At 45.5% G+C, this 65,700-nt stretch overlaps 4 protein-coding genes across 4 annotated transcripts; 1 reads left to right on the top strand and 3 right to left on the bottom strand.

Annotated features, from left to right (window-relative positions):
• Positions 1–1,866: 1,866 nt before the first annotated feature.
• On the bottom strand, positions 1,867–4,606 carry LOC124660737 (protein translation factor SUI1 homolog 2-like). Its single transcript, XM_047198553.1, has 4 exons — positions 3,084–4,606; positions 2,391–2,602; positions 2,252–2,305; positions 1,867–2,165 (listed from the first exon to the last, which is right to left on the bottom strand). Exons 1-4 carry the CDS (start codon positions 3,205–3,207, stop codon positions 2,121–2,123), a joined length of 435 nt encoding a protein of 144 aa, XP_047054509.1. The 5' UTR covers positions 3,208–4,606; the 3' UTR covers positions 1,867–2,120.
• Positions 4,607–22,514: 17,908 nt separating this feature from the next.
• On the bottom strand, positions 22,515–26,465 carry LOC124665448 (subtilisin-like protease SBT3.5). Its single transcript, XM_047202864.1, has 10 exons — positions 26,370–26,465; positions 26,155–26,246; positions 25,917–26,014; positions 25,013–25,195; positions 24,308–24,927; positions 24,125–24,195; positions 23,753–24,007; positions 23,538–23,655; positions 23,156–23,327; positions 22,515–23,064 (listed from the first exon to the last, which is right to left on the bottom strand). Exons 1-10 carry the CDS (start codon positions 26,463–26,465, stop codon positions 22,520–22,522), a joined length of 2,250 nt encoding a protein of 749 aa, XP_047058820.1. The 3' UTR covers positions 22,515–22,519.
• Positions 26,466–37,544: 11,079 nt separating this feature from the next.
• Positions 37,545–40,225, top strand: LOC124662776 (probable nucleoredoxin 2). The gene is made up of 3 exons (XM_047200572.1): positions 37,545–37,646; positions 38,698–39,168; positions 39,306–40,225. Exons 1-3 carry the CDS (start codon positions 37,545–37,547, stop codon positions 39,930–39,932), a joined length of 1,200 nt encoding a protein of 399 aa, XP_047056528.1. The 3' UTR covers positions 39,933–40,225.
• A 1,492-nt stretch (positions 40,226–41,717) lies between these two features.
• LOC124662777 (protein translation factor SUI1 homolog 1) lies at positions 41,718–44,268 on the bottom strand. Its single transcript, XM_047200573.1, has 5 exons — positions 44,139–44,268; positions 43,189–43,293; positions 42,255–42,466; positions 42,116–42,169; positions 41,718–42,029 (listed from the first exon to the last, which is right to left on the bottom strand). Exons 2-5 carry the CDS (start codon positions 43,223–43,225, stop codon positions 41,985–41,987), a joined length of 348 nt encoding a protein of 115 aa, XP_047056529.1. The 5' UTR covers positions 43,226–43,293; positions 44,139–44,268; the 3' UTR covers positions 41,718–41,984.
• Positions 44,269–65,700: the final 21,432 nt, after the last annotated feature.

Genomic DNA, 65,700 nt, shown 5'->3' with positions numbered 1-65,700 from the left:
TCATCAATGAGCAAAATGTTACAGTGGCAACCTGACCTTTAGAAGATGCCTCAATATGGAACTACAAGGGTAGATGAGGGAGCTGCTGAATCTATCAGTGTGGTTCTGTAGTTTGTAGTGGCCAGTTCTTCAGTATTAGTTAGCATTCTTTTGGTTTCATATGACTAGATGTAGAAAATCATCTTGAATTAAGTGCTACATGTGCAGCTTCTCCAATTGGATCAATCAACATGAGCGACATTATGACTGGAAAGTGCATTGCCAAGATTGCAGCTAACGACCCTGCCCTGCGTATTGCTCCTCGCAAGAATGGTAGCCCTTCAATCTGGAGTACTATCCCAGAAGCCCTGGAGGACGTCACAGCACTGTTCTACGACGAGGACAGGAACGAGATCTACACTGGCAACAGTCACGGGCTGGTCACATGGCCACCAAATTTGAATAGGTTTTTGAATATGAAGTTTAGGCCAACATACGCCGCCGAATCGCTGTTTCCGGCTGCAAAACAGGAACTTCGGCTTCCAAGCCAACTGATCAAATGAACGGGGTCAGGGCGGCTCAACCTCGACGACTTCCCCATCTGCAATTGCCTGAATCTCAATCCGTTCCTCAAACAAATCATATACTTTATTGAGATAGGTAACTAACCCAAGTCCCCCTCTAAGAGCCGAGAGCCGTATAGGAAAATTTCATCTCGTACGGCTCAAGCAGAAACACACAAATTTTCAACGAATATTAGAAAAAAGTTTTAAAACTTCATCAGCCAGATTGTGTTTATTTGCCTTTAAGATATGAAATATAACTAGTAAATATGTTCCTCCCCATGTCAACATATTTTATTGTTTAGGGGGAATTACACTTACTTGTTTTCTAGTACAAGTCGCTACTGGTTTTGCTTCATAAGTTCCAGTATGAGTACTGCGCCTAACATAAAGCTTGTGACTGGTAGTAAAAAATCTATTTTTATTTTGAGATAGAGTTTGATCCTCAACTATTTCTCGCGATATCTTCTTACGAAGTTTTGTTAGGGCATCTATAACTGCCTCCGGTTTAGGTGGGCAGCCCGGCAAGTAGACATCCACTTATCAACTCCCCGAACAATACTATAGGAATCCGTACTGAACATTTCCCCTGTAATAGTATAGGCTCCCATAGCAATGACGTATTTTGGTTCAGGCATTTACTCGTATAACCTCACTAAGGAGGGAGGTATGTTAAGCATCTTTGGAAGGCCAGAATTCATCTTAAATCAAAATTTTGGCTTTGGCTGATCTAAAGGTTCAACTATAACAAAAGATAATCCACTATAACAAAAGATAATCTGGCGAATAGAAGATGGACTAGAACCAACAAGCGTTAGTTCCGTAAAAAAGAAGGAACAATTCACAATTCTCAACCTTTAGTTTCTGCTGCAGCAACAAAATGCTCCTGTAAGCAGAATCATGCAGATCAATGGGTTGGCTTTGATTTGTTGGGCGATAAAGAAACTGAAACTCAAGCTTTAATAATCTGTTCCTGTTTTGTTTCCTTGATCCTTAAAATACTAAGCAGGTTAACATAATATTTAGGAGCAGGACAGGGCTGGGGCTGATGCTCTACAGATACTACCATCTTCTACTATGCTGCTGGAAGCAGCACGAGAGGAACCTTGATCAAGATGATGAAATGATGAAGTCTGGACGCTGCACCTACTGTAATCACACAGACCGTCTAGCATCAACATGCATCACATTGCCAAAGCTTAAAAGCAAATGGCCCCAATAAACTCATTTCCATCCATGCATCATATCTAGAATATAGAAAAATTGAACAAGAGAACAAACTAAACGAAAATCACAGAGCACACAGCACACTAGAGACAAATGATTACAGGATGACAAGCCAGAAGTACATTTATTTAGTAGACAATAACCCAGATAAACCATACTTTGATACTGGTAGCACATACAAACCATAGGGTATGCCAACTCGCATCAAACACACCAATACTGATTCAAGTCTTAAATGCACGCATCAACCACAGATGCCTCGCACCACTACTAATTCAAATGTCTTATATGAATACCAGGCATACGATAACTTCCAGCTTCTGTGACAACACACAAGCATTTATGTGTTGCCTAAAATCCGTGGATCTTAATGCTCTCTTTCTTTGCTAGTCCAGCCTGGCGAAAACAGAAATTATCATCAGACTAACATATATACACGACAGTCAATAAGTATGACAAAATGCAATGGTATCATGAATTACCTGAACTAGAAAAGTAGCAACATTCTTCCGCTGATCACCTTGGAGTTGAATGACCTGAAATGTAGAAGATCATTTCATCACCATATACACATTTACGTTAGAGAACTTTGATCCAAAAAGAAAGACAATTTCGTTGTACCTGGCCTAGTTCTGAATCCTGGACTACAGTACCATTACAGCAGAATTCCTTTTTGAGATCCTTGAGAATCTTGTTGTAGCTGTACTCTTTCTTTAATCCCTGAACAGTTGTCAGACTCTTTCTTCCGTTGCGCTGCTGAACACGCACATGCACATAGTTTTTTGATCCGGCACCAGCGCCAGAGTCCTCAGCATTTGCCTCAGCAAACGGATCTACACAGAAGATGCAAAGACATCAATATCTGGGTAGATGCTTATGAAAGGCAACCATAGAAGACTGCAGGCAAACTAAAAGTAACATGTTTATGTAACATACTGATCTGTGAACATACATCTTAAGAGCAGTGCTTCTATTGCTTTCCAGATGAAAAAAATAGCAGGTTTAAAAGCAAGCCAAAGCCCATGATAAGAACTAATCAATTAATATTCATGGACGAAGGTTAGTTCGATTATGTAGCGAACAAATAACTTGCCCCAACGATTCTTTACTTGTTCCAGTTGGAAGGACAAGTAAATGTTGTCAGTTTATGGTTACCATTCTGTGCAAAAAACACAACTCCAAAAGAGCAAATGCTACAAAATCATGTGTTGGCAGCCAATCTCTAGCTCTCTAACAAGACAGTAACTGAACAACAAGCAAAAACAGCTGCAAGTATGCAGTACTAACAGACAAGGAAAGGTTACAGATCACCACCTTTTCTTGTAGAGAACGTAGATGTACTTGTCAAAAAAAAATCTTGTGTGGGTTGGCATTCTCTGTCGCCTGCGAGATTCAGATCAGACGACAATGGTGGAAAATAAGCCCAAGCTATCAGCATCAATGCTGTCTAGAAGGTTAGACAGAAAGTCAGGTTAGTTGTTCACGGCTACAACTCATATATCTTAAGACCCTTAACTAACAACATACAGAAGTAGAAAGGAGGTACGGCTGGAAACTAAATAGCACATTGGGTGGTAGGAAAAAAATGAACAAAAAAAGGTGTAACATATAAGCAACATGTAGTTTAGTGTGAAGCAATTATTGCCAATATCAAGCTATATAGTGTTGTAAATCTTTCAAAGATAACCTTTTAGCATTCCATAAATTAAGCAAAAGGAATAATATGTAAATAGCCCATGAGAGTGCACATTTTAAGTAGAATAAAGATCGCTAGTAAGTGAGTGACAAATATTCATTACAACATTGGTACTTCGACGTAATTCGAACACCCTGCTGGTAGGCCCTATCTTTCACGGTGCGCTGATCAAGAATATAATCATTCACAATAAAAACGTCCAAAACTAGTACTCAAAACACAACACGGTCAGGTAAATAACTAGCAGATGGATTTGTTTCACCTAGTGGAATGCCACTAGCAGATCGGGACAGATCAGTACCTTACTTGCACAACTGAGTACTGGATTCATTCCTCTCTCAATCTCAAATGTAGCAGCAGTAATTCAATTAACAAACAACAGCAGTACAGCACTAGCTCATCAACAGCTTCAATCAATTAAAGTAGTATCAGGCAGAGAAAATCAATAGCTTGGGTTACCAGCGATTGAGGCAAACCAAGCAGAACAACACGTCAACCCTAACAGCAAGGGAAAATGTTGATGATGACTGATGGATAGGCAACAGATTAGAGCCAACTTGCCTTCAATCTTCCGGCTTAGAAACACAAAACCCAGGTCAGTTCTTCAACAGAAATCAACCACACAGATTTCAATGCCGCAAACATGACAACATTCTGTATATTTCTCAACTACAAAATAACTTGTCTCACCCTAATACATGACCGGCGGGCCTATAAATAGTGCACGCACCCAACTAATTGTACTCTGTAACCTGGTTCAACTCCAATCTGACTGAAACCAAGAGACCTAAACAGATCAGCCTTTTTTTACTAAGGCCAAAGCTTGACACTTTAATTAAAGAAAACACTACATGTATAGCTAGCAACAAAAAACAGAACTAGGCAACTGATCAGTGGCAACTGGACTGGAAACAATAAGAGGTTCACGTAGAGCTTGTGCTCTCTTTGTTTGTGCATGTTCTATTTTGTATTTACCAGGAAAACAATGAACTATTGAACTCAATGCCAGTGCACTTCTTTCCTTAGCCATATTCTGCCACATACGTTTAGTTGAGTTGCATATTTTATTTAATTACAAGGTTGATACTAAGTAAACAAAAAGCAGTAACTATTATATTCAAATAGCAGGACGCCTACAAAAGTCAGTAGCTAACTGTTCATTCAAGTTGAGGTTTTGACATGTAAAACAGTGGTACAAGCGAGATAGTGCGTCCATGGATGTTGATGGCCTGGTGGAGGAGGAAAGAGTGAAGAGGCAGAAAGGGATGGAGATAGATGTGGAGAAGGCAATTGAAACCAACTCAGACGCGGGGCTGCGTTTCCAGCCCTGCAGTGATCAATGAAGATAGTGACGATGAACTGTCGGGGGCTCGGTAATGCCCCGGCAGTTCGTGGACTTCTGGAGCTCCAGAGGTCCGAGGATCCAGACGTCTTGTTCGTGTCCGAAACGAAGCTAACAACAAAGCGTATGGAGCGGTTCAAGTGGCTACTCGGGATGACATGTATGGTTGCCCGAGATTGCGAAGGGAAGAGTGGGGGTGTTGCAGTGTTCTGGAAGAAGGAGTTGTGGGTGGAGCTGCGAAATCTCTCACGGTTCCATATTGACCTGGAGATCAAACAAGAGGATGGCTTTCGGTGGCGTTTCACTGGCATCTATGGGGAGCCTCGTGCGGAGAAAAAGTTTCTTACGTGGAAGCTGTTGAGAATTCTGCACAACCAGGCCTCTCTCCCATGGATTGTTGCCGGTGACTTCAATGAGGTGTTGTTCGCGCATGAGAAAGAGGGCGGGAGGCCAAAATCTCAAGCTTGCATGGATAGCTTTAGGGAGGCTCTGGATTTCTGTGGGCTGGAAGACCTGGGCTATGAGGGGGATATTTTCACTTGGCGCAACAATAATCACAGGTGGGAAAATTATATCCAGGAGAGGCTGGATAGGGCGGTGGCAAACGAAGCGTGGAGGACTCATTTCACCTCTCATAGGGTGATGAATGGCGAGCATAGACATTCTGATCATCGGCCGGTGATTATCTCTTTCGACAAGGAGGGAGATGGTGATGGGGGTGAGGGAGATGGGGTGGGAAGGGGAAGGCTAAACTTTAAATTTGAAGCAAAGTGGCTGGAGGAGGAGCACTGTGACCAAGTGGTGAAGGAGGCGTGGAGAGAGGCAATGGGTGGTGCTTTTAACTCAACCGAGGGACTGAAGCAGGTGGCAGGGAAGCTTCAGTTATGGAGCCACAATACCCTTGGCTGCCTGGAGAAGAGACTCAAGAAGGCTAAAAAGGAGGTGGAGAGATGGAGAAGACAACCAGTGAGCAAAGAGAAGGTGGCTGGTGAGGAGGTGGCGAGATATAGGGTGGAGAGATTGGAGGACCAAGTCAATATCTTTTGGAAGCAACGTGCTCATACCCACTGGCTGCAGAAAGGAGATAGGAACACTTCCTTCTTCCACGCTCGCGTCAAGGATAGAAGAAGAGTCAATAAAATTAACAAACTTAAGAAGGAGGATGGAGGTTGGGCGGTGAAGGAGGAGGAGAAGAAGGAGCTTATTACTAATTATTTTCTTGAGCTTTTCAGGTCTGATGGGGTTACAGATCACTCAACTATCCTTCAGTCCGTGGATTGCAAGGTGACAAGGGAGATGAATTCAGGGCGTGGATTGCAAGGTGACAAGGGAGATGAATTCAGGGCTGTTGGGAGAGTTCTCCCCTGCAGAAATTAAGGCTGCCCTTCAAGAAATTGGAGATCTCAAAGCACCTGGAGTGGATGGCATGCCAGCGATTTTTTACAAGCATTACTGGGTAGATGTGGGTGAGCAGATCACTAAAGAAATCATGGATTTCTTGAACGGAGGAGAGATGCCCAAAGACTGGAACAATACGTCGATCACATTGATTCCAAAGGTGAAGAACCCTGATTGTATAAAGAATTTGCGCCCTATTAGTTTGTGCAACGTGGTCTACAAGATCATCTCTAAGGTTTTGGCCAAGAGGCTTAAGTTGATACTGCCTGCTATCATCTCGCCCGCCCAAAGTGCTTTTGTCCCTGGTCGGCTTCTCACGGACAACGTCTTAATCGCATATGAGATGATCCACTATATGCGCAATAAAAGGCAAGGAATGGAGGCTTTTGCGGCAGTGAAGTTGGACATGAGTAAGGCATATGATAGGGTCGAATGGCACTTCCTGGAGGCGATGATGCTGAAGTTGGGATTCCACAGGAGGTTTGTCGCCATCGTTATGCGGTGTGTGACCACGGTCAAGTATAGAATAAAGGTAAATGGCGATCTTACCGATGAAATCATTCCCTCACGGGGCTTGAGACAAGGAGACCCACTGTCCCCGTATCTCTTCCTGTTGTGTGCTGAAGCTTTCTCTAGCTTGCTCAAGAAGGCTGAAGAGGACAACCTGATCCAGGGCGTGAGAATATGCCCAAATGCCCCTAGTGTGTCCCATCTGCTATTTGCAGATGACTCACTGATCTTGTTCAGAGCTAATAAGGATAGTGCAGAGCATCTGAAGCGTATCCTCCAAACGTATGAAGCTTGCTCGGGTCAGACTATCAACAAGGATAAATCTGCTATCTTCTTTAGTAGCAATGTGAAGAATGGGGATAAGGAGGAAGTGATGGAAAGCCTGGGAATCACCAAGGAGGCCCTGAATGAGAGGTACCTGGGAATGCCTATTCATGTTGGCAAGTCGAGAACCAAGACCTTCAGACACATAAAGGACAGAGTGTGGAGTTTGATCCAAGGCTGGATGGAGAAGCTTCTTTCTCGTGCTGGGAAGGAGATCATGATCAAGGCGGTGGCCCAAGCGATCCCTACCTTCACGATGTCCTGCTTTGACCTCACCAAGACCATATGCGATGAGATTAGCACATCGATTTGCAGGTACTGGTGGAGTCAACAAGACAAGACCAATAAGATCCACTGGCTCAGCTGGGAGAAATTAACGAAGCCAAAGGCTGAGGGTGGGTTGGGATTCAGAGAGATATATGCTTTCAACCTGGCCATGCTTGCACGCCAAGGGTGGAGAATCCTTCAAAATCCAGATTCCCTATGCGCACAAGTGCTAGGAGCTAAATATTTCCCTGATGGGAATTGCTTGAACGCGACGGCGTCGGCCGGTATATCTTATACCTGGAGAAGCATCCTTAAGGGTCTAGAAGTCCTCAAAAAGGGGATGATATGGCGGGTCGGAGATGGCTGCTCTATTAAAATCTGGGAGGACCCTTGGATCCCAAGAGGGATATCTAGGCTACCGGCGACTCCAAAGAACAACATGCTGAAAACTGTTAGTGATCTGATTAACCCAATTACTGGTCAATGGGATGAGGGCCTCATTAGGGACAATTTCAATGATGCTGACTCTGCTTGTATCCTTGCTATACCCACGAACAGTGATGTTCATGATCGCCCAGCCTGGCACTTTGACTCTAAAGGGTTGTTCTCAGTAAAATCTGCTTACTGGGTGGAAATTATGCATAGGAACCTGACCGGACCTCGTGGTATTGCTTCTGCCTCTGGTGTTGGCGCAAATGGTTTTCCTTGGATGAAGATCTGGATGCTGCTGGTGCCAAACAAGATTAAACATTTTATCTGGAGGCTGGCCCATAACACAACGCCTTTTTGTGCTAGCCTACGAAGGAAGGGGATGGATATCAGCCCCCTTTGCCCGGTGTGCCGTGCGCACCATGAAGACGGAGGCCACTCTTTGTTCAAGTGCAAGCGGGTCAAGGAAATCTGGAGGCTATGTGGGCTGGAGGAGGAAAGAATTGTGTTAATGGAGAAGACCACTGCCTTGGAGACTGTTGAAGCTTTGCTGAGTTTCAGACCTGAAAAAAGCGCCACCATTGCCACTCTCTTTTGGTGCTGGTGGTGTGAAAGAAACAATATGAGAGAAGGGAAGCGGGGAAAGCCTTGTGAGGATCTTGCCTGGACTATCAAATTTCAAGCGGACGAATTTCTGAAACTGAATGAAGCTGCAGCTAATACTAATACTGAAGCTGTCCCGAAGAGGTGGGTGGCGCCTGAAGATGATTGGATCAAAGTCAACATTGACGGCTCCTTCAAACCAAACGAGCTCTCGGGAGGCTGGGGCGCAGTGCTTCGGGATGCAGACGGAGATGTGATTGCCTGCTCCGCTGGGTTTATTCCCAATCTTCAGAACGCTTTTCAGGCAGAGGCCTTGGCGGCTGAGCATGCTCTCAAAATTGCACAGGCGTTTGGCATGGGAAGAGTGTGCCTGGAGACTGATGCTTTGCTCCTGAAGAATGCGCTGGAAGACAACAGAACTGATCTGTCCTGCGCTGGAATGGTCATCGAGCAAATTAAGGCTTATGCCTGTAGTAATTTTTCTGCTTTTAAGGTCTTGTACTGTCCTAGAACCTGTAACTGTGTTGCTCACGCCCTGGCAGCAAAGGGGGCTGGGATGGCTGGTGAAGCCGAGTTTGTAACTGACGGAGTAGCTCCGTTTGTAACTGAACTAGTGGCAAGCGATCTTGCTTTGCCTACTGTTTAATGCAATGCATTGATTCCAAAAAAAAAAAAACAGTGGTACAGCTATCATTAGTTATGTTCTAAATATGATAGTGAGATACAGAGTGCGATGTCCCAGAACTGGGAGGACAGCTGCGCCTCGATCTCCTTGGCAAAAACTTGAAGCTTGCCTTTCTGCAATATCTGACAGAACATAACAGCAACAGTAACAAGCAATTGAATTGGAATTCAGTACGGAATTTGTAGCATCCATTACAATCCATGGGGCGAGATAGAGAACGCGAGAGGAGCAGGGGGGAAGAAGAGGGGCTGACCTGTCGGTCTTGTTGGCTACGTTCTGAAATGCCTGGAAGTATTACTCGCAGCAGAAGCGCTGCATCTCGCGCACGTCGCTCTGGTGCAGCCTCCCCTTGAGCGTCCTGTCGTACTCCTGCAGCGGTCGGCAAGCCAGTCAAAGAATCCCATCTGTCGAAGATTTTAGACTCCAGGACTGGTAATAATGCGGGGGAAAGTAGAGGAGAAGGAAAGATGGGCGCATGGTGGGGATTACCCTTTCGAGTTTCTGCAGGATCCCGAAGTCAGATGCAGCGACCCTGAGGCGTTGACCAAGAGGCCAGCTTCGGCAACCTTGAGGTCAGATCCGTCGGCCTCGTGGATTGATCCACCCCAGGATCTCATGCGCGCTGACGACGGCGAGGCCGTCCATCCGCAGGTCACGATGTCCACGACGTAGAACTCGGCGGTAGCTCGAAATCATAGTCTATGAAGGCCAACGCCTCCTCACTCTCCGGATCAGACGCAGCGGCGGGCATGGTGGGTCAGGTTTCAAGTGGGGCGGGATATCCCGCCAGGCCGCTGGGCCGCCCCGCAAAAGAAGCCCGCGCGGCGCCGCTAAACAGCCCGCAAAGCTACTCGCGGGACAAAGCGGTCACGCCGCGTGAGCCGCTAACGAAACGCAAAAACGCAAATCGGTGTCCCATCTGGATTTCATATCAGTCGACTTTGACATGGTCTTTGTTCTGTTTTCTCTGTTGCCTTCTTGTTTTAGGTTGTAGGAACGTATGTACAATGTAAATCTACACTCTCACGACATAGAATTATTTCTTGTTGTTACAATATATATACTCCTAGTTTTGAAGCTCATTGATCAAACTACCAGAACAAACAAACCAATATTACTAGAGACCGAGGCTGCACACTCATCACTCATCGTGAGCAGTGCATCCTATGTTGGCTGTTGGGAACACGAAGTGGCCGCTCAGGAATTTGTTTCTTGGTTCCACTCCACGTGCTCTACAGGCGGTAGGCAGTCAATTAAACGCAACTCAATTAAGCTTTATGCCTAGGGTATCCATGTCTGAACATTTTAGTGTCTGTTGTTCTCAGTATAAAAATGTTAATGCTGTTCCGAGAAATGTTTGGTTGTACTACTGTACTTGAACTAGTTGCGTCCTTGTCTAGTATGGTGTCCAGAAATTGCTTCTTCTTTCATTAATTGGAAATGGAGCCAGTTAACTGTTTTTTCAGTCATGTTTCTTATCAAGTTTGATAAGCGTTCTTATCAAGTTTTTCTTACTGGTACCGTTCATGTGATCCGTGATGTACCGGGCGTTTACTGAGATTTTTTTATAAGGCTTGCCCCTAATTTTCTAAAGATGATGTTGCAGTATTCGCGGTCTTACATAGTATACTGTCTTACTAGTGTTTAATCCTGTTGTTTTATGAGGAAAGTTGCATTGGCTTAATATCAAAAGATCGGTGCCATTTATTTCTTCAAAATGGACCTTGTTTTCTCTTTTAACTGAATTTGTCTATGATCAGGATGGTATAAGTGGATGTGACAAGTCAGTTGGAAATCTTCTCTACACAGTGAGTACCTCTATCAATTCAATTTCTCTCTAGTTTATACGTTTGAGTTCTCTGTGACTTACGAGGTGCACTTTCTATTGGATGAAATAGGTTGCCACTAAATACCCAAACAATGCACTTGTCCATCGTCCTGCTCTCATCAACTATATTGTGTCAACAAAGCTATATATGCTTCCTTTTTGGTTCTCCAATGAACTCAGTCTTGATCTCTGTCTTGAGGTATTCCAGGATATTCCTTATCTTGTCTTGTCTTGTCTGAACTGCTACTACTATACTCATCGTTGGCCCCTCAAACGTGGTTTCTGCAATTCAGGTATTCTATTCTACTTATGGAGTGAGGTCTTGTTACAGCTTTTTTGCTCCTCTGCGCTGGTGGCTGGAGCCGGTGGTAGGGAGAACGGCGGCAGGGCAAGAGCCAGCGGCAGGGAGATGGTGGCGCTCGTGTCCGTAGCTGGAAGCAGGATGGTGGTGTGCGCTCGAGGCCGGAAGTAGGTACATGGTCGTGCTCGCGGCCAGGAACTGCCATCGATGGGGACCGGACTGCTGCAATTTTGAGATACCGAGGGAGACGAGGAGAATACACAGCTCCCTGGTCGAGGGAGCTGCGGACGGGGAGGGACGGCGGAGGCATACGCCGGTGGGGGTGGCGGACGGCGGATGGCGAGGGATGGCCAGGAACGGAACGGCTAGGATGGAGACATGCATGTTCTTTGATTTCAGAATTAGGAACCTGATTGGTGAAAAATTGTAATTGTAAGTGTTTTTATAAAATGATATTTGTACAGAGCGTCCGACTTGAGTACTCCCGATCAGCTCATCTAGCTGCTCTAAGCACACGGTCACGCAGTGACTTCGACTTATGATCGATCGCTAGCTAGCTGCTCTAGCCTCTAACCAGCTCTCCGTCTCGCACCTGTGTCATGCGGGATGAGGCGGGATGATGCGGTTTGCCGCTGTATCCCGCCCCAGCTATAGCGGTATGATGCGGCGTTCCGCGAGCCCCCGCAGGGCATGAGCTATGCCGCGTCGCGCTCTGGCGGCTAGCCACATCCCGCCCCGCTTGCAACCTGAATGGTGGGTTGCCCCTACTGCGAGGTTGGAGGAAGACCAATAGGCAAATGACTTGGGGAACCATGTGTAGGGCAGGGGAGAGGCGAGGCGGCGGTATGCTTGACGGTGGGGAGTGGATCAGAAGAGAAGGGTTGGTGGGTGGCGGCGGAGCCGCGGAGAAAGATAGTTAGGGTTACATAGTTTTGGTGGGGTGTGGGGGCGGTACTTACCGAAATGTTCGTTTCGCGGCGAGCGTTTCGCGCGCGTTCAGTTTTCGATCCCGCGGGTGTTTTTCTTTCACCAAATCGACTCCCGCCTTATCCCACGAATGTAACTGATAGTGGGACCCACATTTTGAGATACCATATTAAAAATAAGTTTGTTCCAGCTGGGTGTTTTTATTGTTCGGTATCTTTCCTATCCATGTATATTTAATTAGTCTAAAATCTTAGCAAAGTGGCACAAGTTGAAGTGTACCACCCTAATAAATTTCTAAATTTCCTATCCATGTATATTTAAGCAAACTACATATTATACTGGCAAAGTTTAACACTACATATGAGTGTCACGGCATTTATTTTACATTATCTAGGCATTGAAAATGGATTTGTTTCTGGAGCATGTACCAATAATCTAATAAAAAATGGAACTGCCTATTTTTCAAAAATACTAAATCACATTGCACGTACAAATCACCACCAGTTTAGTGGATCACAATTGGTACTCCCTCCATGCTAAAGTAAGTATCTTAATTTATTTTAGATAATGATATATTTAGACGCAGTTTATGTGTATAGATACATTTGTATGTAAAAAAGTTGACACACTTATATTAACACGGTGTGAGTACAATCCACACACATAAGAGAAAGTTGAGAAATGGACATGACACGTAGGCACAATTGCTGAGGTGGCCGACCAATCACAATCATGACCAGTTAATTTGGGCGTAATTAGATAAAGATAAGATCGTAGACCGTATCATCTTCTCTATGACCATTTTATATAAGAAAATCATGACCTTTCTAACTAGAATGGTCCTAAAAAATTAGGGATTGCACCCTCCTAGACGGGTTACGACCAATTGTTGAGAAATAGTCATAGAGTCATGACCAATTTATTTGTGGTCACTGTAAGAAGGTCACTAGTTAACACATTTCTTGTAGTGGTCCATGACCGCATTGTATTCGCCTAGCATGTCTATGACCGCATTATTGTACATGTCCGGGTGCATGTTTATGGGCTTGTTGTCTCGGATAGCCTGTGCGACGTCCTTCACAGCAACAATCATGTTGGTGAACGCCACCAGCTCATCATCAGCGAAGGCATCTCTCTTCCTCTTGCCGGCGGTCTGCTTATCAGGCGCGTCGATAGCCCTTCTCAGGTGGCCGATCGAGGATGACCATGTCGGACTCCTAAATTCAGCATCCTCAGGTGAAGGCGTAGCTACAACCGTGCCCATGGGATCAATTGGCGTACTTGCCGGTGGCTAGGCCGAAGGAGAAGATAGCATGCATCTCATAGTAGTTCGCAATGGGCACATTCAGGTACTCCGCGTTCTTTGGGTGATTTTACGATATGAAGGGACAATGATGTTAGTTGTGCACGTCGGTGATGAAAAGAGTTAGTGTGGTGGACAGAGCGTGCTCACCGCGACATGCACGTAATAGGGCTTAGCCTCAAGGATGATGCATTTTCTCTCGTTGCACCACTGAGCCCCGCTTAGATCGCGGAGCCTGCTAACATTGAGCCACCTCTGCCACCACTTCCTCGGGTGGTTGTACACCTAAGTGGAGCTAACGTCTACACCACATTGTTCAAACAGGGCCATCGCCACAACAGTTAGATGGACTTCCTTGAATCCTTTGTCAGTTCTCACTCCGCTCTTGATCAAGACGCACATCTGCTCTAACACGAAGCTGGACATGAAGGGAATGCATTTCATGGCCGCGTTCGCCTTCTGTGAGGCTTCCAAGACCTTGGCCGCTTCACTGTTGTTCTTGCTCTTCTTTGTGGAGGTCTTTGTGGAGGCCATCCTCGCCGCCACCTCTGATGCTACATGAGCCACCAGGTCAGCCACAAGCCCATTTATGGCCGACACAGGGGTGACCGCCACCTTGGATTCATAGAGGGGTTGTGAATCGACAACTTGCAAAGGGATCTGAGAGTCTCCAATGCGGACAAGCGCCTGGCTAAAGTTATCACAGAAGGAGTCCTACACACATCGTAATCTACTTAGGAACAAAGACGTGGCTAAAGTGGACAACACAAACCATACCAACATCATCCTAAATTAGATAAGCAATACATTGTAACTGTAGACAACACAAACCATAGCAAGATCATGATAACTCAACACATTTGGGATAAACAAGGAATGGAAAAATGTGGCACCCTAGCAAGATTATGATAACTCAGCACATTCGGGACTATGGTTGGGGGTCGCTGCCAGTGCTTGCCCATCTATGCGATCCTACGTGAAATATTGTTCGACGCTTCCAGGCTGGTCACTATAGATCGGGGCCGACGTGAGAGTGGTTCACATAAAATTAGGCCACCCGCGCTGCCAAAAGTCATGTGTAGACAAGCCCTTTAGGCGCGCCGATGGAGATGCCTTTAGGGCCATGAGGATAACAGGAGGTGGACAACTTATTTTTTTTTAGAGCAACCGGCAGGAGCACTGCCTTTTCATTAAGCAAGAGGGAAAAACGAACCAAACTGTACAAAGAAGGGCATATTTAGATTAAGGTGGTAATATGCCCAGAAAACCACCCTAGAAACCGACCCAAAAAAGAGAAAAAACTAGTCCGGCTCGGCTGGGATAGCCGGCCCGAAGCCGTTGATGGCTCGGTCCCGCTGCAGAATGTCTTCCCTAGTGATGTCAGCCACCTCCAGATAGGTGAGGCGACGCGCAGTAAAAATGCGCCTGTTCCGCTCCTTCCAAGCATTCCAAAGAACATAGAGGAAACGGCCGCTGAAGCGTTTCGATCCTTATTAGTCTTTCCGCTGATCATGGCGTCCCACCACTCCGAGGTCGAGCTGTAATCATGGCTGGTGTCAATACTGTCATCGTTGTCCCAGGACTTGATCTGATTCCAAATGGCCATGGTGAAGGGGCATTCCTTGCAGAGATGCTCGGCTGTCTCAGGAGCACGGAGGCAAAGAGGGCAAAGAGGGTCATGGGGCCATCCCCTAATGGCGAGCATGTCTGCAGTGAGGAGCCTTCTGTGAAGAGCAAGCCAGCCAAAAAGTTTGCATTTCGGCTCGGCGTGGGCCTCCCAGATTTTGTTGGCGATGAATCTGGCATGTCCACCGAAGAACTGAGCATTATAGGCCGAGCTGGCAGTGTAAGTCCCATCGTTAGTGAGAGTCCAGGAGATGGAGTCTGTTTGCTCAGGGATAAGGGTGACGGTGTGGATGATGTCCCAAAGCTCCAAATATTGTGCCAGCTGGGTAGGAGTGTTAATGGAGGCGATGGAGCAGATCCAATTGTAGTCGCTAAGCTCTTTGGCAACTGTGCGGTTTTTCCGGGAAGCAATCTTGAAGAGGTCAGGCGCCCAAATAGAAAGGGGGCCCCGCCCGCACCAGTTGTCATGCCAGAAGGATGTCACCTTCCCATTGCCGAGGGTGATCTTGGTGGAAGCCCTGAAGAGTGCCATGTCGGCAGCGTCACAGGGAAGCTTCGACCCAGCCCACGTGCGCTCAGGGTCGGTCGGTTGCAGCCAAGGCCAGCGCAGCCTCAGAGCGTGTCCAGATCGCTCAATGTCAGGCATACCGAGGCCACCAAGGTCTTTGGTCTGCACACCGTTTTCCAGTTAACGAGGGCTTTCCCTTGGGTCGCGTGCTCACCCTCGTCCCCTGCCCAAACGAAGGTCCTGGCAATCTTGTTGATCCTGTCCCGAGCCCATTTAGGCAGCGGAATGACCGTGGCATGATAGATACCGGTAGCCATGAGCACAGTTTTGGCGAGGATGACCCTTCCAGGCCGAGCAAGGTTCTTCCCAATCCATCCCGGTAGCTTTCCGGCAATCTTGTCGATGAGGGGCTGCAGATCTACCTTCCGAAGGCGCCGAAAGTGAAGAGGTAGGCCCAGGTACTTGCCAGGGAAGCTGGCAATCTTCGCCGGAAAGTCAGCTAGAATGCCCTCAAGGTCAGTATCATCGCAACGCACCGGGAAGATCTCCGTCTTCATCATGTTAGTGACGAGCCCACTAGCTTTCCCGAAGCAGTCAAGGATGCAAGAGATGGCACTGAGGTCTTCCTTGCGGGGGTTCACGAAGATTCCAGCGTCGTCAGCATAAAGCGAGATCCGACAAGTAGTGGTCCTAGAGCGAATGGAGTCAGGATGCCCTGTTGCGTGGCCAGGGAGAGGATGCGCTGAAGAGGGTCAATCGCCAGGATGAAGAGCATGGGGGAGAGCGGGTCCTCCTGTCGAAGACCACGGGCGTGCCAAAAGGGGGTGCCCGGCTCACCATTGAGAAGCACCCTGGATGTGGCAGATGACAAAGACAGGCATATCCAATCCCTCCAGATTTGGCCAAATCCCAGCGCCGTAAGGACCTCGAGTAGGTAAGCCCAGCCCACGGAGTCAAAAGCCTTGGAGATGTCCAACTTCAGGAAGAGGCTCGGGGTCTTGGTGGAGTGAAGCTCCCTGATGAGGTTCTGGACGTGGAGGAAGTTATCATGGATGCTCCGCTTCTTCACAAAGGCGCTCTGGCATTTGGAGACAATGTCCGGGAGACACGGCGCGAGGCGGTTGGCGAGCAGCTTGGAGAAGATCTTGGAGAGACTATGTATAAGACTTATGGGTCTGTAATCTCCCACCGCTAGAGCTTCGGATTTCTTCGGGATTAGAATGTTGTTGGCAGAATTCACAAGGCTGGCGCATCCGTCCCGGAGGTGGACAACTTAAGGTTCGAGGATTTGTCCCATGGCTCATCTATCGGACCAAACTTAATTGGATCCATGATTCTCCGGTAGTAGTATGCATACATGTGGAGTATGTGAAAAACTACAAATATAGCTTGGGTTACATGTACCTTTTTTTAAAGGAGAAATACCATTTCAAAGTTTCATAAAAAATTGAAAAAATCTAAACGTCGACAGGTGATGTATTCAGTGTTTACTACTTCTGATTTCCATTTTTATTATTTCCGCACTGCTGGAAATATACCATTTTGAGTTATTGCACGTTTAAAGAATACACCATTTACCTACATCTATAATTTTGTATTCAGATTTTTGTGAAACTTTAAGATGCTATTTTTAATCTTTTCAGAAAAGGGAGCTACATGTAGCTTGGCTTACAAAATGCCGCACCTAAGTATACGTACACGACAAACAAATCAACGAATGATTTTTTTTAACAGGGATGGGTCCTGAAGGACCTAGAAACTGGGTTATATTGGTTATATTCCAGCAGTGGGATGACATTTTATAGGAAGGTTCAAAAAGTAAAGAACATTACAACCACAACCAACAACTTTGCAACAAGAACTCGGAAGAAAACCAAGAAATCGGCTCAACGCCTGTGCCAGCACCATCGCTATATCCGACGAACCACTTGGAGAAACGTCGCTATGAAGAGCTCGGACAGAGAGAATGAAGATCCTCCGAGTGGCACCAAACCTAGATGAAGAATATTCACTGCCATGTGACTGAGGAGGGCCGGCCTTCGGCCATGAGAAGCAAGGGCAGGATAGTGTCGGATGTCGCACATACCCTACTGAGTAACTCCTAGGAACTTCCGCATCCCAAGATCCCCGCGCCGCCGATCGAGAAGAAAGCTTCACGACGCCATCTCCCAGTCGACCATCACCAAGATGGCCAGCCCCGAGAAGAAGAGTGGGCGAAATCACCAAAATCTGCACCGCAACTGAGCTTATTTAGGCCGCCGCCACTGAGACCCACTTCAAACACCATCCTCCATGGACAATCGATATCGCTCGAGAGTACTGGGAAACGAGAGAGAAGTGGCATCATGGCATACTCCATATAGGAAAAAACACAAAGCTAATCCTACTGCTAGTACTACTACTATGAACAGGGGGCCGGCCTCCTCTTTTGCATTCCAGCAAGCTGGCGAAGCCACCGGAGGAGAGGGGGAGAGGAGGAGTCGGCAAGACACCGGAGACTCTCAAGGGTGGTTGAAGAGAGAGAAGAAAGGGGGGGAAATGAGAGCCTTTGACCTCCTCAACGAAAGCATTCAGAATTTCAGATGGCCCCAAGTGGGAAGAACAGCTCAAATATCACCTGTCGGACCAAACTTAACTGAATCCACGAGTCCCCTCACGTAGTTGCATGTATGAATGTACACAACAAACAAATCAACAAAAGCATTCCGATGCCCCAAAGTCGGAAGAACATCGCACAAATCACGAAACAAGACTACAAGAGCGAAAGAAAAATACAGAGAGCTAGCTAGCTACTCTAGTTGCTAAACGAAGTCCTAAAACGAGCCGTATAAACTGTAAGCTAGAGCATGGCCGCCGCGACAAGCAGAGAGGAGGCGACGCACGCCGCCCAGGTGCCGCCGCTAAGGGTACGCGGACTGCCGGATCCGCTTCCTCTGGCGCCGCCGCTGCCGGCGCCGATGTAGGGTCGGCCTCCACCCTTTCCTTCCGCGAAACTGGCCACCAGGCAAAGCAGCACGAGGAGGAGCGCGCAAAGTGGCAAGAAACCTCGCATCTTCTTTTTCTTCTTCCCAGGTCAGGTTAGCACGCTCACGCCGATTCTTTTGGGTAAGATTTCTTTCCCTCTGCTTATCTGTAGCTCCAACTCGATGTTGTGGGCAGCTTGCTGCGCATGGTAAATTTATGCAGGATCCATAGTTGACCCGGCCATAGTGTAGACTAGTCTACGCCACGTCGACCACGAGTCCACAGCTCAGTGGCTGGGTAGCATTTTATATCTGAAAACGTGTACAGGTTGATTCGAGACTAAAGTCGTGGGAGTACGTTCTACGCGAGAAGTTGTAGTGGTTAGCCTGTCATTGTCGATGAATTTGTTGATGTTAAATTGTCTTCCATGCGTCGTTGGAGAGAACGATTCGTAACTGTGTATGTTGACAAGATAACTACTATTATTTGTGAAAATTGATAAAAATTGCTTTTCTAAAAACTTTTAAAACTTCAACACAAAATAGACTAAGGTTAATTTTTTAATGGCCTCCTAAGTCCTTGCAATTTCCAAAGCATTGTTATGGCAAGTTCAGAGCAACTACAATAAAGTACAATCAGCAGACTTAAAATACTATAGTTTTAATGAGTTAGATGAGAGAGAAGAAGAGAGAGAGAAGAGAAGTAGGCTACAAGATACTACGATATTTTTAAAAGTAAAGTTTGACAAAATTTTTGGAAGAATTTATGAACAAATACGATATTTTTGTAGGTACCATATGAAAAAATATATTATTATCTATCTAATATTATCTATCTAATGATATTAATTTTCTACTTTTTATGTTAATGATTTTGATAAAAACTTAGTCAAACTTAACATAGTTTGACTTTCTAAAAAAATATAGACCTTAAATCTTGGGATGGAGATAGTAATAGCCAGCTGCAGCGCATGCTTCTAGGCACTTCGTGAGATTGTAAGGTAGAACATATTTATATAAAGTAGTCTATACTTATATCTAACTATTATATAAGCTGACTACAAGTATACTATAGATAATATGATAAAAATATATAGCCAACTACTGATTCTTGCTCGCTCGTCCGAGCTGACGAAACGAAGAGTGGCTGTGGGCGTGTGGCTCGAGGGGAAATTGCTCGGTAGCGCGCACGCGCTACGGAACACCGGTTCGCTGAAAGCTGCACGTTTCCGGGCCGGCCCATTTGCGGAGCGTATTATCGAAAAAACGAACAGATTGGGGATTCGAACCTGGGTGTTAAACATGCGAGGGTGTCCCTTGCCGCTGCGAAGTGAGCTGATATTTATTCATTCTGCAAACCGAATTTATTTATTTATTCAAACGTGAGATCTGGTTTCCATATTCTTTCATTAAGTCTTACAGTTTCCTTTTTAACCCGAGCATTCTATTCATGTTTATAGGTATTTCCTGCCTTAACTTTTAGTTAGGATTTTTTTCATTTTTCGCTTTATATGTTTCTTTCACTTTTTTTTGTTTTTTTCATGATTTTCCTCCATTTAATTTGTTGTTCCGCTCCATCTAGGCTATTTTCCTCTTCATATAGGTTGTAGTTTCCCGCTGTCTAGGTTGTTGTTCCCCTCCGTGTAGGTCGTTGTTCCTCTCGGTCTATATCGTTGTTCCCCTTCGTGTAAGTTGTTGTTCCCCGCCATTCTAGGACATTGTTCCCCTCCGTGCTGGTCGTTGTTCCCCGCCGTCTATGTCGTTGTTCCCCTCCGTGTTGGTCGTTGTTCCCCGCTGTCTAGGCTGTTGTTCCCCTCCGTGTAGGTCGTTGTTCCTCTCGGTCTATGTCGTTGGTCCCCTTCGTGTAAGTTCTTGTTCCCCGCCATTCCAGGCCGTTGTTCCCCTCCGTGTTGTTCGTTGTTCCCCGCCGTCTATGCCGTTGTTCCCCTCCGTGTAGGTCGTTGTTCCTCTTGGTCTATGTTGTTGTTCCCTTCGTGTAAGTCGTTGTTCCCGCCATTCTAGGTCGTTGTTTCCCTCCGTGTAGGTCGTTGTTCCCCACCGTCTATATCATTGTTCCCCTCCATGTAGGTCGTTGTTCCTTTCCGTCTAGGTTGTTGTTCCTTACTGTCTAGATGTTGTTCCGCTTCATTGAGGTTGTTGTTCCCTACTGTCTATATGTTGTTCTCCTCCGTCTAGGGTGTTGTTCCCTATCATCTAGACTGGTGTTCCCTTTCGTCGAGGTTGTTGTTCCGCTCCATCGAGGTTATTGTTCCTCTCGTCTAAGCTCTTGGTCCCTTCTGTCTAGGATGTTGTTCTGCACTGTTTAGTCTCTTGTTCCCCTCTACCTAGCATGTTGTTCAACACTGTATATCGGGACTTCTAGCTTTATTATTTTATGTTGGTCCCTTTTTGTACTATGCATTTTCATCCTGTTAAGATACGTTAAAAAATGTATTAAGATGAGCCTAGCTAACTATAGTTTGCTATCTACGTTAGCAAGCAAGCACGTGTGTCCTTCCATGTGCAAATCAAGAACTTTGCCTATAAAATACTTAACACAAATAATCATGACCGTGCTCATGCATTTTTTGAGAAAAAATGTAGCGCAAATAAAGCTTGGCAGCTGGCCGGAGGATCGGCGGTAGGCATGTATGAATTATGCGGCCTGAGCACATACGCCATACATGGATTAAGCGGCAGGGACAGGGAGCGTTGCATGCACGGATTAGGCGGAGCACGTATGTGTCGCGCGCATGGATTAGGAGGCCGAGCGCGTCACGTCACGTGCATGGATTAAGTGGCCACAACGTCGTTACGTACACATGCACTGGCGCACCGCTTGTTTTCAGGTGTAGCTCCACTTTTTTAGTCCCACATCGGGGACCGAAGAAGAAAAACACCAGTTTAAATACCCGCGCGCGATCGTAGTTGTCAACCAGTGCTCGGTGCTAGCTGGATCCAGCTGTTAGACAGCGATCAATTCTTGCCTGACGTAAATGGGCCGCTAAAGAGTAGGCCCAGCTGACTGATTCTTGTGCGAAGTGTAGGATAGGGGGCGCGCGGGCGGGGGGTGCTGTACGCCGACGTGGTGGGCCGACCCAACGTTCCCACTCTTTCTTTTTTTTGTTTCTTTTGCTTTTTATTTTTTCTGTTCAATTTTCTTTTTACGTTTTTTAAAAGCTGATTCTTTTAGACCTGATTTTAAAATTATTTTAGCAAGGCCGGCCCATCTATCAGTAATGAGGCCCATGAACAGGACCGGGAAAAGGCTGCGGACTGTGGCCGTCAGCCGCACGGCGATACTCGGACTGCCAGTCACGTCGATTCCGGTGACTCGGACTGCCCCAGCCATCCTCCTCCCTCTAAGACTACTCATAGTGGGAGTAACTTCACTAGTAACTAAGTGTCCAACTCAGCAAATTTGCTTATGTGGCAGTGAGCAGTGGCGTAGCTATGTAGCCGCCAGGAGGGGCCGCCGCCCCCCCAGCCCAAGAAAATTTTGCCTAATATCCCTTCATATTTGACAGTTTTTGGCAAAAAATAGTCTATATTTGGCCCATTTGCCCCCCCAACAGTGGCCCAAAGTGTCTCCCTGGCCCATTTGCCCCCCCAAATTTTGGCCCAAGCTCCGCCACTGGCAGTGAGTTAATGAGGAGAGAGGAGGATGGAGTAACATAGCTAGTTACTGTAACATCACACTTCTCAAGATACAATGAGTCTATAAGCTAATTAATGAAGACATAGATGATACTGCTTTGATGTTACTAACCATTATGAAGGTAGTAACATAGAGTAGTAACACGTGCATGTTACTACTCTATGTTACTTCCCACTATGACTAGTCTAAAGCGATTTTCGTTGAGCGATTCGTGGGGGTAAAATCAAGAACTGAACATATAACCACACAAATCAAATAGCAATACTGTTTTATTGCAAAAGAAAGTAATCTGCAAGTACAATTACAAATGGTATTGTGAGCACCCGCCAGACCAACGGTAGGAGTCACCAATCTTTATTTTTCATATGACATTTCTTAGTAACTATGCAACGTCGGCGTAGAAATCCTGGATTGTGATCCGGACTGCTATTGGGATCCTCACTGAGTGGCGCTCGTTGTGCCAAGTTAGGCTGCCAAAAGTGTAGTCCCCTTGCACCTTCCACAGAGGTGTTATGCTAACCTTGAAGGAGTGCACTTTCTGTGTGGCATTGAAGACTAGGGTTGGTGGATCAACTTTGATCTTGACTCCTAGGGGAGACTGTATGTCGGATTGGTAAACTGCATCCACATTTCCCACGTTTGTGACTGCTCGCTGCACCTTAATCGGCCGCCTTAGTTCAGGAATGGCAATAGAAGGCAGGTTTAGGTGATAGCCTGGCAATGTTGTTGTAATGTTGCAAATCTTGTATTTCTGCATGTTGCAGGAGAAGAACTTGTTGTAATCTCTTGGATCGATGTCGTAAACAAGGCCAGGATCCACAGCTGCATTCGGATTTATGTTACCCCCTCCATAGTCAAATGGGTCGGCAACTTTCCGGGGTAGTGCTTCTGCTAACATTGGATTGCCATATTCATCCTTGGTCGATGCTTTACCCATGCAAAGAAGAGTGATTTTTTGTTAGTAAAGGTGTGCAAGGATGATCAGGGCAATGTCGCATATGGATATCAAGTAATTTACCGGTGGTAACAATTGCTGATTTTAGGGCAGCATGAGACCAATGAGGATGGACAGCCTTTAGCAATGCTACGATGCCTGCTACATGTGGGGTTGACATTGAATTCCCTGAGTCGAAGCCATATCCATCTCCTATGGCTGCCAAGATGTTGACTCCAGGTGCGGCTATGTCAGGCTGTTGAAGTAGTTTTAACAGGATTAAGATAATTTCACTGTTTGAAAGTAGTGCTAACTTATCATACAAAAAAGCCTTTATAATCCCTATTTCCGATAGAAATCTTAAGATTACCTAACCTCATGTTTGTCCCAGTATTGTTTTTGTAATAATCATATAATATCGATTGCAGAGGAAGCCAACATGATGCACTAGTTTTAACTTGTGTACCTTAAGAACTGTAGGGTATTTGACGGATGGCCCTCTTGAAGAGAAGAATGCCACTTTTGGAGCAGGAACTTGTTTCCCTGTAATATTTCTTGCTGGCTCAATCTTCACAATGGGCAATCTGTTCAAGTCGAATCACAGTTTATCTGAGTCTTTAAATAATCATAGAGAAAACAGCATCCGCTAAGTGTGTCAGGTCACAAAAATGTGTTCCTCACCTCTGGCTTCCGATGTATGTTGCAGTTTGAAACCCAATATCAATGTCAACAATTACACACGCCATGCCCAAACAATCATCGGTGCTCGAAAGAGCATCTATGGTATATAGAGCAAAAATAGCACCAAATGCCCCACCACTTTTAACATTTGTTATGATTTCTGGGAGAATGTCTTGTGTTGGGCCAAAATTTTCTAAAATGCATAGGACAACTTTGCCGTTGATTATCGTGCCATTTAGCGCTTCCCCTGAGCAACTGTAAACAGACAGACCACAATAATTTGTCAATTGGATTCAGAAATTTAACGCCTAAACATAAACTAGCATTATCTATAAATGCAGTTAATCAAGAAATAAATAGCATCTGACACACCTTCCACCGTGTACAAGTGGTTTGAACTCACTCGAGGACTCATTTTTTAGCAGGTAATACAGTGACTGACCCTGCAAATATGAAAAGAGTTAATCGTAACTTTCAGTGGTAAGTGTTTGAGGATGATAGTGGAGCAAAGGTGTTCGAAGTGTCTAGCAAATATCATGTTTCTGTAGTATATACCACTAAGGTTTGATTGTTTCCCATTGTAATTGCTGTTGGAAAAGACCGGTCAATCTTGGTCGCTGCGACTGTAATGACCCAAGGAGCTGTGTTAGAAATGACTTGTGGTCGAGGCCCGCTATTTCCCGCGCCATAAACAACGGTAATACCCTTCTGAACTGCATGGAGTGCACCAAAGGAATCATCATTGAGGACGATTGGTAAGCATAATACATCTACTCCATCATGAATTGCATCATCCAGAGCTGCTAGCACTGCGATGCTAGAAAGCTCCACCCTTTTTGTGGTCTGCCACGCGACCTTGTACACAGCAATGCGCGCTCGGGGCGCACCTCCACGTGCCACCCCTACTCCAAGGCCATGGAGGCTGACTCCCTCCACCACTGCACCGGCTGCTGTGGATGCGGTGTGCGTTCCATGCCCATTTATGTCCCGTGGAGACATGTAATTCGCCTCTTGGTCAGCTTTATCCAGTCCAGCCGGATAGTACCGTGCACCTATGATCTTCCTGCTGCAGTTGGTGCCCTCCCAGGCCTGTCCCAGCTGACACACTCCCTTCCATCTTGACGGTATTGGTCCGTATCCGTGGTCGCTGAAGCTTCTTGATTCAGGCCAGATCCCTGCATCAAGTGCATTTGCAGTGTTATGGCAAGAATTTGTTTGGTGAAGATTTTCATCATTAACTTGTTAACGGTGAAGACTCACCAGTGTCAAATATCCCAATAATTACGTCTTCTCCATATTTGCTCCTCTGCAGAAGTTTATTAGGTGGCTGGTGGTCCAGGTTAGGTGGCTGCTGGTCCAGGTTCATGCCAAGGAAGTCCCAGCTTCTTGTGGTCATCAACTCGTGATTCTGATTGGGAGTAACGCTGATAACTTCAGGTAGGTCTGCACATGTCAAATGTATATGTTAGGAACTCCATCGCTTCTTCATCTTAAAAAGGTAACCCCTCCCCTCCTAAAAACTAAAGTCAGAAGTCTCCCCAGTTAGATATCTGTGTGTGGTGATCGAGCGATATGCTTGATGAGCAACTCAAAACAACAAAAGATATCTGTGTGGTGTATACAACATCAGGTAACAAAAGAAAGGATCATAGCCTGACACAAAATAGATTTTCTCAATCAACCACTAATAGTCATCAGATAGAAATATTCTAATCCCTTTTACACTTACATGGATACTAATTTCTGGTCGTACAGTTCTCAGTAGTGACATAGAAATAGTTATCTCTGTCATCTTATAAATACTGACTGGTACCAGAATAATAATCAAGCACAAGCAGGATCGTAAGGTTACTGCAGTGTGCAGCTTCGTAGTAAAATTAGCGACAACTAAATATAATTGCATTACATGCAGAAAAGAGGCTTGAGATTGAGCCAGAGTTGGTTTTTTAAAAAAAAATGGGATGAAGAACCATAAAATTACCCCCGCGGATCTCACATTCATGATTGCAAAGATAAACTACTTAACAGATGTACTTTCCATAAAGAAGCAAATTTCAATCACCAAATAAGCTTTGATTGTTTTTTCTTTGTTCAACTGCATTAGGACTAGCAGAGAACTAGACGAGAAGTAATTTGTTTAGGTAAAGTGGTAAACTCATCCCACCTGCAAGATGTTGTGCCTGGTCATCTGTTAGCATTGCCGCGAAGCCTGAGAAGCCATGCTTGTAGCTATAAGTGATGGAGGCCAATGCCTCTTCCTTGCTGAAACAAATCATCAAGCGGTCAGAAAAATTGGCAGCCTTACCCTTACTTCTGGAGTTGTTAAACGTCTTTTAGAAGTATTGTTCTTCATAAAATCTGAATCAAACTCTGAAAGCTAGAAAATTAGTTCTTAGGTTTACCTTCCAAGAATGGTGCTGAGCATGTCATGGTGTGAAGCTGTGACCAGAGCAGCGTCGTCATGTTTCTTCTCTCCCAGGTAGACGATATACATCTATGCATGGACAGGAACAGAAAACATACTTTAGCATGGAACAGAATCAGTGATATGAATAAGATGTAGGGTAATTCTTTTTCTAAAAGAAATGAGATTTAGGGGGTAATGCATCACCAATACCTTTTGAGTTCCATATGCTCTGCTTATGCTTATCGTAAGGCATAAGCAGAATAAGAGGCAAGCTGAAAAACGCGGACGGGAAGAGTGAAAATCCATGTTGGGATGGTAGCACATGTTAATATGATCTAGTAGGCAATGCTATTTATAGGCCTCTGTCTCTGTCTTGTATGATGACTAATCAACTGTCCATGTCCACAAAAAAGGTCAAAGATATAGGCTCAGTTCGATGAAATTCATTCTTTCTGCTATGTACCCCTATTTTCCTCCATGAAATTTCCCTGGAACTAGCTGAACTGAAACGCGTTGCACTTCTCAGCATTGAAACTTTATCTCCCATGCTTAGTATTGGCAGTTCAAAGTTTGCTGCTCCCTCCAATCCAATGAATAAGGCGTCCTCGTCTTCTGTGTTTTTTATTTGACCAAGAATTTACTCCCAATATATAAAGATTATTGGTATAAAATTAGCATCATTAGAAAATGTTTTTCAATATGAATCCGACGATACTAGTTACGTACAATATAATCAAGATTTTGTGCTCAATTTTTCGGTCACAGTTTGCTTTGCAATATGTGTGTGCCTTCATTGAAACGAATGTAGTAAGATGCACTCCTTTTTCCTCTCCAGAAGCACAGTTTTTTTCCCCACCCATGTGCTAAGCAAATAATGTGCTGTGCAGGTAACCAAATTTCAGGGATATGCTGCAGGTTCCGTTCAGACATGAAAGCAAGGACCCTCCTGATAGTCATGTGTGAGTATTGACGGTATGGTGGTTCTCAATCGGCGGCTGATGTGTATGCCATTTCTTTTTTCCTTGCGCGCCACTGCATATGATTGTACGGATCCATCGCCCGTGGCTGTACTAAGGGCATCTCCAACCGGCTGAACCAAACGGACGCGCTGGGTTGTCCGTTTTGGGCCGTTTGGGTGGCCAAGCGGACACCCGGACAGCGGCCCGCGTCCGCGTGTCCGTTTGGGTCGCGCGCTGCGCCCAACGCGCGGACGCAGCGCATTTGTAATAAAATAAAACAAAAATGAAAATAAAAAAAGAAAAGAACAAAACATAAATTTAAACTAGTTGGTCATTAAACTTAGCCCTATTTTGAGCAAATTTTACACAAAAGAAAGCCATATATGGCTTTAAACTAAATAAAAACCCTAGCACGCGGGTTTGCGAGCACGCGGTGGCCGCCGGCAGTACTACCCCCAGTAGTACTCGTCGTCGTCGGCGTCGATGACGACGATGCCCCCCGGCGGCGACGCGCGAGCCCGGCTCGAAACGCCGGAGGGCACCGGGACTCCGGCCGTGGCGACCACCGCGCCCTTTCCCGAGCGGAGTCCGGGTTCGGCGGGCTCGCCGGCCTACGCAGCCGTGCCCTCCGCGCGGACTCACCGCGGAGCCGCTCCTCCGTCGCGGCCCGCAGCTCCGCCTGTAGCCGGAGCGTGGCCAGGCGCTCCTCCTCCGCCAGGCGCACGGCCCGGCGCTCCTCCTCCTCCCGGAGCGCCGCCTGACGCGTTGCCTCCTCCGGATCTCGGCGTAGCGGGCGCGGCCGGAGCCCGGGATGGGCGGCACCGGAACCCGATCTGGGCTCAGGTGCCAGCCGTGGGGGAGGTGCACGTCCCCCCACGGCATTGGGACGCCGGCGTCCCTGTAACATCCGCGCCGCCGCTACGGTGACGTAGATCCGGCCGCGCTCGGGCGCCGCCGGCGGCCCCATGGCGAACGGCGCCGCGCGACCGGCCGGCCGCCGCCGGCCTCGTGGTCGTTGGCGGATGGCGAGAACTCGCGCTCGGGCCATGGCGGCGCGGAAGCTTCCGAAGCTCGCGCGTGCGGCCGGAGTGGAAAGTGGGGACCGGATAGGGACAGCCCCTTCCCCGGCCACATTTAATAGGACCGGGGCACCGACAGCGGGCTAGCCACGCGGACGAGGCGGACACGCGAGGACGCCGCGTGCCATCCGCGGCCACGCAAAACCGGCCCAGATTTGGGCCGGGTTTGCGTCGTTCCGGACTCCGCGGACGTCCGCTTTTGCGGTGCGTCCCCGCGTTGGGCCGCGTTTTTGTCCGGCTCGACCCAAACGGACGCGCGGGCGCGGTTTGGGTCGCGCGGTTGGAGATGCCCTAAGCGTTCCAAAGAACATTGACTTGGGAACAGCATCTCTTCCGCATTTCTATTTTTTTTTTCAAAAGAAGAACGTTGACTAGACTATGAGTTTATGTCGACCATCCATACGTAGTGCCAGCTCTTCCTGTGTTATCTTATAGACGTCACTTACTTGTCCTTTGTTTCCTCAAAGGGAAGAATGCATTGGCTTGAAAATTAGTGATAGAAGTACTTCCGTTCGTAACTAAATATGAGCTTTGATCATGGTTGTAATATTTTGTTAGTGCCTTAGTGGTTGTAAAATTGTGATGATCAGAAGAAGTGCGTTCGAAGGTTAAACCAACGGTAATAATCTTGTGTACCATAACCCACATATTACTAATTGGCAATGCTTGAATTTTGAGAAGTCAGAAGAGAACGCGCTTTGAATGGACGGTGAGAGTTTGTATGCAGAAAGAAGCGCATGCATTGTTCTTTTTGGTGAATCATTTTTTTACCCTGCGGAAAATTTGTAAGATGTCCGGATTTTCCTTATCCATCTATTCTATCCCTCCTTGTCGTCCTTGTCATCATCTCACACCTTGCCCAAGACATACATCAGTAAGAAGTGACGAAAGTTTGTAAGGTTTAAAAATTCTCGGATTTAAAAAATTATTTGAATTTTAAATTTTTTGAAACTAAAATATGTTCAAACAGAAAAACTGAAAAAGGAAAAAAAAGAAAAAAATGAATGTAAACCAAACACCTCAGAGCCACAAAAACCAGGAAAAAACCGACTAGAACATTCTAGAAAGTTCTCAAAACTTGGAAAACCGAAGGATCCCCTCGCTCCTTAGGCATAGATGGTCCGGCCAGGCGAGTCTACCATATTACCGCGCATTCGACCCATCACGAACACGAAGCCAGCCCCGACCCCGACATACCCTGTCGGGTGCCGCTCGTAAGGGCATCTCTAACAGAGCGACGCAAACGGACGTTTTTCGTCCGTTTGCGTCTACGCGGATAAAAAACGCGCTCCAGTGGCTTGACGCAAAACGTCTGCAGCGTCCATCCTAACGCAAATGTAGACCAAATATACGTCAGGAATACGTCTGTGCGGACGCGTTCACGCCAGGAATACGTCTGTGCGGGCTGCATGGCCTCTTCTCTCTCCTCCTTTAACCATGTGTTGGTCATTCCTAGCCACATAAATGGAATCTTTCCCTCTCTCTCCTCCTTAATCATGCATGGTAGGCCCTTGTGGTAAAAAAAGAATGCGTCCCTGCCGCTGGAGAAGGCAGACGCATGTGGACATGTGCACAGGGGCGGAGCTAGGAAGAAAAGTTCCCTCATGCACTTATCAAGCTTGTAACCTTGCTAGTTGAAATTTTTTCCTCCATGATGCACTTTTCTTACCCTAATCTGATGAACTTACCTTTCTAAATACACAAATAGTAGTAAATTTTTTCTTTTACCCTGATGTCTGTGTATTAGGGTAAGCCTATACAGATCCGTTCCTGCATGTGGACATTTTCTGTGTCCGTACCCAACGTAAATGAGACATAAATTCCAGTTGAAGATGGCTTAATACAACGAGAGCGCGACGGCTGCCGAACATGCCGTTGCAGCTGCGCGTACGTGTCGTGGCCCCCGGACGCGTCGCCGCGCGAGGCGAGGCAAGCACGTTCAGGCGACGCCTCCGGCTGTTCACGTCTCCGCTCTCTCTAGCCCTGGAATGTGATGGAGGACGGCTACCACACGTGCTAGCTCAACGGGTCGTGGCTCCAGTGCTTCCTGCAAGCGACAGGTGTAGACGAATAATTAATCACGCGAACCACGTCGTCTGTGGGCAATAAAATGCATGGCTAGCTGTGGACGTGCTGGTACGAGAATATGAATATGGATCAGGTTTGTTCATCAGGAATTCAGGATAAGTGACAAAGGGAGAGCTTTCGGTGTTGTCCATTTGTCCGGGCCTTAATTGGCAGCGCACGGAGACGTAAAAATTTGGGTCTGGGCTCCTCTACAGTCGTGCTGTTACAGCATGGATGCTGTAGCTTTTGTGTTAGCCGTCCAATTCCCATCCAAAGGTTCCCTTTCCTTAGCCTTAACTATCTTGTTAACTAAGAAAACCAACAAGCTGTGCAACGCCGCCATGGTCGTCGTGCTCCTCGCATCCGCTAGCTCGGTTATCCGGATTCCGCACAACTGAGCAGGTGAAACTGAAACGCACAACACCGGCACCGTCGGCGGTGTCGGCCTCGCCCGCCTCGTAGAGAATTCTGGCTGTTGCAAAATCCTTAGCAGAGTACAAAAGCACGGATGGAGAAGTGGTGCAGGGTGAGGCCGAGCTGAGCCACGCCCATGGCTTCCTCGACGTCTGTCCGTCGCTGCGGTATTTTTATTTTCAGTTAATATGTCGAATTAACCAAGAGATAGGGGAACCTTTGGATTACGGCGGACGGCTGATATAAGAGCTACAGCATACTTAATGTAATACCACGACTGCAGAGGAGCCCAGCCCAAAAATTTGAGGTCTGAACGCAGCGCGCGGCCGTATGGCTGGAAGATGCGTCGTTGAGACCATCACTTGCAAATTTGGGGGCTACAAGACCTTCACACCTTCACGGTGTTGTGGTTGCGCAGGGCCTGGACCGGTATAGGTGGAGGAGGAAGACGATGTTTGGAATAAACGCGGCACACGCTGGAACCACCGCGATGGTCCCGTCGAAGGGAATAGACGAACCGGTGTGTCGTCGCCATGAGCCTCCGGGCCGGGTTTCGTTCTCGTCGCCACGCACCTTTGTCGCAGCGGAGCATGCATCATCAGTCTCCCAACTCCACAAGTTACGGACCAAACCGAACATTGATGATCGTCTTCCAGGTGTCTTGTGCTCCCTTGTCGATCCTAGTAGGCCAGATCGACTTTCCGAACGACCGTGATCGGTTGACGGTGGTCCGCGCACGCACCCACCCTTGCCAACGACACTGGGGTATGGCAGAGAGCCATGGGTGCCATGAATCACCGCGTGGCGGCTCAACCGTGTTTAGAGTGGAGGGTGTCTCCGACGGTGGGCCCTATTTCAGACACCGAAACTATCTATTGCGGTGGTGCGGCACTAGCCCACGATCCATATCCGTTTTTGGGGTGCAGTGTACATAACGGGCTATTTCATTCGTGGGGCTAGCAGTCCGCCACACTGCCTTTAAGCAGTGGATTAAAGACCGTCGGCTTCACTGACACAAGGTTAATATCAGCACCACCGTTTCCCGCCCACGCCACATCTTCCTGTCATGTTCTTCCGCCCGCGCGAGCAATTTTCCACCCGACCCCGCCTTTTCTTGCCTAGTCCACTGCTGCTCTAAACCTGAAGTGCCGGACTCTCGCTCCGCGCAACACATCCATGACCATGACTTGCCGTCATCCCATCACTTGGTCCAAGACGACTGAATCATAAACAAACAGAGACCACTCACTTTCCCCCTCCCCTCCCCACCGCTCGTGCTCTCTCCCCTTGGTAGCCACACTTATCCTACTGGGCCGCCCCCGACTCCGATCCGGCGGCGCTGCCGGCCGGAGATGGAGAAGAGGGGGGCGGAGTAGCTAGGTTAGATAGTAGTTTTGGCCATGTACCAGTAGTGGGATTTTTGCCCGGTAGTTGGAGACGAGCTGCAGATCTTGGCGCCTAGATCTCGTCGGCTTTAGGAGCTCTCTCTCTTCTCTGCTTGCTCCGATGGAAGGAGCTGGGGATGACGAGGGAGATCACCGTCTCCCCAAATAAAGGAGTGGCTGCTGGCCACCTTCTGGCGTTTGGGTGTGGAGTTCATTCGTTCTTCCTGGCCGGCCGAGGTGGCAAGGAGGAGGAGTGGTGGAGCGCCAAAAATCCAGGAGCTGTGACACCTCTGGCCGGCCGTGGTCGCGAGGAGAGGCGAAGCGGGCCCTGGGTGACCCTGGGTGGTCTCTGGCCTCCAGGTGAGGCCTTCCTCAATAAGAGGATTCTTCTTCAAGCCTATCTTCTCCGCCTGCCTCCTCCTATCTGTGGCAGGATTGGTGAGTCTGATGGGGGGCAGTGATACGTCTCAAACGTATCTATAATTTCTTATGTTCCATGCTACTTTTATGATGATACTCACATGTTTTATACACACTTTTTGTCATTATTATGCATTTTCCGGCACTAACCTATTGACAAGATGCCGAAGAGCCAGTTGCTATTTTCTGCTGTTTTTGGTTTCAGAAATCCTACAAAGGAAATATTCTCGGAATTGGACGAAATCAACGCCTAGGGTCTTATTTTTCCACGAAGCTTCCAGAAGTCCGAAGAGGATACGAAGTGGGGCCACGAGGTGGCGACACGCTAAGGCGGCGCGGCCAAGGAGGGGCCCACGCCGCCCTAGTGTGTGGGCCCCTCGTGACGCCTCCAACCCTACCCTTCCGCCTACTTAAAGCCTTCGTCGCGAAAACCCCTGTACCGAGAGCCACGATACGGAAAAAGTTCCAGAGACGCCGCCGCCGCCAATCCCATCTCGGGGGATTCGGGAGATCGCCTCCGGCACCCTGCCGAAGAGGGGAATCATCTCCCGGAGGACTCTTCATCACCATGATCGCCTCCGGATTGATGTGTGAGTAGTTCACCCTCGGACTATGGGTCCATAGCAGTAGCTAGATGGTTGTCTTCTCCTCATGTGCTATCATTGTTCGATCTTGTGAGCTGCCTATCATGATCAAGATCATCTATTTGTAATGTTACATGTTGTGTTTGTTGGGATTCGATGAATATGGAATACTATGTTATGTTGATTATCAATCTATCATATATGTGTTGTTTATGATCTTGCATGCTCTCCGTTGCTAGTAGAGGCTCTGGCCAAGTTGATACTTGTAACTTCAAGAGTGAGTATTTATGCCCGCTAGTGGGTTCATGCCTCCATTTAATCTGGGACAGTGATAGAAAGTTCTAAGGTTGTGGATGTGCTGTTGCCACTAGGAATAAAACATCAATGCTTTGTCTAAGGATATTTGTGTTGATTACATTACGCACCATACTTAATGCAATTGTCTGTTGTTTGCAACTTAATACTGGAAGGGGTGCGGATGCTAACCTAAAGGTGGACTTTTTAGGCATAGATGCATGCTGGATAGCGGTCTGTGTACTTTGTCGTAATGCCCAATTGAATTTCACACTACTCATCATGATATGTATGTGCATTGTTATGCCCTCTTTATTTGTCAATTGCCCAACTGTAATTTGTTCACCCAACATGCTATTTATCTTATTGGAGAGACACCACTAGTGAACTGTGGACCCCGGTCCATTCTTTTACATCGAATACAATCTACTGCAAACATTGTTCTTTACTGTTCTTCGCATACAAACATCATTTTCCATACCATACATTTAATCCTTTGTTACAACAAGCCGGTGAGATTGACAACCTCACTGTTAAGTTGGGGCAAAGTATTTGGATTGTGTTGTGCATGTTCCACGTTGGCGCCGGAATCCCCGGTGTTGCGCCGCACTACAATCCGTCACCAACAACCTTCACATGCCCTTGACTCCTACTGGTTCGATAAACCTTGGTTTCTTACTGAGGGAAACTTGCTGCTGTACGCATCACACCTTCCACTTGGGGTTCCCAACGGGCGCGTGCTTTACGCGTCAACAAGCTAAATTTCTGGCGCCGTTGCCGGGGAGATCAAGACACGCTGCAAGGGGAGTCTCTCACTTCCAATCTCTTTATTTTGTTTTTGTCTTGCTTTACTTTATTTTATTTACTGCTTTGTTTGCTTTTTTATATCAAAATACAAAAAATTAGTTACTTGCTTTACTTTATTTACTGTCTTGTTTGCGTTCTCCATATAAAAAACACAAAAAAATTAGTTACTTGTATTTAGTTTGCTTTATTTACTATTGCTAAAATGGTACTCCTGAAAATACTAAGTTGTGTGACTTCACTAGCACAAATAATAATGATTTCTTATGCACACCTATTGCTCCACCTGCTACTACAGCAGAATTTTTTTGAAATTAAATCTGCTTTACTGAATCTTGTTATGAGAGAGCAATTTTCTGGTGTTAGTTCTGATGATGCTGCTGCCCATCTTAATAATTTTGTTGAACTTTGTGAAATGCAAAAGTATAAGAATGTAGATTGTGACATTATAAAATTAAAATTATTTCCTTTCTCCTTAAGAGGAAGAGCTAAAAATTGGTTGCTATCTTTTCCTAAAAATAGTATTGATTCATTGACTAAATGTAAGGATGCTTTCATTGGTAGATATTATCCCCCTGCTAAAATTATATCTTTGAGAAGTAGCATAATGAATTTTAAGCAATTGGATAATGAGCATGTTGCTCAAGCATGCTAAAATTATGACAATGCACATACATATTATGATGAGTAGTGTGAAATTCAATTGGGCATTACGACAAAGTACATAGACCACTATCCAGCATGCATCTATGCCTAAAAAGTCCACCTTCGGGTTAGCATCCGCACCCCTTTCAGTATTAAGTTGCAAACAACGTGACAATTGCATTAAGTATGGTGCGTAATGTAATCAACACAAATATCCTTAGACAAAGCATTGATGTTTTATCCCTAGTGGCAATAGCACATCCACAACCTTAGAACTTTCTGTCACTGTGCCAGATTAAATGGAGGCATGAACCCACTATCGAGCATAAATACTCCCTCTTGGAGTTACAAGTATCAACTTGGCCAGAGCCTCTACTAGCAACGGAGACCATGCAAGATCATAAACAACAGATATATGATAGATTGATAATCAACATAACATAGTATTTCATATTCATCGGATCCCAACAAACGCAACATGTAGCATTACAAATAGATGATCTTGATCATGTTAGGCAGCTCACAAGATCTAACAATGATAGCACAATGAGGAGAAGACGACCATCTAGCTACTGCTATGGACCCATAGTCCAGGGGTGAACTACTCACACATCAATCCGGAGGCGATCATGGCGATGAAGAGTCCTCCGGGAGACGATTCCCCTCTCCGACAGGGTGCCGGAGGCGATCTCCCGAATCCCCCGAGATGGGATTGGCGGCGGAGGCGTCTCTGGAAGGTTTTCCGTATCGTGGCTCTCGGTACTGGGGTATTCGCGACGAAGGCTTCTTATAGGCAGAAGGGTAGGTTTAGGGGCTTCACGAGGGGCCCACACAACAGGGCGGCTCGGGCCCCTCCTTGGCCGCGCCGCCTTAGTGTGGCGCCACCTCGTGGCCCCACTTCGTATCTCCTTCGGTCTTTTGGAAGCTTCGTGGAAAAATAAGACCCTGGGCGTTGATTTCGTCCAATTCCGAGAATATTTCCTTTGTAGGATTTCTGAAACCAAAAACAGCAGAAAACATCAACTGACTCTTCGGCATCTTGTCAATAGGTTAGTGCCGGAAAATGCATAAATATGACATAAAGTGTGTATAAAACATGTGAGTATCATCAATAAAGTAGCATGGAACATAAGAAATTATAGATACGTTTAAGACGTATCGGTGGCTATCAAAAAAGTAGATGAAATTTCCTAGCACCACAAACTTGCATACCATATGGAAGGACACTGCGACCTGTCCACCGGACTGCAAAGGCAACCCAAATTTACGCTGAACACGATCTGTTTACAGATCACCGTTGGATGGCGCTTTCGGTTACTACGCATAGCTTCTACACCAGATGTTCGTTTGCAGGTCACAGTTGGGGCGCGTTTGGTTACCTTGATCGAATTTTTGCATCAAATCTTTATCTTGTTTTGGGCGGTCTATGGTGTAGGTTTGGACTGTTGCTCAATATGATTGGTTACATACGAGCCCAGTTCTAGCCTTACCACTTATCCATGGTGACCTTACCTCTCATCTCACGCCACCGTTCACAAGCTTCGGCACATCGACGATCATGAAGGAAGACACCACCATGGCGCATCACCGGTTACGTCAGTCAAAACCATCACCACATCGCCGACCACGAAGACGAAGACCACCATGCCACCACCGTTCACGCCCGTCACAAGTATAACCATGTCGCCGATGACGAAGCTGAATACCACCATGACACCGTCGTCGACCACGAAGATGAACATCACCATGCCGCCACCACCATGGATTATCACCTCTCACTTCTCACATATCATCACCACGTCGCCGTCTATGAAGATGGCAAGAAGTTGAGCAAAAGTAATCTAAACTACACACACATACATACACATTACATGATACTAGCGAGTCATTTATTTACCCGTCTATGTCCACCAAAACGAAAACCTTTCAACATGAAAGTCATGCATAATGCTGAGGTGAATTCACCCCTCAATGGAAATTTCGGACGGTTGAGCGTGTGCGATGAATTTGGCAAAATTCGTTCAAAACTCATACATGAAATTGACGATTTACGACTGACGAAACTCAAAACCGATTGTAGGAATTGATTCCTATCATCAACACACATCTTTTTCATCTACAATTTATTTCGATTTGGATGGGCTACGTACGAGATTTGCCAGTTCGTGCAACAACCCAACACGGGCTAGGCAATCAAATGGACCGAAAATTGCTGGTCTGATACGAGCCAAAATCATGCAAGGCCTGCCAAACCAGAACACGTTGTTGGCCGCAAACGATTCATGGACTGGACGGGACGTGCTGACCGGGACCCCGCCGGTCGGGCTCGCGGCGCACTACCGTCGACTCGCTTATTTTCCCCGCCCCACCGTGTCTAGCTAGCCTTGCCTCGCCTCCCCCACGTACCCCACGCGCCAAGAAGACGAGCCCCATAGCGTTGCCTCCGCAGCCTGACAGCTGCGCCAACGCCAGCCCACCACCACTCCGATCGCCGCTGCGTCCTTCTCCCGAAAGGAACCGCTGCGACTGGCGTGGCTAGAGCCTCGATCGATGACGTGAACGCCTCGCCTCTGTGAAAAGCGTTGCAGATGCGGCGTCGTCCCCCGCCCCGACCCGATCCTTCATTTATTTATCCCCGTCGTAGCTCGTGTCAGCACAAACCACAGCTTGATAAGCTTCCCAGTCTACCGCCGCTGCCCCTATCCGACACAGGGAAAGTGCCCGGTACTTGAGCATGGTCGGAGACCCGGAGGTGGAGGGAGCGCCGGAGCTGGAGACCGGAGGCGTCCGCGCCGTGCTGCCCGTCGGCTCCCTCGTCTCGCCTTCCGGGGACGAGGTGCGTCCATGTCCTCCACTCCACTTCATGCTCTGCTGCTTCTCGTGCTAACTCGGTGCTCTCGCCTTTCTTCTCTGCTTCCTTCTTCGGTTGGATGTTCCTTGATGTTTTTTCTTGTTAAAATCAAACAATATCTACTACGTGCAACCCTGTTAGCTGGATTCGATCAACTACAAGCAAATGGTGGGACATAAGTCTGAAAAATCTCACTTAACTTTTTAACTTTACTTGTAACTAGTAAAAAAAATTGGTTGCAATCCATTTGCAACAAAATATCAAAGTTACAATCTCACTTGAAACTTTTGTTGGTGGTGAACTTGAGTGAGCACTAGGTTAACTTTCACTTGGACTTAGAATTAGCAATTCAGTTTCAAGATCAAGCTAGTAATGAACTTTATGTTGATGCAATCATGGCCTTATCACACCTCAAGCAACTGAATAGCTCAAATGAAAGGGCGTGATGGTAAAATCTTGGCCTCCCTTTCGCTAGCTCTTACGAATTTTTGGCACACGGGTGCTATGCACCCTATAAACCCCAAAAATTGTGGTAATTTTAACTATTGAAAAATAAATTCAAATTCTCCGGGAAACAAAAAATACACCTATGAGCATGAGCATTGGTGTATTTTCCTCCCAAAGAAGCCCTATATCCAATCCCAAACAAGATCCCTAGATTGTTTTCTTCTTTGTGAATTTTTGCCTAGAAGTTTCATCTCGATGAGCCAGAGTAAACTACTCAGAAACTCCTGTAATTCGCTTTTTCATCCAATTTTTACGACTGATGAAAAGGTGGTTTTCACATAACCAAACCTCCGCCTTTACGACCTGAGCGTTCCGTATTCGTACACACGTCAAGAATCAGAATACCCAGCGTACCTCTCGACATGTGTCTGTCTATCCAAAGGTCGACAGTCTTCTTTTTCTGCCCGCACTATTCCTTTCTGTTTTTTCCTTCTCTTTTCGCCATCATTTCGTTTCCTTTTCCGCGAGTCACGATCATGGCTCGTGTCTAACCAAGAGCAGCGAACACGTGTCCTCTCCACGCATGCAGGTGCAGCTTCCGGAGCTGGAGGGCAAGGTGGTCGCCCTGTACTTCGCGGCCAACTGGTACCCGAGGTGCGAGGCCTTCACCCCGGCGCTGGCCGCCGCGTACGGCCAGCTCAGGGACCGCGGCGCCGGCTTCGAGGTCGTCTTCGTCTCCTGCGACGAGGACGCGCCGTCCTTCGAGCGGTTCCACCGCGGCATGCCGTGGCCCGCCGTGCCCTTCGGGGACCTCCGGCGCAAGAAGGGCCTCAGCCAGGCGTTCCAGGTCGAGGGCATCCCGCGCCTCGTGGTGCTGGCTCCCGACGGCGAGGTCATATGCTCCGACGCCGTCGAGCTCGTGCTTCGGTATGGTGATCCGGCGTTCCCGTTCACGCCGGCGAGGGTGGCGGAGCTGGAGGCCGACGAGCAGAGCAAGTTCGCCTCCCAGACGCTGGAGAAGCTCTTCTCCGTCAGCTACGTGAATGGTGGCAACGACCAGGTAGGCAGGTACTACCGTGTGTTCATTGTTCTAGGCGTATGCATGGTGTGGATCATGAGCTAGCAAACATTGCCATTGATTCCATCATGGCGTCATGCATGTGCATGCATCCAGTGACTAAGGAGGGCTAGCTGCAGGTTCCGATATCGAGCCTAGTGGGGAAGACGGTGGGGCTCTACTTCTCGGCGCACCGGTGCGAGCCCTGCCTCAAGTTCACCGCGCGGCTGGCCGCCATATACGTCAACCTGAAGGGCAAGTCGGAGGACTTCGAGATCGTGTACATCCCTATGGACAAGGAGGAGGACGGGTACCTGCGGTCGTGCGGCGACATGCCGTGGCTGGCGCTGCCCTACGACGGCGACGGCGCGTCGTCGCGGGCGCTGGCCAGGTACTTCGACGTCCGGGAGATCCCCACGCTGGTGGTGATCGGGCCCGACGGCAAGACGGTGACGAGGGAGGGGAGGAACCTGGTGAACCTCTACTTCGACATGGCGTTCCCCTTCACCGACGAGCAGATCAGGATGCTGCGGGAGGTGGAGGACGAGGAGGCCAAGGCGTACACGCCGTCGCTTCTCCACGCCGGCCACCGCCACGAGCTGAGCATCGTGTCGGGCAAGTCCGGGGGAGGGCCGTACATCTGCTGCGAGTGCGACGAGCAGGGGTTCGGCTGGGCGTACCAGTGCATCGCCTGCGGCTACGAGATACACCTCAGGTGCGGCCGGAACGTCGTCGACGGTGGCAGTGCGGGGACGGCCGGTCCGTAGGCAGGAACACCTACAGGCAGCGGGTTAATTACGTGTCATGTCGAACTGAATATGGTGTATGTGCATGCTCTCTGCTCTGCTCAGACCAAGTTCAGGTTGCTCTTTGTGTGTGATGATAGAGTAGGAGAGATGCGGGTTCGATCTGGACTTCCTCTTGTTTCTGATGAATTGATGCTTGCATAGACTAGACTGCTGGCTGCAGCTGCAGGTGCCAAGCAAAAATAGTAGAGTACTGATGGAGCAATTCTTGGGCAAAGCCTTGTCCTAAGGAAACAAGAAACATGAACAAGAAAATGCTGGTATATACAACAATTTACAATCAACTATATAGTGATATTTTGGTACGGTAGACCTATTACGGTGTGTTACCTTTATTCATAAAAGAATTAAATTTGTCAAAATTTGGATTTATGTAGACACTATTTGGTGCATAGATACATTCAAATTCAGATAAATTTAAGACATCATTTTTTTATTGATGGAGGGAATACTTGTTTTGTGCCTCCTTTTTATCTGATGATCTAGCAACGAATGAATCTGTGATACACAAGCTTCACCACGCTTGTTATTAGCTGATCAAACAGGTTGTGATACACAAGCTTCACCACGCTTTTCGGGACGTCGGCTGTCACGAATCTCCCTAAAACAATCGGTTAAGATCACTATCTTCCCGGAATAGTTGGGTGTTAAAGTTCTGATGGCTAAATTCAGTGTAAACCTAATGTGTAAATGATGTGGAGACTGGAAGAATATTTAGGCGAGGGTGGTATTTTTGGCATCAATCACAAGCTATGGGTTAGGCACTTTGGTGGTACATGTCAGGCAGGTATTTCTGGGTGAAGAAAAATAAGTATGGGCAGAAGAACAAATTTCTAGGGCGATGCTTGGTGTGGGTCAACACCAAGTTCCGGTAACTTTTCATATCATCAATGAGCAAAATGTTACAGTGGCAACCTGACCTTTAGAAGATGCCTCAATATGGAACTACAAGGGTAGATGAGGGAGCTGCTGAATCTATCAGTGTGGTTCTGAAGAATGAACAAGACAAGCCTGTTTTGAGGGAACCAGTCAACCAGATGTGGAAAATTTTCAGTTAAATCATCAACGTATAAGAAATTTGTGCAGTAATGAGATTAAAAGATGGCATTTTAAGCATCTTTGGAAGGCCAAAATTCATCTTAAATCAAAATTTTGGCTTTGGCTGATCTAAAGGTTCCACTATAACAAAAGATAATCCACTATAACAAAAGATAATCTGGCGAATAGAAGATGGACTAGAACCAACAAGCGTCAGTTCCGTTCCGTAAAAAAGAAGGAACAATTCACAATTCTCAACCTTTACTTTCTGCTGCAGCAACAAAATGCTCCTGTAAGCAGAATCATGCAGATCAATGGGTTGGCTTTTTATTTGTTGGGCGATAAAGAAACTGAAACTCCAGCTTTACTAATCTGTTACTGTTTTGTTTTCTTAAAATACTAAGCAGGTTAACATAATATTTAGGAGCAGTACAGGGCTGGGGCTGATGCTCTACAGAGACTACATCTTCTACTATGCTGCTGGAAGCAGCACGAGAGGAACCTTGATCAAGATGATGAAATGATGAAGTCTGGACGCTGCACCTACTGTAATCATACAGACCGTCTAGCATCAACATGCATCACATTGCCAAAGCTTAAAAGCAAATGGCCCCAATAAACTCATTTCCATCCATGCATCATATCTAGAATATAGAAAAATTGAACAAGAGAACAAACTAAACGAAAATCACAGAGCACACAGCACACTAGAGACAAATGATTACAGGATGACAAGCCAGAAGTACATTTATTTAGTAGACAATAACCCAGATAATCCATACTTTGATACTGGTAGCACATACAAACCATAGGGTATGCCAACTCGCATCAAACACACCAATACTGATTCAAGTCTTAAATGCAAGCATCAACCACAGATGCCTCGCACCACTACTAATTCAAATGTCTTATATGAATACCAGGCATACGATAACTTCCAGCTTCTGTGACAACACACAAGCATTTATGTGTTGCCTAAAATCCGTGGATCTTAATGCTCTCTTTCTTTGCTAGTCCAGCCTGGCGAAAACAGAAATTATCATCAGATTAACATATATACACGACAGTCAATAAGTATGACAAAATGCAATGGTATCATGAATTACCTGAACTAGAAAAGTAGCAACATTCTTACGCTGATCACCTTGGAGTTGAATGACCTGAAATGTAGAAGATCATTTCATCAGCATATACATATTTACGTTAGAGAACTTTGATCCAAAAAGAAAGACAATTTCGTTGTACCTGGCCTAGTTCTGAATCCTGAACTACAGTACCATTACAGCAGAATTCCTTTTTGAGATCCTTGAGAATCTTGTTGTAGCTGTACTCTTTCTTTAATCCCTGAACAGTTGTCAGACTCTTTCTTCCGTTGCGCTGCTGGACACGCACATGCACATAGTTTTTTGATCCGGCACCAGCGCCAGAGTCCTCAGCATTTGCCTCAGCAAACGGATCTACATCGAAGATGCAAAGACATCAATATATGGGTAGATGCTTATGCAAGGTAACCATAGAAGACTGCGGGCAAACTAAAAGTAACATGTTTATGTAACATAATGATCTGTGAACATACATCTTAAGAGCAGTGCTTCTATGCTTTCCAGATGAAAAAAAAAATAGCAGGTTTAAAAGCAAGCCAAAGCCCATGATAAGAACTAATCAATTAATATTCATGGACGAAGGTTAGTTTGATTATGTAGCAAACAAAAAACCTTCCCCCTCTCCCTATGTCCGAATTCATTTAACTCGTCCACAAATCAAATCTTCTGCTGCACTCTTTACCGTCAAAGACGGCATGCCCATCTTTTATGCAAGACGCCAAGCATACATCCATCCTAACCAGTCGTGGCATACCCTCCCCACCGCCACATATACAAATGTTTCAGCACAGTTCTGCTCCAGATCCATGGGTTTGTTGGTTACTAATTTTCCCTTCTAGTAATAAGTATCTAAAGGTGATTTGAGATTCCAAAAAAATTGTTGGTCAGCAATAACTGATAATCACATAAATAGTGGTATCCTTTTAGTTGACGGGATTGGTTACTGGGAACAATATAAAGGTTATTCAGGGCAAGAGAGAACATAAATAAACATAGTTTAAGTCATAAGGACTATCAAATTGCTATAGATTGGCAGATGTAACTTTCGGATGAGATGATATGAGAATAATCCATACCAAAAGCAGATGGAACCTGGGAGTCCAGATCAGACATGAACCTTTGCTGTTGGGTTTGATTGGCCCCAAACAGACGAGGCTCTGTTTATTGTCTTGATGTGTGAGCTGCAAAGCATTCCAATCAATTATTACAAACCATCCGGCAGTAAATGGATTATGAACCTCAACATAATGGAATTATCTAAAAAATATCTTCACTTCTTAAGAAATCATCTATTAAGTTATTAATTATCATAATGGAATACATATCCCTCACGATTGTAGTATTGTATAATCATGCAATACAGTTATAGAAAGCACATATGGCGTTGCAATAAACACAACACTCAATGGATCTGTGAAATAGACAGGGTAATGAAGCATAAAAGCAGGAACAGTGTTGCAAAACGAAAGCCTAACGCCCAATCCTTGGTCACTTCCAGAATCTACATACAAAGTAAAAGCTCATACAACATAATTTACATTCACTACGACGGTTAACCTAACATTAGCCTATGATGCTCCTAAATTACACATGCCAAGCCCCAAAATTGATCATCCTATGCACCAGGAAATATATAAATAAAAACTGGCAGCACCTTCCTCCTGCCCATTAAATAAATCAACTTTTAACAAATCAGCTATTGCAACGACCTTATCTGATAAACTACTTATTGGAACATATCAGACCAAATCGCATCCATATCCCAAAAAAAATCCCCAATATCAGACACCCGAATTCCCAGGAACGACCTAAACGCACCTTCTATAGCCTAAACCCCACCCAATCGGAGCCAAATCCTACGCAGGAACAAGCCAACGACGTAGATCTGGTTGGCTCGGAGATATTAGGAACGGGCGATCGGACGAGGCAACCACAAATCGATCGCTACACCACAAGGGGTTCCCGAATCGGCGCTCGGGGACGGACGCGGAATCGACAACGGGAGATCGAGAGAGAGGAAAATCACCTTGGCTGGTGGTGCGAGCTGCCGGCTGCGGACGGCGAGGGGGACGAGCACGAGACGACTTGACCTCAAGGAAGAAATATCTGTCCCGTCTTCCGGTTCCGTCCACCGGCGCTTATAACGGAGGAGGCCGCGTATAAATTAGGCGGACCGGGGAATAAAACGTGGAACGCAATTCGGGTCCGTCCGCTCGATTCTCCGCGTGGAATATGTGCCGAATTTAGCTTTGCTATGGGTTTTAGGCCCACTAGCGCTCGGGCCGTGGTCGTGCCTTATTCGTCTGGATGGGCCCGATTGTTGTGTTCATCCTCCAACCCCTCCGGCTACCTTCCTTCTCGTGGCCGTCCCCCAGCCATCCCTTTCAGTCAAGCTCGCCTGCGCAATCCATCTGGACGGTCCTTATTTGGTCTCATGCATCGGTTTTTTGATATTTTTTTTTGTTATAAGTTATTCAAATCTAAAAATTGTTTATATTGGAAAATTAAATTAAATTTTTAAAATTTTAAAAAAAGTTTAGCTTAAAAAATGTTTAGCTTTATAAAATGTTCAAATCTGAAGAAGAAAATCAAAAATAAAAAATGTTCATGTTTTTTAAAATTTCAAAATAAAAACTAACCAACAGAAACGCAAAACCGATGAAAACTAATTTTTTAAAGGAAACCGAGAAACCAGAAGAAGCTGAAAAAACCAGGAGGAGAAACCACTGCCTTCATAACGAGCCCAACACATAACCTGTCACGTCCTATGCAGCACCCAGATAGGAGCAGTAATAGGCGGTGAATAGGATTTCACCCCTCCTTCCTTGAAGAAGTCTATTTTTCACCCCCTTAATTATGGGCCTCCTATTGTAAAATTGTTCCACTAAAATGTTTGATGGTAAAGCAACAACCTAAGCATGAATGGTGCAATCATGGGCCAAGCTGCATGGTGTGACCCTGATGCACATGCATTAGGGTAAAGATTTTTTTTTAGCACTAATTGTGAGCTTAGTGAAGTAAATGCATCAGGTTAGACTAACAAAAGTGCATCATAGGGATACTTGGCCTCCAGCTCCGCCCCTACCATGTAATCAATAGCGAAAACAATGTTGATGGGAGTTGCTTGTGTCGTGAGAGAGGGTGTTGGTGTGTCTTTACAGGTGCATGGTGCAAGCCTATCCTGGGACTGTTGATCACACGATATCGGAAGCTCTAATGCTATGTGATGTCCTTCTCTTTTGTTCAAGCTTGCAACTTCAGTCAGGTCCTCGTTGAAACTAATTGTTTAGAGGTGGTGCAACTCTAAGAATAGAGGAGGATGAATTTGACATGTGATTACCCCTCTTCAAAAAGAAGTTAGTGTTTTCAGCCTAGGTTATCATACTTTTTTTTTATTTTGTTTGTTCGATGTGGAGGCAATAACTATGTGCATGCATTTGCTATGTGTGCATGAACAATGTGTCAAAGGAATGGACTGAAGTGAACCCACTTTTCCTTCAAACCCCGGTGTGTATGAAAAAAACTGAGATTGAATATGAAATAAAAAAATACATTCTATATTAACAGAAAATCAAACATACTAGCATGTTAGCATGCTTAAAAAATACTAAGAAAATGGTTACTAGGTACATTTGGTCACATCCCTAGCGCATAAGACTAGTCACAATGCATAGTATCATATTCATATGTAAGTATATGCATATGATACTACTACATGTTACTATCTCCACAATGCATGGTATCATATACTAGTATCATAGTCTTCTTATATTAATTGATTTGTAGAATCTCAATGTAAATATATGTACAATATTTACTTGACATTATTTTTTTCTAGTAGTATGTGTTATGATACGGTATCTACCTATGATACTAGTATCCTCTCTCTCATCCTTAATTGCACTGCCACATCAGCATTTTGCATGCATGAAATGCATGATACTTTCATTATGGGTTGTCGGGGGATGGACCCCGATAGGTCAAGACTATGACAAATAGGTCATGATAAGATGTTTGTAACCCGGATTAAAGGATAATCTGGTGATGAGGACATCCCTACCTCACTACTACCTCCGTCATTACCAACTGAAGATGAACCTGCGCATGAAGCTCAAGTCCAATGAAGTCAGGATTGGACCAATGACACGAGCTCGTGCGAAGCTACTTAAACAACAGGTGAACTTGTTCCTAAACGATACCTTGATTGATGAGAACTTTATACTACCTAAGTCCTATTACTTATGTATCATCGGGTATGAAGAGGAGACAAGCATCGCACGAGGAGGAGAGGAGCAGCTGGACGTGAAGATGGACGTGAAGGCTGGACAAAGAGCCGGACATGAAGATATCTCATGGACGCGCGAGGGAGGAGCGGGAGGAATGCGCGAGAGGAGAAGAAGAAGTCCAGGCCGGTCCGGCGCCCGGTCGGACCGGCCCCCACGCCGGGCCGCCCGGTCCCGGCCCGGCCGATCGAGCCGCCAACCGGCCGCCAACCGGAGGGAGTGCATCGTATCGGGCGAAACCGGAAACTTCGCGAGCTTCCCGGTTGCCGCCCGGTTGACCGACCACCGACCGGACCGGCCGGTCCACAGCCTGGTCGACCGGATTCCGCGACCGGACCGGCCCGAGTCTATCTCGACCGGATCTATTCCGGGTCGGTTTTACTTGTATTTTTTCGACTGAACTCGTCCCGGACGCCTATATAAGTGCCTTGGACGACCCCCTAGCTGCTTTAGACCATGTTTAAGATAAACCCTAGTTCTTAGTTGTTTGCTCTACAAAACTATTGAATTCCCTACACCATATTGCTTGGATATTGTGTAGATCCTGTTTAAGTCTTGTGTGATCTGCTGTTCCATTGGGAATTAGACGATTGCAACCTACCGCTTCGTGGTCGGCGGCTACGTGCGCAAGTGTGTGGAGTTGCGAATATCTTGCAGGGTTGAGAGCTGTTGCATCTGGCGACAGGGACCAATCGAGAGATCTCGTTGCGTCATACAAGTTATCGTCCATTACATCGTCGTGTTTCTCCGCTGCTATCACCTCGTGTTCATCATCACCACCGTTGCTTACTGAGAAGATCGAGCCACCCCTTATCATCTTGGTATCAGATTTCCAGTTTTCCTCGGTAAGCCATCCACAATCCACCCCATAGTTGAGTTGTGAGTGTTTTCCTATACAGAAAAAGCAAAAAAAAATTAGGGTTAGGGTTTGCCATAGCCATAGCTTGCACTAATTTCGGGTTTTAGTTGCTTTTCGTAGTTGTTTTTGCGTAACTTTATCTTTCATCTAGTATTTTAGGGTTTGAGTTTACTCTATCATCTTGTGTTATTTAGTCGTCTAGTGTCAGTTTTTGTTACTCCGAGTCCACATAGCATACAGTGTGTTTGTCCAAACCATAGCTACAGCCTTTCGATATACGTGACTAGGAACTTCCCCTAAGAGACTAGTTTTACCGCTCGACGAGCTGCTCATTAGGGTTTTGGTGCTTTGCATATCTTGTTGGCCGTGTTATCAAGGAGTTGAGTCATAAAATCAAAAAAAAGAGAAAATAGAAAAGAAGCAAAAAGAGCTACATAGCTGCGTGTGTTACAAAACGAAAATACAAAAAGAAAAGTGTCGTGCTAGTTGAATTCAAGTGAAGGCCTAAGTTTTTTTTTACTGCACCTGTAGTTGAGCAATCTTGTGCCTGTCTCGTTGAGCTTTGCTAGCATCTCTCTAGTGCATTGCAACCTTTTCCTCCATATAGTTGCATTGCCCCATTATATCGCCTTGTGTGAGTATCATTGGTTGTCTACGGTCAGCGCTAGAGCTTGTTATTGGTGCAAATAGGTAGCCTACCTACAGCCCCACATATACCCTCGCTTTGTCGTGTGATTGTTCTTATACCCTTGATATTCGCTTCGCTACATCCGTGCACTAGTTGTTACTACAAGTGGTAAGCAATACTAATTTACTTTGGAACGGTAAGATTTCCTTTTCTTATCGGTTTTGAGTGAGTTGTGAGAGTACCACCATATATTTTTGATTTAGTGCACTAACCTACTAATCATGTACTGCTAGTGATAATAAGATTGTTAACCAGGAAAACAAGAATTCGGCGAGATATCATCACATGGAGGGAGTATGAAGCTCTTCGTAATGAGATGCGACGTGAATTCCGCACTAAGGATGATGAGCTTAAGGGTACAGTTGACGAGATCAAACAAACGCTGGATGCTACTAATGTCACCGTCACTGGATTGGCTGATCAAATGACGGATATCCGACCGCAATATTGCGAGATATGCGCCTCGCTATTGAGAATTTGACTGCACAACAACAACAGCAAGACGATGATGAAGATCCTGAGATTGAAGATGACGCACACAATGCTCGTGGTGCGCCTCGTGGTCATCGTCCTCGTGGTTGGGTTCCACTTGGTCGCAATGGTCGTGGACAAGATGAAGAAGATGGATTGGGTAAGCCCAAGTTTTCCATACCCAAGTTTGAAGGAGGAGCTGATGTTGAAGAATATCTCACTTGGGAGCTCAAGATTGAGAAGTTATGGAGCTTACATCCCAACTATTCGAAGATAAGAAGATCAAGCTTGCTTCTTCCGAATTTGATGGTTATGCATTGCGTTGGTGGGATTCTTTGGTTCGTAACCGCGACGAAGATGGTGCACAACCTATCCGTACATGGCGTGCTATGAAGGAGGTTATGACTTCTCGTTTTGTGCCTACAAATTACATGCGGAATATATTTGATAAGCTAACACTATTGAGGCAAGGTGTGAAGACTGTTGATGAGTACTACATGGAGATGGAGATGCTTATGCAGCGTGGTCGTGTCCGTGAGTCTCTAGAGATGACAATGCAGCGTTTTCTCAATGGATTGAAGTATGATGTTAAAGGCATTGTTCGTCATTACACATACACCAATATGAATCAATTGTTACATCATGCACGAGAAGCTGAATCACAGTTGGTCGAAGAAGCAAAGGTTAAGGGACGTGCTACGGGAGGTGGGCGTTTTACACCCCGTGCGCCTTCAACAGCGCCGGCGCCTTCAACACGCTCCGCTCCTTACTCTACTCCGCCTAGCAAACCGGTCTCCAATGTATCTAATGCAAAGAAGTCCGAATCTGCTGCAAGTCCGAGTGGTTCTAGCATGTCTACAGCGCGCAACCGCGATATGCTTTGCCATACATGTGGTGGCAAGGGTCACTTCAAGAGAGATTGTCCTAACCGCAAAGTCATGATTATTAATGAGGACAATGAGTATGAGACTGGAGATGATGTTGATCCAAATGCTCCAGACGATGATGACTATGACACTGATGGTGAAGATGCCTATCCTTCTGATGCTCGTACCATTGTTGTGTCGCAGCGTGCTCTTAATGTGTTGCCTAGTGCATCTACTCAGCGTTGCAATTTGTTCCAAACCAAAGCTTTAGTTGGTCCTGACAAGGCTTGCAAGGTCATTATTGATGGCGGGAGTTGCCGCAATTTAGCAAGCAAGGAGTTATGTACCAAGTTGAAGTTGAAGTACCTACCGCACCCGCATCCATATTATATTCGAGTGGTTGAGCGACAATGGTGAGATGAAGGTAAACCACATGGTGCGTGTTGAGTTTGAGATTGGACCGTATAAGGATTGCATTGATTTTGATGTGGTTCCTATGACGGTTTGTCACCTCTTATTGGGTCGGCCTTGGCTCTATGACCGTTCTGTGCAACACAATGGCCGAGCCAATACATATCACTTGGAGTACAAGGGCAAGAAAATTAACTTACAGCCTATGTCACCACAACAGATTGTCAATGAGTCTCGTCAGAAGATTGAAGTGAATTTGGAGGATGCACCTCTAGATAGGCGAGAGAATTGTAATGTCATGAGTGATATAACAAAAAGTGAGAGAGTGAATTCCTTAGTTTCATTAGCCACCAAAGAAGACATGAGAGAATTTAGTGAGGATCCTACGACCATGCCTCTTGTGCTTTTGTACAGGGGTACGGTCTTGGTTACTAACGACATGACCCCTCTTCCTCTTGGTGTTTCTAATGTTTTGCGGAATTTGGCGACGTGTTTCCGGAGGAGGTACCCGCAGGACTACCACCATTGCGAGGTATTGAGCATCAAATTGACTTGATTCCGGAGCTTCGCCGCCCAATAGGGCGCCATATCGCACTAATCCCGAAGAGACGAAGGAGATACGAAGGCAAGTACAAGCGCTACTCGACAAAGGTTATATCCGCATAAGCCTTAGTCCTTGTGCTGTTCCCTGTTATTCTAGTTCCTAAGAAAGATGGTACTTGGCGTATGTGCGTAGATTGTAGAGCTATAAACAACATTACTATTCGATATCGTCATCCTATTCCCCGTTTAGAGGATATGCTAGATGAATTGAGTGGTGCTGATGTGTTCTCTAAAATTGATTTGCGTAGTGGTTATCATCAAATTAGGATGAAAGAAGGGGATGAGTGGAAAACAGCCTTTAAAACAAAATTTGGTTTATATGAGTGGTTAGTAATGCCTTTTGGTTTAACTAATGCACCTAGCACTTTCATGAGACTTGATGAACCATGTTTTGCGTGAATTTATTGGCAAATTTGTGGTTGTCTACTTTGATGACATATTAATCTACAGCCGCAATGAATCTGATCATACTATACATATTCGACATGTTTTGCAAGTGTTGCGTGATAATCAACTCTATGGTAATCTTGAGAAGTGCACATTTTGCAAAGATAAGGTCATATTTCTGGGTTATGTTGTCCCTAAGCATGGAGTAGAAGTAGATGTGTCTAAAATTGAAGCTATTCAAAATTGGCCTACTCCCATGAATGTGAGTCAAGTACGAAGTTTCCATGGTCTAGCTGGGTTTTATCGCCGATTTGTGCCCAACTTTAGTACTATTGCTGCACCTTTGAATGATTTGACTAAAAAGGGTGTTGTTTTTGAGTGGGGTGCAACCCAAGATCATGCTTTTGATGAACTTAAGAGATTGTTAACTTCGCACCGTTGCTTGCACTTCCTGATTTCAATAAGCAATTTGAGATTGAATGTGATGCTAGTGGTATTGGAATTGGTGGTGTGTTGATGCAAGAGGGTCGTCCAATTGCATATTTTTCTGAGAAACTTTCTGGTGCTAAGTTGAACTATCCTATATATGATAAAAAATTATATGCTTTAATTAGAGTTCTTGAGGTTTGGAAACATTACTTGTGGCCAAAAGAATTTATCATACATTCTGATCATGAAGCTTTAAAATACATGAAAGCCCAATCTACTTTGCATAAGCGTCTAGCTAAGTGGGTTGAGTTCATTGAGTCTTTTCCATATATTATTAAGCATAAGAAGGGAAAAGATAATATTGTTGCTCGATGCTCTATCTAGGAAGAACATGCTATTAACTCAACTTGATGTTAAAATTCCCGGTTTAGAGATACTATGTGATTTGTATGCTACTGATCATGATTTTGCTGAACCATATCGCTTATGTGCTCTTGGTAAAGCATGGGAAAAATATCACATACATGATGGGTTCTTGTTTAGAGCTAACAAACTATGTGTTCCGGAATCGTCCGTGCGTTTGCTCTTATTGCAGTGAATCACATGCTCGGAGGTTTGATGGGTCACTTTGGGCGTGAGAAGACGCTACTCATGCTAGCCGACCACTTTTATTGGCCAAAGATGAGGCGGGACGTGGATAGATATGTGAGGAGATGCATTACTTGCAACAAATCCAAGTCCAAGCTGAAGCCTCACGGTTTGTATACTCCTTTACCGGCACCTACTACACCATGGGAGGATATTAGTATGGATTTTGTGTTGGGTTTGCCGCGTACTAAGAGAGGCCATGATTCTATATTTGTGGTAGTGGATAGATTTTCTAAGATGTCCCACTTTATTGCCTGCCACAAAAGCGATGATGCGTCGCATATTGCTAACCTGTTTTTCAGGGAGATTGTACATCTACATGGAGTCCCGAAGACTATTGTTTCTGATCGTGACGTGAAGTTTATGAGCTACTTCTGGAAAACGCTTTGGAGAAAGCTGGGGACGAAAGCTGCTGTTCAAAGACTACTTGTCATCCCCAAACCGATGGTCAAACCGAAGTGGTGAATAGAACATTGTCACAACTCGTTGAGATCCATGATCAAGAAGAACCCGAAGGAGTGGGAAGAGTGTTTGCCGCATGTGGAGTTTGCTTACAACAGGGCGGTACACTCTACCACGGAGTCGTGTCCTTTTGAGGTGGTGTATGGTTTCAAACCCATTACTCCACTTGACTTATTGCCTTTGCCCATACATGAGAGAGTTAATATGGAGGCATCAAAGAGGGCAGATTTTGTGAAAAAGATTCATGTGAAGACTAAAGAGTTGATTGAGAAGAAAGGCAAGAGCAATGCTGCAAGGATGAATAAGAAGCGCAAGGAGATGTTGTTCAAGCCCGGTGATTTGGTCCGGGTACATTTTCGCAAGGATAGGTTCCCGAAGTCGAGGAAGTCTAAGTTGAAGCCTCGTGGTGCTGGTCCCTACAAAGTGCTTGCCAAGATCAATGATAATGCATACTCGATAGATCTTCCACAGGATGAGTTTGGTGTCAGTAATTCTTTCAATGTTGCTGATTTGACACCATATGACGGAGAAGAACTTGGAGCGTCGGGGTCGACGCCTTTGAAGGGGGGGAGATGATGAGGACATCCCTACCTCACTACTACCTCCGTCATTACCAACCGAAGATGAACTCGTCAGTGAAGCTCAAGTCCAATGAAGTCGGGATTGGACCAATGACACGAGCTCGTGCGAAGCTACTTAAACAACGAGTGAACTTGTTCCTAAACGATACCTTGATTGATGAGAACTTTATACTACCTAAGTCCTATTACTTATGTATCATCGGGTATGAAGAGGAGACAAGCATCGCACGAGGAGGAGAAGAGCAGCTGGACGTGAAGATGTACGTGAAGCTGGACAAGGAGCTGGACATGAAGATATCTCATGGACGCACGAGGGAGGAGCGGGAGGAATGCGCGAGAGGAGAAGAAGAAGTCCAGGCCGGTCCAGCGCCCGGTCAGACCGGCCCCCACGCCGGGCCGCCCGGTCCCTGGCCCGGTCGACCGGCCGCCAACCGGCCGCCAACCGGAGGGAGTGCATCGTACCGGGCAGAAACCGGAAACCGGGTTGACCGGACCACCGACCGGACCGGCCGGTCCACAGCCCGGTCGACCGGATTCCAGACCGGACCAGTCCGAGTCTGTCTCGACCAGATCTATTCTGGGTCGGTTTTACTTGTATTTTTTGACCAGAACTCGTCCCGGACGCCTATATAAGTGCCTTGGACGACCCCCTAGCTGCTTTAGACCACGTTTAAGATAAACCCTAGTTCTTAGTTGTTTGCTCTGCAAAACTATTGAATTCCCTACACCATATTGCTTGGATATTGTGTAGATCCTGTTTAAGTCTTGTGTGATCTGTCTGTTCCATTGGGAATTAGACGATTGCAACCTACCGCTTCGTGGTCGGCGGCTACGTGCGCAAGTGTGTGGAGTTGCGAATATCTTGCAGGGTTGAGAGTTGTTGCATCTGGCGACAGGGACCAATCGAGAGATCTCGTTGTGTCATACAAGTTATCGTCCATTACATCGTCGTGTTTCTCCGCTGCTATCACCTCGTGTTCATCATCACCACCGTTGCTTACTGAGAAGATCGGGCCACCCCTTATCATCTGGATTATGAAAGTTTGGTTTAATAGTGTTTGATGATACAATCCGGTATATCAGGAGGGGTATGCCGGAGTAAGGGCAACCGGTGATATCTAAGTCGGAGGAACGCCCAAGAGAACTAAAGTTTGAGGATAAAAAGACATGAGTCTGGTTTATACCGGTCATGTTAACCGGGATCCGGCATAGCCTCAACAGTGGCATCTCAGGACCCTAGTCAAAGATTCATGTCGGGACCCTAGTCAAAGATTCCCTCTGGGACCGAAGGACATGGAGGAGCTAAGCAGTTCGGCTTTAAACGGAGCTTTGAAGCCAAAGTAGAAGGATGACGAGAAGGTACCGCAGGCCGACCAGGCGAGGTAACCAGACCATCGATGCAGAAGGGAGCGCCACCCCTAGAGCCAGAGGATCTTTATAAAGTAGGCTTACGTAGGAACATATTCCCTTAAGATTTCTTCCCTTGTAAGCCTCCTCTCCACTATATAAGGAGAGGAGGGGGACCCCTGTGCGGGAGGATCGAGCGAGTAGAGAGAGAGGTAGGCTATTAAGCCGTACGTCTTCAACCTCTGGCCCTAGGCCAAGTTATTGCTCTGTAGCTCCCTGATCTTGAAATCTAATACATACAACATTTTGGGCTAGTTCCTTGTGTTTTTGTGTTTACCACTTTCTCCTTCCCCTCGTCTGGATCCCCTTGCGTACATCCAGCCCCAACTTAAGCCATTCTATGGCATCTGTTTGTTCACCACGACGACATGGGTAGTCTAAATAAAGTAGGCATATATCCTGGAAAGTTGTAGGTATGAATACCTATATGTAAGCATGAATAACGATATGTAGGCTGATGACCCACAAGTATAGGGGGTTGATGGCGTGTATTTCACACGTTCGTTGGGCAACCCCAAGAGGAAGGTATGATGCGCACAGCAGCAAGTTTTCCCTCAGAAAGAAACCAAGGTTTATCGAACCAGGAGGAGCCAAGAAGCACGTTGAAGGTTGATGGCGGCGGGATGTAGTGCGGCGCAACACCGAGATTCCGGCGCCAACGTGGAACCCGCACAACACAACCAAAGTACTTTGCCCCAACGAAGCGAGTGAGGTTGTCAATCTCACCGGCTTGCTTGTAACAAAGGATTAACCGTATTGTGTGGAAGATGATTGTTTGCGAGAAAACGGTAGAACAAGTATTGCGAGTAGATTGTATTTCGAGTAAAGAGAATTGGACCGGGGTCCACAGTTCACTAGAGGTGTCTCTCCCATAAGACGAACGAGCATGTTGGGTGAACAAATTACAGTTGGGCAATTGACAAATAAAGAGAGCATGACCATGCACATACATATCATGATGAGTATAGTGAGATTTAATTGGGCATTACGACAAAGTACATAGACCGCCATCCAATTGCATCTATGCCTAAAAAGTCCACCTTCAGGTTATCATCCGAACCCCCTCCAGTATTAAGTTGCTAACAACAGACAATTGCATTAAGTATTGCGCGTAATGTAACTAGTGACTACATCCTTGAACATAGCACTAATGTTTTATCCCTAGTGGCAACGAGCACATCCATAACCTTAGTGGTTCTTGTCACTCCTCCAGATTCACGAGAGGCATGAACCCACTATCGAGCATAAATACTCCCTCTTGGAGTTACTAGCATCAACTTGGCCGGAGCATCTACTAATAACGGAGAGCATGCAAGATCATAAACAACATATAAGCATAGCTTTGATAATCAACATAACAAGTATTCTCTATTCATCGGATCCCAACAAACGCAACATATAGAATTACGGATAGATGATCTTGATCATGTTAGGCAGCTCACAAGATCCGACAATGATAGCACAATGGGGAGAAGACAACCATCTAGCTACTCGCTATGGACCCATAGTCCAGGGGTAGACTACTCACACATCACACCGGAGGCGACCATGGCGGCGTAGAGTCCTCCGGGAGATGATTCCCCTCTCCGGCAGGGTGCCGGAGGCGATCTCCTGGACCCCCGAGATGGGATCGGCGGCGGCGGCGTCTCTGGAAGGTTTTCCGTATCGTGGTTCTCGGTACTGGGGGTTTCGTCACGGAGACTTTTTATAGGCGAAAGGGCAGGTCAAGAGGCGGCACGGGGGCCCCACACCACAGGGCCGCGCGGCCAAGGGGGGGGCCGCGCCGCCTAGGGTGTGGCCCCTCCGTGGCCCCTCTTCGTCTCTCCTTCGGACTTCTGGAAGCTTCGTGAGAAAATAGGCCCCTGGGCTTTGATTTCGTCCAATTCCGAGAATATTTCCTTACTAGGATTTCTGAAACCAAAAACAACAGAAAACAGCAACTGGCACTTCGGCATCTTGTTAATAGGTTAGTTCCAGAAAATGCACGAATATGACATAAAGTGTGCATAAAACATGTAGATAACATCAATAATGTGGCATGGAACATAAGAAATTATCGATACGTCGGAGACGTATCAGCATCCCCAAGCTTAGTTACTGCTCGTCCCGAGCGGGTAAAATGATAACACGGATAATTTCTGGAGTGACATGCCATCATAATCTTGATCATACTATTTGTAAAGCATATGTAGTGAATGCAGCGATCAAAACAATGTATATGACATGAGTAAACAAGTGAATCATATAGCAAAGACTTTTCATGAATAGCACTTCAAGACAAGCATCAATAAGTCTTGCATAAGAGTTAACTCATAAAGCAATAATTCAAAGTAAAGGTATTGAAGCAACACAAAAGAAGATTAAGTTTCAGCGGTTGCTTTCAACTTGTAACATGTATATCTCATGGATATTGTCAACATAGAGTAATATAATAAGTGCAATAAGCAAATATGTAGGAATCAATGCATAGTTCACACAAGTGTTTGCTTCTTGAGGTGGAGAGAAATAGGTGAACTGACTCAACATTGAAAGTAAAAGAATGGTCCTCCATAGAGGAAAAGCATCGATTGCTATATTTGTGCTAGAGCTTTGATTTTGAAAACATGAAACAATTTTGTCAACGGTAGTAATAAAGCATATGTATCATGTAAATTATATCTTACAAGTTGCAAGCCTCATGCATAGTATACTAATAGTGCCCGCACCTTGTCCTAATTAGCTTGGACTACCGGATCATCACAATGCATTGTTTTTACCAAGTGTCACAAAGGGGTACCTCTATGCCGCCTCGTACAAAGGTCTAAGGAGAAAGCTCGCATTGGATTTCTCGCTATTGATTATTCTTCAACTTAGACATCCATACCGGGACAACATAGACAACGGATAATGGACTCCTCTTTTATGCATAAGCATATAACAACAATTAATAATTTTCTCATTTGAGATTTGAGGATTGTTGTCCAAAATCGAAACTTCCACCATGGAGCATGGCTTTAGTTAGCGGCCCAATGTTCTTCTCTAACATATGCATGCTTAACCCTATGGTGGTAGATCTCTCTTACTTCAGACAAGACGAACATGCATAGCAACTCACATGATATTCAACAAAGAGTAGTTGATGGCGTCCCCAGTAAACATGGTTATCGCACAACAAGCAACTTAATAAGAGGTAAAGTGCATAATTACATATTCAATACCACAATAGTTTAAAGCTATTTGTCCCATGAGCTATATATTGCAAAGGTGAATGATGGAATTTTAAAGGTAGCACTCAAGCAATTTACTTTGGAATGGCGGAAAATACCATGTAGTAGGTAGGTATGGTGGACACAAATGGCATAGTGGTTGGCTCAAGTATTTTGGATGCATGAGAAGTATTCCCTCTCGATACAAGGTTTAGGCTAGCAAGGCTTATTTGAAACAAACACAAGGATGAACCGGTGCAGCAAAACTCACATAAAAGACATATTGAAAACATTATAAGACTCTACACCGTCTTCCTTGTTGTTCAAACTCAATACTAGAAATTATCTAGACCTTAGAGAAACCAAATATGCAAACCAAATTTTAGCATGCTCTATGTATTTCTTCATTAATGGGTGCAAAGCATATGATGCAAGAGCTTAATCATGAGCACAACAATTGCCAAGTATCACATTACCCAAGACATTTATAGGAATTACTACATGTATCATTTTCCAATTCCAACCATATAACAATTTAACGAAGGAGAAACTTCGCCATGAATACTATGAGTAGAAACCAAGGACATACTTGTCCATATGCTACAACGGAGCGTGTATCTCTCCCATAAAGTGAATGCTAGGATCCATTTTATTCAAACAAAACAAAAAACAAAAACAAACCGACGCTCCAAGAAAAAGCACATAAGATGTGATGGAATAAAAATATAGTTTCAGGGGAGGAACCTGATAATGTTGTCGATGAAGAAGGGGATGCCTTGGACATCCCCAAGCTTAGACGCTTGAGTCTTCTTGATATATGCAGGGGTGAACCACCGGGTGCATCCCCAAGCTTAGAGCTTTCACTCTCCTTGATCATGTTGCATCATACTCCTCTCTTGATCCTTGAAAACTTCCTCCACACCAAACTCGAAACAACTCATTAGAGGGTTAGTGCACATTATAAATTGACATATTCAGAGGTGACACAATCATTCTTAACACTTCTGGACATTGCATAATGCTACTGGATATTAATGGATCAAAGAAATTCATCCAACATAGCGAAAGAGGCAATGCGAAATAAAAGGCAGAATCTGTCAAAACAGAACAGTTCGTATTGACGAATTTTAAAATGGCACCAGACTTGCTCAAATGAAAATGCTCAAATTGAATGAAAGTTGCGTACATATCTGAGGATCATGCACGTAAATTGGCTTAATTTTCTGAGTTACCTACAGGGAGGTGGACCCAGATTCGTGACAGCAAAGAAATCTGGAACTGTGCAGTAATCCAAATCTAGTACTTACTTTTCTATCAACGGCTTAACTTGGCACAACAAAACACAAAACTAAGATAAGAAGAGGTTGCTACAGTAGTAAACAACTTCCAAGACACAAAATAAAAACAAAGTACTGTAGGTAAAAACATGGGTTGTCTCCCATAAGCGCTTTTCTTTAACGCCTTTCAGCTAGGCACAGAAAGTGTGTATCAAGTATTATCAAAGGGTGGTGCATCGGCATTCTTACCAGGGGTGTTGCTCTTACCTTTCTTACTCTTATTCCTACTCTTTGGTCTAGGGAATACATGACCGCATCCGGGTGTAGAGGTAAAATTTAGAGTGCCTTTCCCAACATCTATGACTCGCTCCCATGAGTTTCATCGGGGATCTTCCAAGTGTGATTTGTCCTGTCCCTACACATTCAATAACAAGATAATCGAGTGGATACCGTCCTTCCAAGAAAGGTTGTAAAAACACCTTCAGCTATACCCATAGGAATTACAACAGAGTTATCCGCAAGAGTTATTTCTTCTCCCCCTTCAGTAAGTCCCCAAAGTGTCAATGATTTATAAAAATTTTCAGGCATGAGGCAAAACTCGGACATAATATCACAACGAGCAGGAAAAGTTTCACCACCAATAGTAATTTTAACAGTAGGCACCCACATTGAAGGTTCAAAGCTTATTGGGACATAATCATAATATTCGCGAATTCGATTATACACTTCTTTTAAACAGGATATATTTGTTTCAATAGTGTCCAATCTACTATTCATACTAGCATGAGATGGATCAAAATTATTATCGGAGCTAAATGATGTAATCAATTTTCTTATAGCATTAAAAGCTTGATCCCCATCACAATGAAGGAAATCTCCTCCCACTACAGCATCTAGGGCATATCTATAGCGAAGAATAAGCCCGAAATAGAAATTACTAAGAAGCAAACTTAAGGTCATTTTAGGTTTAGTTTTACTATAAGCATCAAAAATTCTAGACGATGCTTCTTTAAAATTCTCTTCTCCTCCTTGTTTAAAGGTGAAGATTGATTCCTCAGGTGATAGAGTAACAACTACGGGACTAGACATTATAATAAGGTAAATGCAAGTAAACTAATTTTTTTGTGTTTTTGATATAGCAAACAAGATAGCAAGTAAAGTAAAACTAGCAACTAATTTTTTTGTATTTTGATTTAGTGCAGCAAACAAAGTAGTAAATAAAACTAAGCAAGACAAAAACAAAGTAAAGAGATTGAGAAGTGGAGACTCCCTTGCGAGCGTGTCTTGATCTCCCCGGCAATGGCGCCGGAAAATATGCTTGATGGCGTGTATTTCACACGTTCGTTGGGCAACCCCAAGAGGAAGGTATGATGCGCACAGCAGCAAGTTTTCCCTCGGAAAGAAACCAAGGTTTATCGAACCAGGAGGAGCCAAGAAGCACGTTGAAGGTTGATGGCGGCGGGATGTAGTGCGGCGCAACACCGGAGATTCCGGCGCCAACGTGGAACCCGCACAACACAACCAAAGTACTTTGCCCCAACGAAACAGTGAGGTTGTCAATCTCACCGGCTTGTCGTAACAAAGGATTAACCGTATTGTGTGGAAGATGATTGTTTGCGAGAAAACGATAGAACAGTATTGCAGTAGATTGTATTTCGATGAAAGAGAATTGGACCGGGGTCCACGGTTCACTAGAGGTGTCTCTCCCATAAGACGAACAGCATGTTGGGTGAACAAATTACAGTTGGGCAATTGACAAATAAAGAGAGCATGACCATGCACATACATATCATGATGAGTATAGTGAGATTTAATTGGGCATTACGACAAAGTACATAGACCGTCATCCAACCGCATCTATGCCTAAAAAGTCCACCTTCAGGTTATCATCCGAACCCCCTCCAGTATTAAGTTGCTAACAACAGACAATTGCATTAAGTATTGCGCGTAATGTAACTAGTGACTACATCCTTGAACATAGCACTAATATTTTATCCCTAGTGGCAATAGCACATCCATAACCTTAGTGGTTCTTGTCACTCCTCCAGATTCACAGAGGCATGAACCCACTATCGAGCATAAATACTCCCTCTTGGAGTTACTAGCATCAACTTGGCGAGAGCATCTACTAATAACGGAGAGCATGCAAGATCATAAACAACACATAAGCATAGCTTTGATAATCAACATAACAAGTATTCTCTATTCATCGGATCCCAACAAACGCAACATATAGAATTACGGATAGATGATCTTGATCATGTTAGGCAGCTCACAAGATCCGACAATGATAGCACAATGGGGAGAAGACAACCATCTAGCTACTGCTATGGACCCATAGTCCAGGGGTAGACTACTCACACATCACACCGGAGGCGACCATGGCGGCGTAGAGTCCTCCGGGAGATGATTCCCCTCTCCGGCGGGGTGCCGGAGGCGATCTCCGGATCCCCCGAGATGGGATCGGCGGCGGCGGCGTCTCCGGAAGGTTTTCCGTATCGTGGTTCTCGGTATCGGGGGTTTCGTCACGGAGACTTTTTATAGGCGAAAGGGCAGGTCAAGAGGCGGCACGGGGGCCCCACACCACGGGGCCGCGCGGCCAAGGGGGGCCGCGCCGCCCTAGGGTGTGGCCCCTCCGTGGCCCCTCTTCGTCTCTCCTTCGGACTTCCGGAAGCTTCGTGAGAAAATAGGCCCCCGGGCTTTGATTTCGTCCAATTCCGAGAATATTTCCTTACTAGGATTTCTGAAACCAAAAACAACAGGAAAACAAAGAATCGGCACTTCGGCATCTTGTTAATAGGTTAGTTCCGGAAAATGCACGAATATGACATAAAGTGTGCATAAAACATGTAGATAACATCAATAATGTGGCATGGAACATAAGAAATTATCGATACGTCGGAGACGTATCGTGGGTGTATCGTAGTATCTTCGATAAGTAAGAATATCGATCCCAACGAGGAGCAGAAGGTGTTGACAAGCAGTTTCGATGAAGGATTCACTGTAAATGCTCACAGACAAGTGTTCAGGGGGTTTTGATGTAACAGATGAATAAAGTACGAGTAAGTAAAGTGCGAGAGAAATAATTGCAGCGAGTGGCCCAATCCTTTTTAGCACAAAGAACAAGCCGGTTTGTTTACTTATAATGACCAAACGTTCTTGAGGACACACGGGATTTTAGTCTAGTGCTTTCGCTTCATACAACTGATTAATCTTCATTGTTTTGATAAGTGTTGTGTGGGTGAACCTATGCTAATGTACTGCCCTTCCTAGGACTAATACATACTTGTGATTATACCCCTTGCAAGCATCCGCAAATACAAGAAAGTAATTAAGATAAATCTAACCACAGACCTTAAACTCGAGATCCCGCGATCCCTCCTCGCATCGATATACCAACGCGGGCTCAGGTTTCGTCACTCCGGCAACCCCGCAATTGGCAAACGAGTACAAGATGCATTCCCCTAGGCCCATAAATGGTGAAGTGTCGTGTAGTCGACGTTCACACGACACCACTAGAAGAATAACACCACAACTTAAATATCATAACACCGAATACTACTCAACTATGATTCACTACTAACATTTAGACTTCACCCATGTCCTCAAGAACTAAACGAACTACTCACGAGACATCATACGGAACATGATCAGAGGTGATATGATGATGAATAACAATCTGAACATAAGCCTTGGTTCAATGGTTTCACTCAATAGCATCAATAACAAGTAGAAATCAACACCGGGAGAGTTTCCCCTATCAAACAATCAAGATCAACCCAAATTGTTACAGCGGTGACGAGATGAAGCGGTGGAGATGGCGGTGATAATGATGGAGATGATGACGATGGTGATGGAGATGATGTCCATCTCGATGACGGTGACGATGGCGTCGATTTCCCCCTCCGGGAGGGAATTTCCCCGGCGGATTCCTGCCCGCCGGAGAGCTCTTTTCTCTCTGGTGTTCTCCGCCCCGCAGAGGCGGCTGTGACTCCTCGCGACTATCCTCTGTGGCTTAGGTTTTCGGGACGAAGACGTACGCGAAGAAAAGGAGGCGAGAGAGGGCTGTGGGCCCCCTCCTCACAGGGCGGCGCGGCCAGGCCTTGGGCCGCGCCGGCCTATGAGGTGGGCCCACCTCGGGTCCCCGCGGCTCCCCCTTCAGGCTCCCTTCGTCTTCTGGAAAAATAGGATTTCTCATATAATTTCCGTCAACTGCTGATCTTCCGAAATATTGCATCCTGACGGTGCTTTTTCCAGCAGAATCCTGGCTCCGGTGCGCGATCTCCAAATAATCATGAAATATGCAAAATAGATGAAATAACATAAGTATCATCTCCAAATATGAAATATATCAATGAATAGCAGCAAATTATGATATAAAATAGTGATGCAAATTGGACGTATCAACTCCCCCCAAGCTTAGACTTCGCTTGTCCCCAAGCGAAACTGAGCTCAGTAAACAAGACCACATGTTTATGGAGTGAAGAGTCGATAAATAAAATACGGACAAGAAGCATCATATTAATTCACACAAGGCATTCTAGTGAACAACTTCCTCATATAATTCAACTTGAAATAAGTATAAGGTAATCACAAATAAAGGTGCATAAGGAATCATAATTGGTGATGGCAAACTTTGTTCTTGGTCAGAGAACAAGCTAACGTATTATACTTATCTATTGAGCAGCGCTCTCATGTTAAAGTTTATATTGCTCATTTTGCATACTCAATCATAATGATCATTGATAACTTCCAAATCTATATTCATTTAGATAAAACTTGTACTAAACAAGAAAGAGTAAAAGACATGATGAAATAAATCACAATATAATAGTTTGATCGCAACAACTCAAATGCTTGCTTGAGATGGAGGGAAATAGGTTTACTGACTCAACATAAAGTAAAAGATAGGCCCTTCGCAGAGGGAAGCATGGATTAAATCATGTGCTAGAGCTTTTCAAGTTTTGAAATCATATAGAGAGCAATAAAGTAAAGTTTTGAGGGGTGTTTGTTGTTGTCAACGACTGGTAGCGGGTACTCTAACCCCTTGCTAGACAAACTCTCAAAGAGCGGCTCCCATAAAGTTTTATTTTTGGTTGACACTCCTTCCAACCTTTGCTTTCACAAACCATGGCTAACCGAATTCTCGGGTGCCTGCCAACGAATCTCATACCATGAAGGAGTGTCTTTTTATTTTAGTTTTATTTGGATGACACTCCTCCCCTCCTTTGCTTTCTCAAGCCATGGCTAACCGAATCCTCGGGTGCCGTCCAACAATCATATACCATGGAGGAGTGTCTATATGTAAAATTACAAAAGTTAATTAACTTGGGACCGGGAACCCCATTGCCAGCCTCTTTTCGCAAAGTTATTGGATAAGTGGATGAAGCCACTAGTCCATTGGTGAAAGTTGCCCAACAAGATTGAAAGATAAAACACCACATACTTCCTCATGAGCTATAAAACATTGACACAAATAAGGGATGATAAATTTTGAATTGTTTAAAGGTAGCACATGAAGTATTTACTTGGAGTGGCAGGAAATACCACATAATAGGTAGTTATAGTGGACACACATGGCATGGGTTTGGGTTCAGGTTTGGACACACGAGAAGCATTCCCTCTCAGTACAGGTCTTTGGCTAGCAAGGTTAATTAGCAAGCATAAGAGTTGAGGGAAACAAACGAATATACATGTGATAGAAGCAATCATGCATCTTTCTTGCAAGCACAAACAATTTTAACCTCAGAATACTAAGCTAAGAACTAACAAGAAAGATAATAACATATCTACATGTATTTCCTCTTCTCTAATTAAAACTCAAAGTGTTGTTGCTATTGACCAATGCTAAGTTTGCCAAAACCAAATAGATTTACTCAATGCTCCCAAAGTGATGCCAATACTAACAACAAGATCAATCACATAATAGAGATTGCAAACTAAAATAAGATGTGCAATATGTAAATGATAAAACTTCTCATTAATATTCCATAACGATAACTCACACCAAGGGATACATAGATAACCAACTAAAGAGAGATACTTCCATACCGCAACACATCTTATATGATAACTTCCCTACTCATGATATGACACTACTTGATAATAAAAAGGTAAAAGATGGTGATGATGTGATACCGCGGCACTCCCCCAAGCTTGGAACAAACCAAGGGGATGCCAATACCGATGATGAATTACTCCTTTGGTGGTGATGGTGATAGTCCGTTCCTGCGTTCCTTAAGGATATCCTTCAGCCTTCGAACTTTCTCAATTTGGCAATTCCGCACTAAGACTCGAAGAGATTCTTTGTTATCTGAAAGTGGCGGTGGCGGCCTTGTGATAGGAATTGAGTAATACTCCAGCATTCTGCGAAGTCGGTTATTCTCCTCAAGAAGTATCTCCACTTCCCTTCTCAGTGCACGGTATTGATCACAAAACTCATCGGTAACACGTAATGCTTCTTCCACACAAGGGAAAGAGTCGAGGCTAAGAGCAGGCGGTAAAAGTCCCTGCAAGTTATGAGAAAAAGAACGTCCAAAGGTTAACCGATCCCACCAATATTGGCTTACTCCCCATAGTTTGCCGCTTCCTTTTTATTGATGACGTCTCCTCCACTTCCTCTTTGAATTCTTCTTTCAACTCGAAACCTTGAATATCCTCCTCCATAGGCTCCTTGTCTTTGTTGTTGGAGACCATGGTGCTTCTAGATTGAAAATAGATCCTGGCGTAAACAACTCGAAACAAAACACGTTGAGAAAACAATATACGGACCTCCGTGGGTCCGGGGATTATATAGCAAGAATTTTTACGTCGGAAGGAAAGTACCAGCATCGAACAAGAGTCGGAGAGGGACAACGAGGCGGTGTCCTCATAGGGCGGCGCGGCCAGGCTGGGGCCCGCGCCGGCCTATGGGGGCACGCCCTCGTGCATCTCCTCCACTCCGTTTCGATCTCGTAATTTTTCATATTTTCCAAAAACAGCAAAAACATTGTTCGAAAAGTGAATCGCGGACTTTTTCTTACCGTGAATCG

Source organism: Lolium rigidum, chromosome 6 (genome assembly GCF_022539505.1).
Source record: "Lolium rigidum isolate FL_2022 chromosome 6, APGP_CSIRO_Lrig_0.1, whole genome shotgun sequence".
Classification (NCBI taxonomy): Eukaryota; Viridiplantae; Streptophyta; class Magnoliopsida; order Poales; family Poaceae; genus Lolium; species Lolium rigidum.
The sequence above is the reverse complement of the archived record's forward strand: the minus strand, read 5'-3'. Positions and strand labels throughout refer to the sequence as shown.

Bases quoted from the DNA above. Each gene is read 5' to 3' on its own strand.
- LOC124662777 (XM_047200573.1), bottom strand. From the start codon at position 43,225: ATGTCTGATCTGGACTCCCAGGTTCCATCTGCTTTTG. The intron at 42,467-43,188 runs GTATGGATTATT...TCTTCGATGTAG, and splicing joins CCAGGTTCCATCTGCTTTTG to ATCCGTTTGCTGAGGCAAAT. The intron at 42,170-42,254 runs GTACAACGAAAT...TCTACATTTCAG, and splicing joins AGGATTCAGAACTAGGCCAG to GTCATTCAACTCCAAGGTGA.
- LOC124660737 (XM_047198553.1), bottom strand. From the start codon at position 3,207: ATGCTGATAGCTTGGGCTTATTTTCCACCATTGTCGTCTGATCTGAAT. The intron at 2,603-3,083 runs GTGGTGATCTGT...TCTTCTGTGTAG, and splicing joins TACGTTCTCTACAAGAAAAG to ATCCGTTTGCTGAGGCAAAT. The intron at 2,166-2,251 runs GTAATTCATGAT...TGTTTTCGCCAG, and splicing joins TTGCTACTTTTCTAGTTCAG to GCTGGACTAGCAAAGAAAGA.
- LOC124662776 (XM_047200572.1), top strand. From the start codon at position 37,545: ATGGTCGGAGACCCGGAGGTGGAGGGAGCGCCGGAGCTGGAGACCGGA. The intron at 37,647-38,697 runs GTGCGTCCATGT...CCACGCATGCAG, and splicing joins TCTCGCCTTCCGGGGACGAG to GTGCAGCTTCCGGAGCTGGA. The intron at 39,169-39,305 runs GTAGGCAGGTAC...GGCTAGCTGCAG, and splicing joins TGAATGGTGGCAACGACCAG to GTTCCGATATCGAGCCTAGT.
- LOC124665448 (XM_047202864.1), bottom strand. From the start codon at position 26,465: ATGGATTTTCACTCTTCCCGTCCGCGTTTTTCAGCTTGCCTCTTATTC. The intron at 26,247-26,369 runs GTATTGGTGATG...GTCCATGCATAG, and splicing joins GAGCATATGGAACTCAAAAG to ATGTATATCGTCTACCTGGG. The intron at 25,196-25,916 runs GTGGGATGAGTT...TGACATGTGCAG, and splicing joins CCAGGCACAACATCTTGCAG to ACCTACCTGAAGTTATCAGC.